This window comes from Vulpes lagopus, chromosome 8, assembly GCF_018345385.1.
Source record: "Vulpes lagopus strain Blue_001 chromosome 8, ASM1834538v1, whole genome shotgun sequence".
Taxonomy (NCBI): domain Eukaryota; kingdom Metazoa; phylum Chordata; class Mammalia; order Carnivora; family Canidae; genus Vulpes; species Vulpes lagopus.
Window position 1 is genome coordinate 129,678,326 of NC_054831.1, and position 71,342 is coordinate 129,749,667.

The 71,342-nt window shown below is 52.4% G+C and overlaps 1 protein-coding gene across 1 annotated transcript; it reads right to left on the reverse strand.

The window, feature by feature from the left end:
- Positions 1-30,906: 30,906 nt before the first annotated feature.
- Positions 30,907-34,073, reverse strand: ACTL8 (actin like 8). The gene is made up of 2 exons (XM_041767525.1): positions 33,726-34,073; positions 30,907-31,659 (listed from the first exon to the last, which is right to left on the reverse strand). The coding sequence occupies exons 1-2, from the start codon at positions 34,071-34,073 to the stop codon at positions 30,907-30,909; spliced, it is 1,101 nt and encodes a 366-aa protein (XP_041623459.1).
- Between the last annotated feature and the right edge of the window lie 37,269 nt (positions 34,074-71,342).

The window sequence follows — 71,342 nt, forward strand, 5'->3', positions numbered from 1 at the left end:
AGCAAAATTTGGGACCTCTGTGTACATGGTAATTGTTCTAGCACGATCTTCCGAAATCCCATCCAGATTGAGGCCAAGGTATGATGCTGAATTGTTGGGCTGTTTTGTGTTCAGGACACAGCGTGGGGCACAACACACGGTAAGTGCTTGGTACATACTGTTGAGACAAATGGCAGGGGGTCCTTAAGAGACCCAGAAATAGTTCTCCTCTTCTCCACCCAAGTTCTGAACACATTGGGAAATAAGACAAAAGAGTAGCAGAAGGAGGCCAACATGTCACCTTTGGTATGGATGAAGGCTAATTTGGAGAACAGAACACAGCTCTCTGTGAAAGCCAAATGGGTGTGCTCAGTGAACCCCAGAATTAAGCAGACCAACCCACCTTGTCACAGACATCTTGGGGTGAAGGCAGGCCACCTGCTTCCCAGCCCTCATCACAGGAGCAAAGCCTACGTCTGGACTAGCAGCCTCCAACAGAAATAGAATACAAGCCACAAAAGTAATTTTAAATTTATTAACAGACATATTTATTTTTTTACTTTTTTGTTTTTTAGATTTTATTTATTTATTCGTGAGAGACACAGAGAGAGAGAGAGGCAGAGACATAGGCAGAGGGAGAAGCAGGCTCCATGCAGGGAGCCCAATGCAGGACTCGATCCCAGGACCCCGGGATCATGACCTGAGCTGAAGGCAAACACTAAACCACTGAGCCCTCTGGGCGTCCCCATCAGCCATATTTTAAAAAATAAAGAGAAACAGGTGAAAGTACTTGCAATAACATATTTTATCTAACCTGATATTCCCAATATACGATCATTTTAACATATTATCAGTATAAAAAATTATTAATGAGGCATTTTACATCTTTTTTTCTCCTACTATGTCGTCAAGTTGCAAAGTGTATTTTATAGCAACAGCACATCTCAATTCGGACTAGCCACGTTTCAAATGCTAATAGCCGTATGTGGTGAGTGGCTGACACGTTGGATGAGGAAGGTCTTAGAGGATCAGGGAATTATGCTTGTCCCCTCTGGACGAGCTCCAAGTGGGGAGAAGAGGGGAAGGACCAGGCTCTATGAGCAAATCACTAAGCATATGCATCACTCTACGTCTCCTGGGACAGAGTGGGGAGAGGACACGAATTACACTAATTGAGCTACTTTCACATAGAAGGAAATATTTCAATTGGAGGTGCATTCCTCCTGGATGGATGGATGGATGGATGGATGGATGGATAATCAAGGAACGGATGATCTAAAATCCAGGTAAGACATACAGCACCAGGACAGGAAGTCAACTTCTATTTTTAAAAAGCTACAAATGTCAAGCCCATGAAAGAAAATGCTGTGGTTTTGGAAGCAATTTATCCTTGTTTTGAAAATCCAGAATCCCATCCACTGTCACCTCATCCAACCTCTGTGAGTGGAAGAAACAATAACATCTGAGTACTAAGTCTTAATAATATCAATAATAACAATAATAGGGGATCCCTGGGTGGCACAGCAGTTTAGCGCCTGCCTTTGGCCCAGGGCACAATCCTGGAGACACGGGATCGAATCCCACGTCGGGCTCCTGGTGCATGGAGCCTGCTTCTCCCTCTGCCTGTGTCTCTGCCTCTCTCTCTCTCTCTCTGTGTGACTATCATAAATAAATTAAAAATTTAAAAAAAACAATAATATCTAAAGAATAGTCACCATACCTACTATATGGCAGGTAATTAAATATTCTGGCAAGAACAGAAGCTATATGCAAAGGGGGATTTTTGTCCAATTGTTTACTGCTCTATTTCTAGTATGTAGCCTATAGTAGGTACGCAATAAATAGTTGTCAAATTAACAAATTATTTGATTTATTCAAGAGGCTCAAAGAGGTTGAGTACCTTACCTGAAGTCGCACTACCATCCAATGGTACAATTCTACCACCCGCCCTTCTGAATGATACAGAAAATCGCATTTCCCTATCTGTTCTTCATGAACATGACACCTGGTCAGCCCTGCACATTATTCACCCCAAGCACCCCAGCAAAATTTCAAAGCCAAGGTGGTTTTCTCTACTTCTCCAACTCAAACATCGGTATGATACTCTTCCCGTGTCCCCCAAGCTGAGAGTGCTAGGGAATGTTGAATTCATTTGAACTAAAACTAGGTGGAGCTGGCTCACAACGGCCCAGGAGAGCCGAATGCTACATTTTCAAAAACGTTGTGAGCCAGTTAAACACACCCATCACTAAAGAAGTAAAGTAAAAAAAAAAAAAAAAAAGTAAAGTATATAAACTTAAAGTTAAATAAATTAGATAGTAAACACCCAAATTCATCACTTCCTAATTATTTTACTTTATTTGATTGCTATCTATGCTCTTAAGGTCATTCATGTCTATCGTATCCTACAACGGTGTCTGATTGAGCATCTCTTCCCAGCCCCACAGTCAATGGCACCTAACCTGAAACCAGCCACAGTCGGAGCATTTACACCACGGAAACTGGCAAATGCTGCAAACCAGGTCCATTTTTTTTTATTAATGCCCCAGAGAGATTGCTACTCTACGTTTACTAGCGTTCCATGGCTGGTTTACAACCTAGGATGTGATCACAAATCAAAGAACATGGTTTCAAGATTCTCCACTGCACCACTAGATAGCTACGAGAAAGCCATCTTCACTCAAAAAGGACATCTTGCTTCAGAAAAGAGCACCAGCTATAGACTTTCTGAGTCTCCCTGTGGGAGGTGGGAAATTCAGCACACATTCCCTCTGGGGTCCAGCTCATCTCAGCAGGGAGCCTCCGGGACCACGGGGTTCAGTTGAGGGGCCTTCTCGCAGACACCCAGCTCCCTTTGGAAATAGCAAAGCTCAGCCCCCTGGAGTCATTACTATGCATGGCAAGCAGGTCTCTTGTCTCTAATGAGCAGTTGGCATGATGCCCATGGTTTGGTCCTGGGCCCCCTCCTGAGATAAAGTTGATTCAACCATATCCTGCTGTCCATACCACCCACCCTCTGTCTCTGCTTTTAATACCTCTGGTGGGTATATCAATGGTTGGAGTGGGAACCATGGGAAGCAGAGAACAAAAGCCTCCGGAAGCGTGTCTGCACAGCCAGGCATCTTAGCTCTACACTCGAGAGTCTAGGAGGTCTTTAATTAGTTTTACATTTCTTCCTCGGAGGAGTGAACATCGTTGAGCATCTCTTGGGTGCCACGTATGTCGCTGGGCACCTTCTAGATAATCTTATTTAAAGTTTTAACCACTTTCCAAGTAGGTATCACTAACCCCTTTTACGTATGAAGAAAATGAGACCTGGGGAGGTTGAGCCCCCTTCCCAAGGTCAAGCAGCTAGTGAATGGCTAAGCCAGAATTACAAGTCATCTCTCTGGCTGCAGATTCACATGTTCGCTTCTAGGCTTCGTTTGCCTGAAATAGATACCCTAGAATAAACCTTGACAAGTGGGTACAGTTTCAAAACTTGGGGCTGAGGAGGAGGACACTAATGGCTGGTGGGGAGTGTACACAAACCAATGGAAGCAGGAGATGCGGGGGTTCATCGGAGAACGCTGGGTGGGCTAACGGTCTCCACAGAAGAAGATGCAATCCATGTGGCTGGAAGGATACGTGGACAGAGGTGGTAAGAGGGAAGGGCGGATGGGTAGGAGAATAGGTGAGTGGATAGTTGCGAGAGCAAACGTGAAGTATGGAGAGATGAGGGATGCAAGGGTGGACAGTGAACAGTAGATGGGTGGGTAGAGAACTGGTGGATGGTGGACAGTGAACAGGTGGTGGCAGGTATGAGAAGGAATGGATGCGCAGAGGGTGGAAGGAGGAAGAGAAGGGAAGGGGGAGGGGAGGCGGAGGGACAGACAGGAAGGGAAGGGTGGGAAGAGACACGGGTGAAGGGAGAACTGGCAGGCAGGTGGCTAGGCGGGAGGGTGCACAGTGCAGGGCGGGTGTGCGGATGGGCAGACCAAGAGACGGTGAAAACGCAGACGGGTGGAGGTGGATACACGGTGGGTGCTAGCGTGGGCAGGTGGAAGGGTCACGGAAGGACGTGTGGATAGTAGAAGACTAAGGTGGGCCTCCAGGTGATGGAGAAGGGACCGTGGATGGGAGGGAGAATGGGGAAGCAGGCAATCGAGCGGGTAGGTGTGGGAGGGAGTGGACAGTGTTGGGCGGGTGGATGGATGGACGGGAAGGTTGGATGGATGACAGGTTTGGGCAAGTAGGGAGCATGATGGAGACGATGAGAGAAGGAAGGGACAGAGGGGGAGGGGAGAGAAGAAAGGAGGGAAAGAAAGGAGGGAACGGCTCATCCCAGCCCATGAGCGCCACAGAGGTGACCCCTGGGGAAGGGGAGTCACCCTCACACGGAGTCCAAGAACCAACCAGAGTCGGGGCTGCCAGGGCAGCACAAGCACCTGACAGCTATGCTTCTTCCCTCGGGCAGCCCCTGGGGCTCTGTACCTCTCCTCCCCCCGCCCCTCCCCGCCCCCCCCCTCTCCCTGCCGCCCCACCCCTCCTTCCACTCTCCTTCCTCACCCTGCAGCCTTGTCTTGGCAAGAGGCTCGCTGGAGCCCAGCAGTGGGACCAGATGCTTTGACCTTCTCTGTTCTTGGACATAATTACTGTTATCCCACATAATCGCTTTGAAATAACTCTGTGTCATTACGCACCTTCGTGCTATTTCACCCATTCATCTGCGAGCAGCCCGGTGCTGGGGAGCAGGGACATGGACAGAACAGCCTGCTGGGTTGTTTCTCCTCCTCCTCCTCCTCCTCTCGGGCCTCGTGCTTGACTTAACCCTCAACGTGGGGCTCAGACAATGGCACCGACGGCCCCTCCAGGCCAGCGTCCAGGCACCTCTGGAGGCATGAGGAGCCAGTGGGTCAGGCATGGACTCGGGCACCATGGTGGGCAGGTTACGTGCTCTGAGACGCCAGGCGTGGGTAGAGGTAGGAGGGCGAGTCTAACGCCAAAAGCAAGAGCTTTGTGTGTGTGTTATCTAAAGGGAAAAGCCACGATCTGGCCCAGGAGAGAACCAGGAGGCAAGTCCAAGATGAGGACCCCGGTGGGGCCCGACCCAGAGAGGCCTGGATGGTGGTTGACATGATGCACGTGCTCGCAGGTTCCCCATATGAGCAGGGGGCTGGCTGTGTCGGGAGCACTGCAGGGCACGCGCCAGGGAGAGTGGACTTGAAGGAGCCCGACCAGGAAGGGACCCGTCCCGGGGGCCCAATCAGCCGGGCCTTTGAGCCAGACAAGCCCCACCTCTGGGTCTGTGGACGGGAGGAAGGTGCAGGTGCAGGTAAAGCCTGCCCAGGAAGAGGACTCCAGCTTCCTGTGTCTTGGCTCCGGCTCCTGCACATCATCGATGTTCCCGGGAGGGTTTGACCCCAGCCTGCCCGCGGACTTTCCTTCCAGGTCCGGCCGGCTTGATACCCTGCCTTTGGAATTCTCCAGGCTCATACCTGGATCCTGGCTCCATCGCAGAGTGGCTGTGCGACCTGGGGAAGGGGACTGAACGTCTCTGTGCCTCAGTTTCCTCACCTGTCAAAGAGGTATGACCATGATACCTGCTCGTAGGGTGGTTGGGAGGTTTCCGTGTGATCCTGAACCGAATCGGCATGGTACCCAGAGCAAAGCACTTGCTGGATAAATGAAAAAAAAAGGGGGGGGGTGAAGTACCCATGGGTGCCTCCCCAGTTCCCAGCCCCTGTTTCCGCCGAGTCTTCTCTCCTACCATGCTGGATGGTGGGTCTCTGGCCCTCCCCCCCAACTTCCCATTGGAGCTCCACCGGCCCCAATAGCAACAATGCCCATCACCTCCACCTTGGGGACCCAACCCCTCAAGGACTAGGGAGTTTAAATAGACAACAGGGGATGGCGGGTCACCCAGGCCAAGGTCCAAGAAGCCAGCCAAGGAAGCCGGTCAGACAGCGTCCAGCCGTGCAGCCTGCTGACCCAGCCACAGAGAGGGAGCTCCCAGGAGCTTTGCACCCAGTCCGGGAGCCTCCCAGCCTCCGCAGGCCGCCCCAGCTCAGGGTCTCAGCACTCGTCCGCGGTGCGTGTGAACGCTCCGGCCTCTGTCGCTGGCGGCGACACCTGCGCCCTCTGTGTCCTCACTGGACTTTGTCACAGCAGGTGAACACGGGTTACCGATGTGGCCTTTGTGGGACGGATTCACAGGCAGGAGCAAAGGGGGCATTTGACTCAGTGGCTTTTCCAGTGTCAGCGGGCCCCTCTGGTGGGCACCTTCCAGCTCCTTTAATTACCTTCATTGCACTTTTCCTTTTCTACCCCTACACACGTCCTCTTGCCTTGAATGCATCATCAGTCCTGAGCTGCCTGGCTTAGCTGCCCCAAGGGGGGCAAGGAGAGGCAAAGAGGCCTGGAAAGCCTAGGCGGTCCGGCAGCTGAGATCCTCCAGGGGAACTTGGAAGGGAGCCTGAGTCCTCCAATTCCAGCCTCAGAGCTCTCCTCCTGCAGGAAGCCCTCTAAGATTTAAACTTGCCCAAACAGGGCGCCTGGGTGGCTTAGTCAGTTAAGCATCAGACTCTTGATTTTGGCTCAGGGTCGTGAAATCCAGCCTCTAGTCGGCTCTGTGCTCAGGGGGAGTCTGCTTGTCCCTCTCCCTCCCTCTCTGCCCCTCCTTCTGCTCTCTCTCTCTAATAAACAAATAAAATCTTTTTTAAAAAATTGAAAAATAGGGCACCTGGGTGGCTCAGTGGTTGACCGTCTGCCTTCCGCCCAGGCCGTGACCCCGGGGTCCTGGAATCGAGCCCCACCTCGGGCTCCCCTCAGGGAGCCTGCTTCTCCCTCCACCTGTATCTCTGCCTCTCTCTGTGTGTCTCTCATGAATAAATGGGTAGAAAATCTTTAAAAAAAAATTGAAAAATAAAAAATAAATAAAATAAAATAAGCTTGCCCAAATAAAGTGAATCAGAGTAGCTACTATAATCTGAGGGCTCACGCCAAGCACAGTGCTTGGGGCTAAATGAGTATTAAGTTACTTAAATAATATCCCTGTATTTAGTGAGAACACAGGCTCAGAGAGGAACAGTAACACAATCAGGGTCGCACAGCTCGTCACTGGTCGGGCAGGGATTCCAACCAAGGCCGTGTGACCCCCACGGAGCCACGCTGTCCATCACGTCACCCATCGAAGCAGGTGCCACTCTCCATGTTTTAAAGCCGGGTTCTCGGCAACTGAAAACTGTATTAAGGTTTTCTAATATTTTTCTCTTGTCTTCTCCGTACGACTGGGAGGTGTCCGGGGGCCAGTTACCCCCTCACTAGACTGGGAGCCCTTGAGGGTAGAAGTTGTGCTTCTCCTATCAGACTGGGAGCTCCAGCTCTCTCTCCCCCCCAACCCCACCCGCGGGCCCCTGCCTTCCTCTGCCCTCCATCTGGCAGGCAGCTCTCCACCCTCCTTTCCCAGCGTGTGGCCCTGGAGCTGTCTCCTCCCTGGGTCCCCCTCCCCTGGCTCCTTCTCTTCAAGGCCTAAAGCACATCCATCATCTCAAAGAGAGTCCTCCCTGCCCCACGAGTACTCCTCAACAGCCCTGCCTTGGAGTCCTCCCCTCTCATCTAATTTATCAGCTGCGTGGCCTTGGGTGATTCCCCTCTTGGCCTCAGCCCTGACCCTCCTCGTCTGCAAGTTTACCCCTCCGTGAAATGGGAATGATGACCTCCGGCCCCTCCCTTGCAGGCTGAGAACAGGCCAGGCTGAGCTTTCTGAGGCTCCGGGACGGGCCGGGTTGTGACCACGGCCCATGGGCAGCGGCTCCTGCCAGGTTAGGATGACCGCCGCCCTGCACCCCAGGCAGGATGCTCCAGGAGGGCATCCGGGGGTCATGCCGCCACCTGCTTTCCTGGGTGCTCCCTGTGCTTTGGAGTCCGGGACATATTTGGATTCAAATCCTGCCTCTGGTATCTGTGCAGTCATAAAATGTTATGACCCTTGACCCACGGTCGCACTTCTAGAATCGATCCTTAGACCTATAAACGCCATCACCCACGGAAGTCCGTTCCAGGCCGGCTACCACGGTAGTGGAGCAGAAGCCTTGAACCGGCGAGGATGCAGATAAAGGGGGAACCGGTTAGATGCGCTCTGCGGTCCGGGCCACCGGCTGCTGCAAAACTAGAGACTCAATATCTTGCACCTGCCACATTGACCCGAGACATTGCACCTGCCACATTGACCCGAGACATTGCACCTGCTACATTGACCCGAGACGTGCAGAGTACAGCGTCAAGCACGCAATATACTGCTAAGGAAAAAGGACATTAAAGAAAACAGAGTTACGGGAGTGGCACAGGCCACAGGATGAGCACCCCTCAACCTCCCCAGCACCCCTGGGCCCCTGCCTACAGGTCAGCGAATGTTCATACATGCGGGAGGGGGATTGGTTACCTCCGGCGGGAGGCAATGGGAGGGACGGAGACTGAAAGGAGTTTGGGAAAGTCTGATCCCATTTCGGGGACTTTACTGTTGTTCACACCGTTTTGATGAGCCCGTAGTAAAAACAAAAATAAGGCAACAGGAATGTTTAAAACTCCCCTTTCTCGGTCACTGATTGACAGGGGGACTCGGGCATATCATGTCAGTGAGCCTCGGTTGTTTCGTCTGTAAAATGGAAACAACAATGTGTGTCTCACGGACCCACTGTGTGCAGGAGGCGGATCGCGGCGCCCGGTAGGTTCTCTTCCCTCACGGGGCAGGTGAGTGGAGGTGGGGAGCCTGCGCCCCAGCAGCCAGCAGCCCAGCTCTCAGGGGGGCAACTGCTTTGACTCAGGTGAGGGGGTTCCTGCCTTGACCCCCAGCCCCAGAGGCGGCCCATGCTCCCCACCTCTCCAGCGGTTGTGAATGCCAAGCAGCCTCTGTCCCTCTGCTGCCAAGTGACGCACCAAGGTCCGTCGTCTCTGAGTGCCTGCGGCCCCACCTGGGAAATGGCAGGTGTGTCCCCCTGTAGTCCCGGCCCAGATCCCGGGTGTTGGGGGGGGGGCGTGACCTCCGACGTGGGCAGGCTCCTCTGCGCAGCAGCTCCGAGCTCTCCCAGGGCGAGGCTCACCTGAGACGTGGCGGCGAAGAATCCCGAAGTGCTCTGCAAACACAGGCCCAACCGGCAGCTGCCCCTTGGGAATCGGGTTAAAGTCTGGGCTTCTGCTCCGAGGAGCCCCGCGCCCTGCCGGCCTCCTCCCGTCTTCTCCCCCTCGGGAGCCCCAGCTGAGCCACAGTTCCCAGACTCCTGGAGATCGGGGAGGGGCGTGGACACCGGGGCGGTGGGGGGCAGGCCGGACCCCTGTCCCCCCGGGCGGAGACCCCTGGGGAAGGACCCCAAGGTCGGGGTGCGGCGGGGGCCTGCCGATTCCACGAACGCCTGGAACTTAGCGCCCGGGGAGGAGGCGGGGAGGGCAGTCCCCAGCAACCCGAGCAGGAGCTTGGGACAGAAATCCCTTCCCAAGAGAGAAACATGAAGTCACACTCTCTGGCACAGCACAGTACCTGGCTTGACCACTCACCTTGCCATGCACGGGGCCCCTAGATTTGAAAATAATGAAAAGCGTCGCTGGAGCAGCCCCAGACCCACCCCCCCCACCCCGACTCGGCCTCCCTCTAGTCCCCCAAGGAGGCTCCTGAAAGCACAGTTTGAAAACTTGGAACCAGACCAAAGAGGGGGTGGCCGCGTGCAACCCATCCCTGCCCTCCGTGCCTCCCTCTCCCCAGTGTGACTTGTCATCGCCAATCAGAGCAGCCTGGGGGGCCCGGGGCCTGTCCTGGGAGCGGACTACGGGAGCGCACATCCATCTGGAACCCCGGGGCACCCCCAGGACTGGCAGAGAAGCACTGCCCACCCCCCACCCCCCTGCAAGCTACCTGGGTGCCCCTCGGGACCTGGCTTTGGCCTCCTACCTGCCCCACCTCCGGTTCTGGAGCCACCTTCAACCCTGGGAGATGGGAACCGGGGCAGGAACCCATGGGTGTCTCCTTGTCCTTCTCCTCCGGTCTTCCCAGCTCCATTTCTCAAACGTCTCCCGGATCCGGGGCTCCCTGCCAGCCCGGCACGTGTACTTGCGGCCCCGATGTCGGCGGGCCTCCCGGCCTCCAGGGAGGCCAGGGGTAGTAGGCACAAGACTGTGGTAGGTTCCAGACCTAGCTTCACTGTGACTATCAGCTGTAGGATACTGAGCAAGTTTTCCAACCGTGTCCAATCTTCTTATCTTTAAAACTAGCATGATGGGGCCCCTGGGTGGTTCAGTCAGGTAAGCGTCTGCCTTCGGCTCATGTCTTGATTCCGAGGTCCTCGGTTCGAGCCCCGGGTCGGGCTCCCTGCTCAGCAGGGAGCCTGCTTCTCCCTCTCCCTCTGCTGCTCCCCCTGCTTGTGCGCACTTGCTCTCTCTCAAATAACTAAATTCTTTTAAAAAAATAAAATAAAAACAAAATTAGCATGATAATAGCACCTACCTTATAGGGTTGTTCAGAGGATTAAATGAGTGAATAGTCGGAAGCACTGGAACATAATAAATGAGCCCCAAGTACCAGCTCGTATCATTCCCCCTCCATGCTCCCTGCTGCGGCTGGGCGGTCTTCCTAACCTGCACATGTGACTTCACCTCCCATTACAGGCCCCCCACTAGACCCTTCGCAACTGGGGCTCTGCTAAATGACTCTTTCTTTTTTTTTTTTAAGATTTTATTTATTCATGAGAGACACAGAGAGGGAGGCAGAGACACAGGCAGAGGGAGAAGCAGGCTCCCCCGCTGAGCAGGGGAGCTCAGGAAGCCTGATGCAGGACTTGAATCCAGGACCCCGGGATCACAGCCTGAGCCTAAGGCAGAGGCTCCACCGCTGCATCACCCAGGTGTCCCTAAATGACTCTTATTATCACTCACTATGTAATAAATTATCCCAAAATGTAGTGGCTTAAAAAACAAAAGCTGTTGACCATCTACCTTAGGGTCTGCAGGTTGAGGTCGAGGGTGGCTGGGTGGCCCCGGCTCAGGGGTCCCATGCAGTTGCAGTCCACGTGTCCCCTGGGCTGCAGCCACCCACTGGTTTGGCTGAGGCTGGTGGATTCCTAAGACGGCCCATTTCCATGGCCATCGTCAGGAGGCCTCAGTTGTCCCCACCTAGGCCTCTCCACAAGACGACGGGAAGTGGCAGCTGGCCTCCCCCAAAGCAACTGAGCTGGGAGCAAGACAGAAGCCATCGACCTGCCCGAGAGTGACATCGCATCACCCCTGCCGTGTTCCATCAGTCACTCAGACCAACCCCAGGACGGCGTGGGAGGGGATACGCTAGAGCATGACCGCTTTGGAGGCTGCCTTCCACACCCCTCCAGGCCGCGTCTTTCCCCAGTCCACAATGTAGGCAACAGTCCCGGAGCACGCTGGCACTGCCCACACAGCGCCTCTGTGCCTTTGCATGTGCTGTTTCCTCTTCCCTCACATCTCCACCTACTTATGTTTAAAAACTTATCTAAGTCTTTAATTTCCAGTTTTTAAGAATATTTTTAGAAATTTATTTGAGACTGAGAGAGAGAAAGAGAGAGAGCACAAGCAGGGGGAGGGACAGAGGGAGAGGGAGGAGCAGGTTCCCCACTGAGCAGGGAGCCCGACGTGGGGCTCGATCCCAGGACCCCAAGATCATGACCTGAGCTGAAGACAGATGTTTAACCTCCTGAGCCACCCAGGTGCCCCAGATTTAATTTCCAGAAATGCTTTTCTGTCCTTGCTAGGCCAGGAAAGTCTCTTTCCTGTGACCGTCACAGCAATTGGCCGACCAGTAGGGATGACACTTGCTATGCTCCAAGTACGGTACTAAACGCTCTACGTGTCATCACTCGCTGGGTCCCCGACAGCTCCGGGGGCGGTGCTCCTCCACAGAGGAGGGAACTCAGGCGCAGAGAAAACAGGAAACTGTGCCCAAAGTCGCCCTGCGCGTGGGAGGTGGCGTCCAAAGCCAGGCCGGGCTGTCTGGCTCCTGCGTTATGAACACAGTGTTACGTCTCGCTCCTTGATGGACGGAATCTGGACTGACTGACCCTGTGCTTCCAGTGCCCGGCCCACCAGAGAGGAGGAAGGGTTTGAGAAGGAGGAGGGAGGGAAAGGGAGGTTAGAAGAGCAGACAGGTCTGGATCCGGGCCTGTGGGGTGGAGGTCGAGGCAGGCTCCTGAGCAGGAGGGCTTTGGCCATCCAAGTCAGTTCCTCTTCCTCCTCTCCTTCCTCCACCTTCCTCCTCCTCCCTCCTCCTCTTCCTTCAACCCCTCCTCCTCCTCCTACCTCCTCCTCTTTCTCCCACCCCTCCTCCTCCTCTTCCTCCTCTCCTTCCTCCACCTTCCTCCCACTCCTCCTCCTCCTCCTCCTCCTCTGAACTGTGAGATTCCCAAGGCCCAGCCCGTTCGTCGAGCCCCTCCCCCTGGCGGGAGAGGGAAGTGCACCCTGCCTCATCCCACCTCGATCCTGCAGACTTTTGTTTTGCAGGTTCTTAATTTTTATGTCTGCTTAGCCCCTTGTCCTATTAAAGGAGTGATTTAATTAACTCCGAGAAATGTAATTAATTTTAATTGTTCACGATAATTCATTGTTTAATACTCTATTAATAATTATAAAAAATCCTAATGCCCAGTTACTGTCCTATAATAAGATAATTAAACACTTGTATGGGAGACACTTCATTTTCAAGTGCTCCCACATCACTCCAGTCTCTGGAGCAAAGCTTCCTTGATTCAACCAGCAGCGTGGTCACGTGGAGTCTCCAGAAGGTGGTGACTTTACATGGACTTTGGAGAAGGACAGGGTGGCCCAGAAGTTGGTAAAGAGCTTTACAGCAGGCGGAAGAGACCGAGCACTGCTGCGTCAGAGGAGGGGAGTCCCAGGAGCGGTGCCCTGTGCCCTCCCAAAGCCGAGGCAGGCCCACCCTGACCCGGCCACACCACGTCTTTGTGATGAGCAGGTTAATGAGGCACCAGTTAACACGTGTTATGGAGCAGTTACCATGCCCACTGCCGCCTGCCATCATTCTTGATGGGGCCATGCTAGTGATCAAGACAGACAAAACAATGCTCTAGTGGAGCTCAAATTCCAGAAGGGAGAGTTAGACCATAGATGGATGGATGGATGGATGGATGGATGGATGGATGGATGGATGAAGGGACAAATAAATGAATAAGTAAATTCAAAGAATACCAGTGTTGTGAAGAAAGTAAAACAAGATACAGTCAAGCAAGACTTGGTGTGTGGGTATGTGGGATGGGGCGTGCTCTTCAGCTAGACTAGTCAGAAAAAGGTTTGCAAGGAGAGGACATTGGCCCCAACATCTGCATTATGACAGGAAGTCAGTCTTACAAAGATCTCGGGGAAGAGTATTCCAGGCAGAGGCAAAGGCCTGGGGTTGGACTGAGCCTAGAGGATCTGAGCGGCATGAAAGGCAGCGTGGGCTGGCAGAGACATTAGGAGGAGAATGGTGAGTCATGAGCGGGGCGAGGACTGGACCACGCAAGACCTTGCAGGTCAGGGGTCAGCAAACCGTAGCCGGGGGGGCCAAGTTCAGTCCACCACCTGTTCTTATAAGTAAAGCTTTATTGGAACACAGCCATGCCCGTTCAGTTGTGAATCACGGCCACTTTTGCGCCATAAAGGCAGTGTTGAGTAGTTGCGACAGAGACCATATGGCCCACGGAGCCGAAAATATTTACTATCTGGTCCTTTGCAGAAAAGGTTGCCAACTCCTGTTGCAGAGCATTGGATTTTATTTTAACCGTAATGGGAGCCCCTGGAGGGTTTTAAGCAGGCGAATGTCATGATCTAATTTATATTTTTAAACTATCATTCTGGCAGCTGGGTGGAGAGAAGACCGGAGGGGTGGCAGGGAGGGAGTGCAGCCAGAAGAGGCTTTCCAGCCGAGGCTCGGGCTGATGGAGGATCACTGCTGTGCGGAAGTCAGGGTAGAGGAGGCGGGAGGGCAGGCCTCGGAGGAGGCCCAGCAGCCTCCCAGCGTGAGGTGATGGGAGCTTGGACAAGGATCAAGGTTGCCAGGAAGGAGAGAAGTCTGAACTGAGAGGTCTTCAGAAGGCCTGGTTGATGGGTCTCATTGAGGGACTGAGATGTCAGGAGTCCAGCCCCCCTGCTGCCTCCCCTGTGCCCCCTCTGCGGTGCTCCCCTTCAATGGGCCTCAATCTCCCCTTTGTGGAAAATGTAGAGGTGGGACCTTCCAACTGGGCCCTCTTGGTTCGCTCAGCCTAGCCCAGAAGCGGAGTCTGGAGCAGTCACTTTACCCCTCAGTGTCTCCTATGGCCATGCACCTGCTACAGCTGCAGAGGAGGAGAGACAGGGGGCAGTCTGGGTGGGGTGGGTGGTTGGGGCTGGCTGCGGTGGGGACTTGCTGGGGCAGCTGGGCCAGAGCCGACCTCAGAGGACCCGCCAGACTTGGCCAGGCAGAGGAGGAAGAGGAGAGGGGGCACCCCAGGCCAACCAGAAGATGGGCTGTAGACTCAGGCTAGGGGTTCGGTCCAGTTTCTTGGAGTAAAAGAAGGAGGAAGTAGCAGAAATCCACCTGGACCTCTCAACTCCGAAAACATCTCAGGAGCAGTCATCCATTCATTCCAGAAATATCTGTTGAGAACCTAGAGAACCTAATGTGGATATAGCAGTTAGTAAAACAGACGAGGATCCCCCCCCCCCCCTTTGTGGGAACTTATATTGCACAAAAACCTCGCAAGCACCTACTGTGTGCCAGGAGCTGGGTGCTGGTGAACGAGACACACTCCATGCTCATGGGGAAGCCATTGCCCTCGATCGTAAGCACCCACTTAACGCCTGAGAAGTAGAATTTGGCGAGTCCAGGAGGACGTGAGGACCCAGAGCAGGTGCCATGTCACCTGGGGACGGGACCAGGTAGGCCGATGGCTGATTTCACGTCATAACTTGGCTTGGCTATGGTGTCCAGCTGTTTGGCCAAACACCAGCCTAGGTGTTGCCGTGAAGGTATTTTTTAGATGAGATGAACGTGTAAGTCCGTAGCTTCCGAGTAAAGCAGATCGGCCTCCATAATGTGGGTGGGTCTCATCTCATCACCTGAAGGCCTGAAGAGAAGCTGAGGCTTCTGGAGAAAGAAGCAATTATGCCTTTAAAATGCAACACAAAAGCTCACCTGAGTTTCCAACCTGCTGTCCTGGCCGTGGATCGTAGACTCCACAAACCTTACCTGTACGTCTCACCTGCCCTACGAATTTCAGAGCCGTGTGTGTGTGTGTGTGTGTGTGTGTGTGTGTGTGTCCTATCAGTTCGATTTCCCCAGAGATTCCTGATTAATACAGGGTCCTGTGGTCCCCCTTCACCTGAGCTGACGACCCCTAGAAGACATCTGGGCCAATGCCCCGGGATACAGTTTGAGAAACTGAGGCCCAGACCCAGTAAGGGACTTGGTCAGCATCACCAGGGCAGACCGGACTTGAGCACGGGCCTCTTGGTGCCATCAACGCCCCCACACCTCCTCAGTCGGGAACAGCTCGCATTTCATCTGAGAGTCCGGGATGCCCTGGTAAGAGGGAGATCCGAGAGCCTGGAACATTCCGTAAGGAGGCAGAGTCACACTTGCCCCAAGCCTGCCTGCCCCAGCCTATAACCCAGCCTGCCCAGAGTGGTGGCTGCAGGGCAGGCCCTAGATTGGGGGCCAGGAAAGGGCAGAGGGAGGGATTCGGTGAGGGGACAATAGGGTGACGTGGGCCACTCTCATAGGGGCTGGTGTGGCTACAGCTGGGAGGAAGGAGGGAACAAGGGGGCTGGGCCGAGGGCTTGTTTCTGAGGCAGCCAAGGGCCCTCTGTGTGCACACCCCCTCCGGATATGGGTGCAGGGGGCATAGAGGCAGAGAGGGACGAAGGTCTCTAGACAACCAGAGGGAGACACAGAGTCAGGGAGCCCCAGAGAAGGACGTCGTGAACACGCACACACGCACGCACACATGGGGGCCTAACAGCAGCCAACTAGCTTCCTGGAAACTATCCTCCCACGTATCTCTCCCAGGCCCTGGAAAGAACGACGTACTTGCACCCTTGAAAGGGACAAGGATGGGGAGGTCTCCGGAGCCCTAGCCCCCATCCCTGCCCTCGAAACAAACCAAGACCCTACCCTTTTCAAAGCAGGCAACCGGTTGGAAAGGTGGGGCCAGGGCCACCCCAGGCAATTGGGCCCCAGCCTCCCCCCTCCCCAGGTGGAGTCGGACCTGGGGCAGGAGCTGGGGTATAGGGTGCAGGGAAGACCGACGGTCCCCATGGCCCCCTGGGTCCAGAGTGGCCCATTCCCCACCCTGCCCCAGAGGCCACCTGGGAGACTCAGGGCTGAGAGCATCGAGGGGGCACAGGACCTACCTCCCCCTGAACCCCTACCCTGTGCCAGGGGCCGGCCAGCAGTCTACATGACCCACCTCTGTGGATCGCCTTAAAATCCCCTGAGCCAGTCTGACTACTCCGCCTTCTCTCCATGTCCAATCAATGTGTACTTAGTGAGCGCCTGCTGTATACCTCATGAGCAAGCCAGGTGGGCCCCTGCCCTCTTGGAGTTCCACAAAGCTTGGGGATGCTGCTGTCCCCTGCAGACCCTGGGGTGGTGGGGGAGGCCGGAGCCCGGAGGAGCCCTGGGGAGACTGTCCCTTCCGGGGTCGGGGGTGGTGGAGCGCAGGCCCTTGAACCCTCCAGTCCTGACCCCGTCTTTGGGGTCAGACACTGCCACCTCGGGGGAGAGCCCGGGGGGACCCCGTCCTGCCTCAGAAGACAATATGGGGGAGGCCACGTGTCCCTGCCCGCCCCCAGCAGAGGCTGAGCACCCCTCCCTGCCCCCGGCAGGCGCTCCGGATACAAGAGCCCAGCATCTTCCTCGGTTCCACATGGAAGCCAGTAAGCGGCTGCATCCCCACCCTAAGCACTTAATATACAATTTGCTTGAAGGAATTATACACTGCCGGCTGCGGCTGCTTTTAAAATCGAGCAAAGACCCCCCACAGAACTGTTTCCTTTCCTCAAGTGGCATCATCTTCGGCAGAGAAGCTGCCCGATTCTCTAATTGCGCCATCTGTGCTGGGGAGCACGGGGGGCTGGGCTCGGAGTCTGTTCCCTCCAATTCCGTCCTCAATTCCACATCCCCACCTGCTGGGCCCTTGCTGGGTGGCCCTGGGGCTCTGACCCCCAGCTGCCGGCCGCCCCCCAGGGGCTGGACACTTCACCCCCTGACGCTTCTCACTTTGAGATCGAGGGCATTAACCCCTCAGCACCTGCGTGGAGGGATTCCCCGGCCCAGATTTGGGCTCGGTGGTGTCTCTCCTAAATTCTGCTGCTTGCAGAATCTTCTGGAAGCCCAGCTGGGCATGACCCACAGGGGGGTCTGCTGCCCTGTAACAAGACCCCAGAGTAAGGCTTTGACTCCAGAGAGCCGGCTTCTCTTTCCTCGCCCCACGTTACCTGCCTGGGACTCAGGGACCAACAGAGACCTGGGTTCGGAGCCCGGCTCTTCCCCTTCCCAGCTGGGTGACATGGGGGAAGCCGCTGGACTTCTCTGAACTTGTGTTTCTCCATGAAAACACACACACACACACACACACAGAGAGACACACATACACACACACACACCCCGTCTTCCTCTATTCTCCTGACCACATTTCTCAGTTTGGGTTCCCCCCAAAGCAGACAAAGATTTGGCTACAGGTCAATTAGGAAGGAGGTGACCCCGGGACACCACACTCATGGCAAGAGCCCCAAAGTGACAGAAGGACGAAGGAAAGCCATAAAGGGTGGGCACTGAGCTGTTACTCCTGCGGGCAACCAGGGCCCAATCCCGCCGGGACCCTCTGAGACGCTGGGTGGGGCACAGCTCAAAACCATCCCCCCACTCCCACCTCCACCCCCAGGTGAGGAAGCTGGGCCTGCGGAGGTCACTCCTGGAGCACCGGCTCCCAGGCCTGCCCCAGGTGGGGACTGACCGCAGGGCAGGGCTGCAGAGCGCCTGGGGAGTGTCTGCAGGCAACCCCGGGGCACCTGTGCCCAAACCCTCCTTGCCTTCCTGCAGGGTGGTGACTAGCGTAGCACCCAGCACATAGTAGGTGCACGGCTGCCCCCTTCTTTCACTGGCTAAATGGCCTCATTTAAAATCCTGATCCCAGTAGGATTAGGACAAAGGAAGACGTCCAGTGCACAAGTCCCAGGCCCCGAGGCCCCATCCTCCACGGGAGCTGGAGCCAAGCCGGCCGAGGGAAGCTGAGACCAGGGCTGTGGCCCCTGAGAAACTGCGTCTCCATCCCTTTCTCCCAGGTCTAAGCTGGCTTCCTCCGCCACAGCTCCCCCCACCCCTGCCCCGGGGCCCTGCTGGCACCACCTCCTCCCTGCAATCCCATCCCTGGTCAGGTCAGCACCCCCGTAGTCCAGCCTCTTGTGGCAGCTGGGTCCCCCTGGGCGAAGCTCCACCTCTCCGCGCCCCTACCCCCGCCAGCCCCGCTCGCAGCGGGCTCTCCTGTCACTCCAGAGCCATCTCAGGGACCCGCCTGGCCTCTGTCTGGGCAGGGGGAGTGGTGAGCAGCTCACTGTCACCTGCCCAGGTCACCTCCCTGCATCTTCCTGTCTCAATATTCACACTTACCTCCCCTGGCCCTCAGGTTCTCTCTCAAGGTCTGAGCGTCTGAGTCTAGTTCAGGACCCGTCAGTGTAGGAGAGGACCCAGGGGAAGCTGGACAGCCCGGCCCATGGCGTTCTGAACAGCAAAGACCTTTGCCACCCTGCATCAAATAGGTGCACAGAGCTCTGCAGTCCCTGCTACCTTGGCCCCTTCCAGATGTCCTGGTGCCTTGATCGAATCCTACAGGCCAGACTGTGGACACTGTCTGCTGGGGAGGGGAAGCACATGACAGGGTGACATATGGGAGGTCATTGTGAGGCCTCAGCCATGCAGGGATCCGAGGACAAGATATTCAGACAGAGGAAGAGGGAGCAGTGTATGCAAAGGTCCTGAGGTAGGAATGCTCAAGGGATGTCTAAAGGTAAGTAGATGTGAAGATGGAACTATTTCGGCCTCAGTTTGGACGGGGCTCCAAGACAATAGACACCAATCACACCCACATTTCCAGCTGAGGCGTAGAGACCACCCAAGCATGATTTGCAAAAGAGGCGGTAAGAACGGGCCTTGCCACCCTTCACCAGTTCCCTACTTCCAGCTTAAAAGAGGCTGGAAAAGCCAAGAAAGGGGCTGGAGAAGAGGGGAGTTTGGGGGTGGGGACTGTTGGGAGTTCTGAGAGCTGGCGCTCGGGGTGGGGGTAGGTGGGGGGATTCTCCAGCAAGACCACTTGGAGGGGTGGATACGGCTCCCCTGGGTGCTTGGTGGCTGGGCATGCACAACAATGATACACGACTCACCTGGGAACTGTTAAGACAATAACATGGGGGAAGGTCAGGGCCAAGTGTCTCCCATGGACGGGAGGTGGGCCACAGAGGGAGGGGTGGGGAGACCTCCGTGGGTACGGGGCTCGGAAGGCAGGCGGGGAAGCCCACAGGCCAGCCCACGGCACTGCAGGTGGGTGGGGGTGACTAAGGTAAAATGAGGTCCCTGGGGCGGGCCCTAACCCAACCCCACCGACCGGTGTCCTTGTGAAAAGAGATCAGAACACATGGGGGGCAGAGCTTGCAGAGGCCATGAGGTTGCAGGGACACGGTGTCACCTGCAAGGCAGGGAGGGAGGCCTTCCGCCTGCCGACACCTTGGCCCTGGACTTGCAGCCTCCAGGAGGGACAGGAACATCTGTCGTTGACGCCCCCGGCTGTGCAGCCCGAGCGCACTAAGATACCCCAGCAAGTTGTACCGAATCCCAGAAAGGACACCCAAGGGGCCGCGGGGGCTGCTGCTGCCGAGCCACCTAAGCTCCTAGCAGCTTTGCCACCTGCTGTTCTGGGGTCAGGGACAGAGCGGCGGAAGCTCCGCCCCCTTCGAGGGAAGGCCACACTCCCCAGAGAGGCATTCAAGGCCCCAGGCCCGCTCCCACCCACACCCACCCCCTCCTGGGTCCCTTTGGCTGTTGACAGAACTGCCCACCAGCCTTCAGACCCCGCCAGGCTGTCCTCTGTGCCTCCGCCCAGAGTGCCCTCCCTCGTCTAACACCTCCTCTCAGGCTGGGCCCTAACAGCACCTCCTCCAGGCAGCCTCCCTGGGCCCTCCCCTGTGCTTCCACAGGGCCCTGGGCTGGTCTAGTGTCACGATCAGCTTCCACTGCTGCACCTGAGAGTCTAAAGGGCAGACGCCGGGGCCTTGGGTGCAGGAGGGACGCACAGGAGGAGGAAAGCGGGGCTCCCTGGAGCGGGGGGCATCGTTGCCTGTCGGAGCTGATGGAAGCTCGGGAGACCACCTGCTCCGACCTGCTCACCTGCACGCGGGGAGTGGGGGTGGCGCGAGGCCCAAGGTCACAGGGGTCAGACGCCCCAACGGGGCCCAGAACTCTGTCTCCGGCCCAGCGCTCCCCGCGCTGGCGAGCCTTCGCCAACCCCCCTCTTGACAAGTGGAGTTTAATTATTTACGACGGCGCTTTATAGCTGCGGGTGAACCCACCAGAACATATTTTGTAAAAGTAATGAAGGCTCAGTAATGCGAGACCTCGCTACAGCTCCCGTCACTAAATCTTGGCCCAGGAGTCGGCCAGACTGCGTAGGTGCTTTTCTCCCCCCGCCTTCTCTCTTTTGGAGAATTACAGGGTTTGCAGATTAGGATTGGCTGTGGCACAAGGCGTAGCCGAGACATTTTTTCTCAATTAGGGGGGGAGAAGAGCGGGCTTGAAGGAACCAGAGTCTGAGCCCCTTAAGTGGGGATCAAGAGGGGGAGTCGGCCACGGCCCCCGTGCCATGGACACCACCGTGCGAGGTGTCATCTGGGGCAAGCGGGGACGCTGCCGCAGAGCCCCCACTCAAGCCCTGGGGGCAGAGGAGACAGGACATGAGCAGCGAGGGCAGGACTGGGAGTCTCTGGGCCTCGGTGTCCCCGTTAAATTCGGAAGACTCTGCCTCTTCTGTTTCCTTCTGCAACGTCCCAATCTTTCTCCCTAGCAGTGACAATGGTGAGACGACAGTTGTAATCCAGGGGGCACTTGTGCCATGGGTGAACTTGAGGAGTGCACCCAAGTCCCCTCAGGCAGGTATTAACTCCAGTTGGCAGAGAAGGGCAAGTGACTTACCCAAGGTCACTGAGCTGAAGGGCAATAGAGGCAGGATTTGAACCCAGGCCCTCTGGCTCCAGAGAGCATGCGTACGAGCTTCGCACTGACCACCTATGGGACCAGGTGCTGTAATGGGCTCCTCATGTGCTATGGCTCATTACGTCTTCCTGAGAAAGACGAGGCCTATGGTCTCCCCTCATTTATAAGTGAGAACACCAAAGCTCCCAGTGAACCCTGACTTGGAACCTGGTCGCCCACCTAACGACACGCCCCGGGTCTCTCTGCTCGGTGTGGCTGTGGCCCCAGCCCTCTGGGCTAAGTTCCCTGGACTCCAGGAGACATAGTGCAGCCTCCCCAAAATACCGAAGAAGCAAAGACGACGCCCCCCAATTCGTTGCATGGGAGGGCCGGTGGGGGGGGAGGGTGGATGGGCCCAGATTGAGCTGGCAAGTGATGCTGTTTTGAGCCAGACTGGAGAGAAAGGGAGAGACGTGGGGGCAAGGCAGGGGGCGTTTACCTGGAGGGTGTGCCTGGAACATTCCAGCATTTGGGAGGAAGGTTGCAGAGCCTTCAATAATAGAATTTGGGGTGAAAAACTCAGACGGTGAGGTGGAGGGTCTGGACTGTGAGCCCCGCACAGAAAGGAACCCTTCACCTGGGGTGAAGCGTGTGCGGCAGAGAAGGTGCTGATTTGGGCCTCGTTCTGCGACTAACAAGGGGCAGCCTCGAGCATAGCCTCACTTCTCTGGGTTTCCTCCTTCTCTCTCTAATCAGGCCCATCTCCCCACAACAGAAAACCCTAGCAGGCAGCTACCCAAACACATCGTCGTGCGGGTGAGAGGCTTTCAAAGCTCCTTGAGAGCCAGTTCAATAAAGGTACTCACAAGACCATGCCAGGAGTTAAGGCAATGCCAGAAAATTCTGCAAGCAGCTCATCCAAGTACATCCCGCTGGATATTGGAACCACATGCTTTTGCTTGGTCCTCAGGAGGGAGTGCAGAGCTAGCTGACCATCCGGGGTGTTGATTAGAGACCTACTCTCAAGGAAAGAAGATCAAATCATCCGTTCATCCAACACTTACTGAGGAGGGACCATGCGCTCGCCCTGTCGCAGACACTGGGGATATATGGCAGTGAACAAAACACCAAGTCCTGCCGTCACGGAGCTTACAGCTTAGTGGAGAGACAAGCTTGTATTTTAAAAAGTGAAGCAGGGGGGATCCCTGGGTGGCGCAGCGGTTTGGCGCCTGCCTTTGGCCCAGGGCGCGATCCTGGAGACCCGGGATCGAATCCCACATCAGGCTCCCGGTGCATGGAGCCTGCTTCTCCCTCTGCCTATGTCTCTGCCTCTCTCTCTTTCTCTCTCTGTGACTATCATAAATAAAATAAAATTAAAAAAAAAAAAAAGTGAAGCAGGGAAAAAAGTAAATAAATAAATAAATAAATAAATAAAAATAAAAATAAAAATAAAAATAAAATAAATAAAATAAAATAAAATAAAATAAATAAAAAATGAAGCAGGGAGAGGAAAGAGGCGGGTGGGGGTCAGGGAAGTCCTCTGCAGGAAGGTGGTATTTGAGCAGAGGGGAAGCACAGAGAAGGAGCCGGCGACGTCTGGGGATGTCTGGGGATGGTGCTCCAGGTGGAGGAATCAGCAAGGCCGAAGCCTGGGTGGGAGCACCCCTGGCCCAATGGAGGACCGCTGGGGAGGCCAGTGGGCAGGGATGGGGCAGGGCGTCCGAGTGTCAGAGCCACACTAGGCAGCCACACAGTGGGGACTCTGGCTTTCACTCTGAGCCACATGGGAGCCAGTGGAGGGGCTTTCGGGCAGGGTGTGATCGGCCAGGCTGTCGCAGGCTCCCGTCAGCCCGCAGAAGCACGGAGCACAAACCGCACTGAGGCCAAGCCAGGGCGAAGCAGGTGGGAGCCACTCACAGGAACCCGGGTGACAGCTGCGGGCAGGGGTAGTCACTGCGGAGTGGGTGAGAAGCGGCTGCTCAGGGATGATTTTGAAGTCAGAGACAACAGGAAGGCCATTTATGCTGCTCTGATTTACAATCCAAGGTGAATCTGGCCACCGGGTCAAGAGCTTTGCATACAGGTGTCCTCGGCTGACACCGACATTCTCTCTTCCGATGCTAATCCCCAGAAACTAGAAGGAAAGAGGCTTTTCCACCTGAAAACGGTTACGTTTTCACCTGCACCTCAAGGCAGGTGGGAGCAGGAGAGGGGCTTGCCTGGAGGAGAAGCAGGCCTGCTGTGCTGGTCTAAGATGTGCTGTCCTGGGGGACCCAGGTCTTCCCGGAGGCGTCCGTCTACCTCTGGCAAGACGCTGGCACAAGGCAGCCAACCCGCAGCCTCCGACATGGCCAGTAACCTCAGGGGAGCAACAGGGGCTGTTGGTGCCAATGACCCCCCCGTTAGACTACGTGCCAGGCACTGTGCTTGGCTCACAGTAGCTCACTTAGCCCTCTATACACCAGGGGGTAGGTACTGTTATTACCTTCACTTTACAGATGAGAGTTCGAGGCTCAGAGGCACTAAGTAATCAGCCTAAGGTCGCACAGTTAGGACGTGACCGAGCCAGGGTTAAAACTCTGGCTTCTGGAGCTGCCCCTGCAGCCTTCGCATGCAATGCCTGACCAACCAGCCTGCAGTTGCAGGGCAGCCCCTCCCAGGGCTCACCACCCAGACCACCTGATCACCTGATGGCCCTTGGCCCTGGACGGTTCCCCCCGTTCTCTTCCCGGGCCTCAACACCCACCACCTCCATCCACACGCACCCCCGCCCCCAGATGCCCTACGGCAAAGGCTCTACAGTCCACTATTTCCCACCTGCAGTGAGACCACCTCAACGCCAAGGCAGCGCGGTTGGAAATGGGCACTATTTTTAGAGAGACGAAAGCCAGGTGGGTTGCATATTGCAAAGACAACAAACTAATACCTTAGCAAGGCCTCCGGGGGATCCTTCTTAATGAAGATGTAATGACTACGGTGTTAAATAGCACAACCAGAGGGGATCCCCTCACTGCCCCCTGACACTGGACGGATGACCTCCGATGGGCCGGCCGAGCATTTTGCTGAGTGCCTACCCTCAAAACCCTGCAGGAGACGGGGCCTGTGGCCCGTCAGAACCAGCTTCCCCCGGGGAACGGCCTCAGCAAGGTTGAGTAGCCTGCCCAGAGGTGCACGCAGGCAGGGGTTGTGCAGAGCTTCACTGCCCCCGTGGCCCTCTCCCGACGACGACCGTTAGGCAGGCGGGATAGGGGGCAAGAGGCTGAGTCTTCCCTCAGCAAGTTAAACATCACACCTGCAATTTGGCTCTATTTACTTTCAAGGAACCCAGTCTTTCCTCCATAAATCACACAGCAGTCCTGCCCTTGTCAGAATCATCAAAGGTCCAATTAACCCCAAATACCGTGGCCCCTTCCCTGCAAACTCCGCGCGCCCCCCACTCTCCCGCCCCCCAACCCACGGCTTTTCAGGCTGGGAATATTACCAAGCTGGTAGAAAAGCAGCCCAGCAAGCAAGCACTTATTCTATAGCGACCCTATGGGGGGAGGGGGGAGCCCACATGCGCAAGAAAACCACCCACAGCAGCTAAATTCCGACTGCCAAGCCTTTATTAGCGGTGATAAAAGGCAGCAAAAACAGCACAGGGCTTTCGGCTCCCAGGTGGGGGCTGCAGTCCCAGGAATTAGCCATGTTTTGACTGGTAGAGTTATGGAATTTATAACGGAGGCCCTGGAGAAATTAAACACGGATTACGGCCAGCTCCCTCCCCAGCTGAATGTCTCCGGCAGGAACAGGCCTCCTCGGGCCCCCTCGCCCCCTCCTGGAGCCTGGTTTGTGGGCCCAGGGGGCTGGGTGAGGACGGTGGCCGCCCTCAGCGCGGGGTCACGGAGGAGGTTAGGAGGTGGCTCTCACCTCCCTAGGGGTGCTGTCCACCCCCCTGCAGTGCCCTGGGCCTAGGCATCGGGATATGCCGGGCGGTCCCGAGCACCCAGCCACGGTCCGGCAAGGCTCACCGAAGTGATTCTGCGTCCTCCACCTTCGCAGTGTCTGCCCTTGCTGGGCTCAGCATCGTCGTCTCCCTGGAGGGAGGCAATCGTCGAGGGTCAGCAGAAGCGGCCTGAATCGGGGCAAAGCCGGCGCACTCTGTCTTAATTAACAAAAAGAATTGGACCCACCTCTCACACTCTGATTTTAGGGCCTCTTTAAGAAGCCAAAGATGCCTGGCAGGGGTTGTATATCAAGATCCTAACATCTTAGTGGAAAAGTTCATCAAAAGGACAGGATGAAAAGGAATCTTGGCGAGCAGCACGCCTAGAGCTTCCGGGCAGGCGTGCTTTGTGATGCCGGCGTGTGGTTGATTGCTCCTGGAGTCCTTGGTGGTGCCCACTCAGGGAAAAACTGAACCCTTCCCGAGCACCTACTATGTGCCAGGCACTGTGCGAAGCCACTTGATAAACATTCCTTAATTTAACAGATCCTGGAAAAGAGCTCACAGCACAGGGTAGGTGCCTAGTAAATATTCATTGAATGGGATAAAATGACTTTAAGCCCAGTGACAGGGCGTCATAATCATTTCTTTACAGATGAGGCAATAGAACCAGAGAGGGCCAGTTCCTTGCCCACCCCCCCACCCCCGCCGCACACAGCCCAGCACACAGAGGGACAGATTCAGGCCCCTGCCTGACTCCCAAAGGGGAGATCCCTCAGGCCGGCCTGGCCTCCTCCTCTCTGGGCAGGGGTGAGGCGGGAGGGAGGAAGTGAGAAGCCCGGAGCTGTCCAGCATTTGCACTGCTGAGAGGAGAGAGCACAGGAGCCAGGCCCCGACCCCCAGGCGAGGCAGGGCAGTCTCCTGGCCCTCCCCAGGAGTTCATCTGGGCGTCTCACCTTGGAGGCTACTCTCCCCACGTCCTGCACCGCAGGCCACCCCTCCTGCCACCACCCAGGTCGAGGTGCCCTGAAACACACAGCGACCAGACAGGTGCCAGATAATAGGACGGGAAGGTCTGCTGGTCCCTTAAACCCACGGCCACCCCAAGGGCCACCAATACTAAATCCCTAGTCTGATGCATGAGAGCAGAGCAGGGTCTGGATGGCACAGAACCAGTTTCACCCCGAGTCTAACGGGATGTGTGTTTTCCTTATGTATGTTATTGCTCCACTAGGGTCCCTCTCCAGGCCATTCTCCTGGCTCCACCCAGAGCTCTCCCATGATGTCATGACTCTGCTTACAGTTCTGCAGTCTTCACTCCTTGGTGTGACCCTCGACGTCCTTCAAGAGCTGGCTTCACCGACCTCCACCTCCATGTGTCCCTGCTCCCAATACCTTCATTATCCAGCCATTCTAAGTGCCCCGCATCTATTTAACCCCTGAAGCCAAGTTGTCAAAGACAGCTCTGGGGCCGGTAGCAGGGACAAGCATTCAAACAAAGGGAACAGCGTGTGCTAAGTCCTGCTCCTCTGCAAGAGTCATCGCAGGAATCCCTTCCTAAGGAAGACCCCCTCAGGCTGGCCGCCTCTCCCTGGAGCCCGTCACTCAGCATCCCTGTGATACCTCTGTGTACAGAACGTGATCCTGCTCTGACACCCAGGCAAGAAATTACCCTGCAAACATGTCCCCCTAGAAGGTGAGCTCGCACTTTGTGGGGTTTTATCCATTTTGTATCACTAGCACCTGCCTGCATGTGAGCAAGCAAAAATAAACAGAAGAGCCAGGTGTCTCTTTTTTTTTTTTGCCTGGGGACTTGGTTAATAGAGCCTGGTGTGTATAGAAAGAATAACAGTTACAATAACAATGTGTGCTAATAACGGCTAACCCCTCTGTGCCTGGCACCTGCGAAGTGTCATATATATGTGAACTCACCACGCGCATATGATAATCGTCAAAACCTCCCCAAGGGAAGCATCGTCACCGGGTCCATTTCACAGATGAGGGAAAATGAGGCACAGCGGGTAAGTATCCCTGCCCGGAGGCAACAGAGCCAGAGAGCAGCAGAGCAGGGAGGCCAAGCCAGACAGTCTGGTTCGGAGTCTGGGCCCTTGTCCGTCTCGCCAGCTGCTTCTCTAACAAAAGGGGACCTCAAGGTGGAAGAGGTAAGGACGGTCTCCCCGAGAGCCGGGAGGATCCTGGTGTTTACTCTGTTCTCCACGTCAGCAGAACCTAAAGCCCCTACCAGGGTTATCTCAGGGAACGTGGGCATCCACACCAACCCAAGGGTGCCAAGCCCCAGCCTCGGCAGCAGAAACTGGCAGGACTGCACCCTCACAGCTGGGAACAGCCCGCCTCGGGGCCCTTCTCTTTGTCCCCTCCACCAGCCCCCCCAGCACCCCCCTACTCTCCCCAGCTGCCAAGACCCTGCCTCCCACCCCCCTGCACCTGGCTGCCCCTGGCAGGCAGCCCCAGACCCCTCGTGGAGGAGAAGCTTCCCCCAGCTCCGAGCAGCTGCCAGGCCATGCCGGAGCCGGCAGGCATCTTCTGGGCACCACTTGCCGCCCCGCCAAGCCTGGCACGCCAGCGGTTCCACGTTAGGTCGATGGCCCTGCACAGCCCCACGGAGCTGCTATTTTTAATTTAATTGGAGAGTCGGAGGAGAAAGATGGTACCCAGCGAGAGAGTTTTAAAAGCTTTCGGGGTGGGGGAAGGGGGAGAGAACGCGAAGAAAAGTTCGTAATTATACACCAGGCAGCCAGATTTGATGCTTGAACAGAAAGGTTAAATGTTACATTCAGAATAAAATGAGAAAAAGTCCTGATGACAGTTGCCCAGAGCTAAATAAGGAGGAAAAAAAAAATACCCCTTGCCCGTCTCTTCTCCAGCTTCTTCTTCTCCCTCGTACTCATTGCTGAGCATCCCCCCTTCTGCCTTTGAAAGCTCGGGAGCGTACAAATAAACCGGTTTGGAGCACAAAGATCACTACTCAGCATGTCAACACTTGATTGCCACCCAAAAGCAGCTTTCACTCAATGCCTGGAAAAAATCTCACATTTTCATCTCTCAGCCCAATAGGTCTAACGGGGCCCGGAGAATTGGGATGGCCGTCTGGCACTGCGGGAACCACATGGGCTTTAGTACGGATGCACCCAGGTTCAAATGCCTCCTCTGCCAAGGGACAGATGCGCCAAGCCATAAACAGACGCCTGCTGGTTAAGACTTTCCTGTTATAAAGAGATAGACGAGACGGCACGCGCCTTTCGTCCTTGCTTTCCAGCAGGGGATATAGACGAGATGCCTGGAGCTGCTGCCGTCATTTTGTGCTCCCAAGCACCACGCTCAAAGTGCAAAAACCGAAAGACAGAAAGGTCCTCGATGACGTAGACATGCCGCTGTTCCACAGGGCTGCGGGCTTGTCGCCTGGGACAAAGAAATCCCCGTTTGTTTTAGCCACTTTTGGTCTAATTTTCTTTTTCTTTTTTTTTTTAAAAAAATATTTTATTTATTTATTCATGAGAGACACAGAGAGAGGCAGAGACACAGGCAGAGGGAGAAGCAGGCTCCCTGCGGGGACCCTGCTGTAGGACTCAATCCCAGGACCTCGGGATCACGCCCTGGGCCAAAGGCAGATGCTCAACCACTGAGCCACCCAGGTGTCCCTGGTCTAACTTTCTAGAATTGCTGAATCCATTCCTAACTGTGACAATCCTTTATGAACCTGAGCTTGAGTGTGAGCGTGAGCAAGAACTTCACATCCCTCAGCTTTGGATTTCCTACATGTAAATGGGGACAAATATCGCTCATAGTGTGCGTGTGAGGATTACATGGGACTCCATTCGTAAAGCACGATGGCTCCGTTGTCATTTATACTCCTGGTGGACAGGAAAGCAATATCAAATTGTAAAATTTACAGTCACCCCTCCTCTCTGAATCGCACTTTCTAGTTTTCAAAGAGCCTTCTCTTCATCTCAGCTCACCCTCAACCCCAAATCCCTGAGAGGAAGTATTATTCCCTATTTTACGCCCAGCAGATTCAACAGAGGTTAAGCAACCTGCCCAAGGTAGCTTAGCTGAGGATGAGGCCAGCCTGTAACTCAAATCTGGCTCCGAGTCCCTGGGGCCCAGGCCAGGCCGGCTCGGAACTGTTCTCCTACAGGCCCCACTTCTCCTCCTGGGGACCACCGATGTCTCAAGTTGGGGGATAACGCTGTGGCCGAGCCAGCGTGGCTCATGTGACAAAGACAACGTGGGCTGGACTCTGGCCTCCAAATTCCCCCTCCTGTCCCTGAAACCTCAGGGTTCCTTGGGCTCCAATCTTCCGCCCACTGCACTCGTACCTCCACGAACATGAGGAGACCAAGAGCCCTGTTCAGAAGCGGCCGTATAACACGGTGGCTGAGAACACGCACTGGATTTGAACCCCACTTTTGCCACCGACCAGGAAAAAAAAACTTAAGTAAATTATTCTCTCTGTATTAGTCAGGGTAAGCAAAACAGCTGCTGTAACAAACAACCCCCAAATCTCAGTGGCTGAACATGGCAGATTTTTCCTCATGTCCCAGGGTAGTGCAGTGGGTGGGGTAGGGTGGGGTGGGGTGGGGTGGGGGTGTCCACGTGCCACACAGCCTCCTTCCATATGCAGCTCTATCCCTCCCACATTAGATCCTCTACATCCTGCAAGCCGATAGGACTATTTTAAGGGTCAGGCATTCGCTCAACTGTCCAGAACCTATGGTACAGTCACACGCCCCTACCTAACTCTCAGGGACGGGGTGTGTGCTGGGAAGTGGAACCTCATGGTGTGCCAGGGAAGAAGGGGGAGGTCATCCATGGTCTCCAGTGGTCTCCTCTCAGGCGACCTCATCCGAAGTAGGCAGCCCCCACCCCCCAGATCACGTGACCTCATTCCATTTGTCACCTTAAATAGATTTCCTTCTTTACTGCCTATGTACCCCCCCCCCCCAGTGGACTGCGACCTCCTTGAAATGAGGAACCTCAGGTATCTTTCACCCCAGATTTCCTCCAATACTTATCAAATAGAATATGGCGCTAGTGGAAACTCAAACCTTAACAGAATATTGGGACATCTGGGGTGGAGAGAGAGAATGTAATGTGGTGGAGGAAGAACGGGAGGCTCCAGGCCCTTGTCGATCCCGCTCAGGGGGTCCCCAGAGGCTGCCCCAGCCCCACCCCAGCCCTCGTGTGCACACACTCCCTGCATCTCCCCCAGAGACTGCCCCGGAACAGAAGCCAACACAGATTCCAAAGAAGTTGTTTATTTTCATCTGTAAAACAAGACCCTGGCCACAGAAGGGAGGGTCCTCGGGCTCACCGGTGGCAATTCCTCCCTGACCAGAGTGAATGTGTAAAACTAGAAACTTCATGTCTCCCCATCCCACCTCATCAACTAGTCAAAAATAACTGGGACCCCAGCAGAAGGTCCCATCTCTCTCGCCCCAGTTAAAACCTACCAAACTGAGGACAGGGCGGCCCCAAGGAAGATGCCAATGAAAAGTCAGGGGCTATTACAGAGATGTTAACTGACCGCTCCCCTCCAAATGACAGGCCACCCCTGGAGAAACTGTCCCCGGGGGGGCTTCCGGGGATGACACCCTGTCCTCCTCTTGGCTGGATCCTAGTCTTGAAACAAGATAAAACCCTAGAACCTAAAACACCCCTCATGACCTCAGAATTCCAAAGCCAGCTAACCCCACCTCTGCCTGCCCAGCCCCATCACTGAAAACTCATCCACCTGAGCCCCTGGGATGGGGACAGGGTCTCAGGAGCCGCCACTAGGTCACGGCCTCTGGCTCTCTTCGTACTCCTCTTTGCTCATCCACTCGGACTTGTAGGAAGACAGATGGGCCACAACAGACGCTCCTAGCCAGACGCTAAAGTTTCTGTTGGAACCCACCCACATGGTGGCCTTGGCGGAGGAGAAGTGATCTGCGGTCAGCTCCTTGTACAGGCGCTTGGTGAAGCCGGGGTACAGGGTGTTGCCCCCACAGGCCATCACGTGGGAGGTGAGCAGCGGGTGCAAGGAGGCCTCGCAGCCCAGGATGGCATCCACCACGACCTGAGAGATGCTGGGCCCCTGCAGGTCAAACACCTGGGGGCTGAAGAACATCTCGGGGGCCAGCCGCTGCATGGGGGTCAGCTCCACCGGGGTGCCGTCGGGCAGCTGGTAGGTGTTGTTCTCATCCGAGCCGCTGGGCAGACTCTGGCGGAAGTCTAGCGCCTCCCCCAAATTCTGCGGCACGTAGCACTTGCTCATCTGGGTGGTGGCCACCGTTTCCAGCTGAAACAGGTTGTGGCGATTGCAATCCTCCTTAAAGAGGCTCCTGAAGAGATAGGCCGACAGATCCTGGCCCGCGAACTCCAGCGTCTTGCGGCTGGACCGTAAGGGGCGGCCCAGGTGGAAGGGCTGCACGCGGGTCAGGCCGTAGCCCGAATCAACCACCACGCCCGTCAGGAGGCCGGAGGCATACAGGGACATCTCCAGCTGGTCGGCCAGGAGTATGGACGGCACGTCCAGCAGCTCAAACATAATCTGTAAGAAGGGAGAAGAGCCACTAGGGTATTTCGCCCCAAACCAAAGGCCTTGATATATTTTTTAAAGATTTTATTTATTTATTCTTGAGAGACACAGAGAGACAGGCAGAGACACAGGCAGAGGGAGAAGCAGGCTCCCTGCAGGCAGCCTGATGCGGGACTCGATCCCAGGACCCCAGGATCACGACCTGAGCTGAAGGCAGATGCTCAACCCCTGACCCACCCAGGTGTCCTGGCCCCGATGCATTTCTGTTTTCTGTTTTCCCCGAGACCCAGCTACATGCTTAGCTCTCAGAACTGCAGTCGGTGCACACCTGTGTCCCCAAGGGACTGGGGAGCTGCTCCGAGGAGATGGGGCACAGAGCTCCTGGAGCTCATGCTGTGGGAACAAGGGAGGCTCTAGAGGATTAGAGTCGGATTTGGGATTTGCCCTTGGGAGTTTGTTTGAGGACCACCACCGTCCAGAAGATTGTTTTGGTGGCAAGGTGGGAAGAGCTGTCAGCTGCATGTACGAGATGGTCCCAAGATGCCTGGTTGTGCGGGCAGTGGGGAACCAGCGGGGGCCATGGCCAAGGGACAGACCTGAAGCCTGACCTATTTCTTTAAAAGAGGGAAGAAGAAATCAGACAAGAAACAAGTGCATCATATCTACCACTGCCTCCAAAAGTCGGGGTGGGAGGAGGGAGGGAAGGAGGGAGGGAGCCTGGGAGGGAGGGAGAGAGGGAGGAGGGAGATACATATTCTCACCTCCTGCTAAGTGAAGCCTTTTTCCCCCCCACACATCAAGACAAAACTGGAATTCTGACATTTAGGTTTTGGCAAAGTCCCTAGGCTGATTTTTCTCCCACACCCCCCCCCCCAGATCTTCACTGAGCACCCCCACCACCTTCCTATTTCCCCAGCTCTGACTGCATCCCCATATCTCTGACCCTATAGACACAGAAAGGCAGCACTAGTCTGCCCTTCCGTGGGGGCCACCTCTTCACCCCACAAGGCCCATCTTCCCCACTGAGCGGGGAAAGGAGCTCCCCATCCCCCCCCCCCAACGCAGAATATTGTCCCACCACTAGCCACTTCCCAAATAGAAGCCAAGGCCCTCTTTTTCAAATAGGAAATGAAATACGAATCCCACTTAAAACTCTCCAGGATCTTTCCGATTTATTTAGAGCAGGGGTTGGCAAGCATTTTCTACAAAAGCTAGACAGTTGGGGTGGCCAAATTTAGCAAATAAAAATAACAGGCTGCCCAATTAAATTTGACTTTTGGACAAACAACAAATAACATTTTCATATACGTGTGTCCCATGAGATACTCGGGACCTGCTTATACTAAAGTATTATTTGTTGCTTATCTGAAATTCAGCTCTAACCGGGCACCATGCGTTCTGTCTAGCAAACCTACAGTAAGTAAGTTTTTTAGCCCTTACACAGCATATACGCAGTCTCTGCTGCAACCACCCAGCTCTGCTGCTGTGGTGTGAAAGTAGCCAAAGACGATATGGAAATGGGTGGACACGGCTGTGTTCCAATAAAACTTTATTTATAAAAACAGATGGTGGGCCAATGTGGCCCACTGGCCGTAGTTTGCCAAACCTTGATTTAGAGTGACGTCTAAGCACTCCCACTGCCTCCGGGGCCTGCAAGAGCCAACCCCTGAGACTTCACCTTCCGGTCCCCCTCTTCCCAGCCTCCCTGGCCCCTGAAACCACCTCCTCAGAGCAGCCCTCCCTAATTGCTCCCCACCAGCCAGCCACTGCCCCATTTCGCTTCTAGAACCGGTCGCTCTCTGGAATTATTCCCGGTCAAGTTTTCCCCAACAACATGAGCTCTTTAAGGTGGAATATGATCTCTGAACACTTACGGAACCCGCAAACAAAGTATCCCGTGTCCTCCCTTCTCCGTCTGTTGGAGGAAAGCCCGGGAACCCCATTCTTGCCGAGAACAGGTGCCAGGCACACACTAGGTACTCAGCAAACCTCCAGGGGGCAAATTATTTAGGAAGCAGAGTCCCCAACACTCAGTCACGTCTGAACACCAAGTGCCGGGCTACGTCCCGTGGCCTTACCTCCAGCGTCTTCTGTCGGTCTATGGGCTCTCTCATGGGGGACTCTGTGACCATCACCGGGAAGTCCTCATGCTCCCGCCTGTGTCTCTCCAGAACAAATGACCAGATGTGCTCCACGCCCTCCCAGTTGAGGATGCGGCCACGCTGGATGGGGTAGCTAAATGTATCGGGATGGCAAATGTCGATGCCCAGACTCACGCGTCTTTGGGCATAGCTGGGCCCAGGGTTCTCTCTGCACGGGATATAGTTCACGATGCTTGGGAAGACCATCTGGGGCTCATTCCACCCAGAAAAGCCAGCCTTCAGAAAGCCAGACCCGTGGTCGATGATAATGGTTCTTGCAGCCATGGCGAAGACAGAGGTGGGCGAGGGCTTCTGGACTTGGCTGTGGAGGGAGAAGACGGGGCCGGTTATTTCCCATTCTCCACCCAAGAATCAAACCGCATGTTCCCTAGAGTGTGTCCATCGCCCCCTCCCCAAGCCTTTGTGCAAGCTGTGCCTGCAGTGTTCCCCCCATCCCGAACTCCTCATCATCCTACAAGGCCCTTTGGAAGTCGTGCCAAGCCCTCCTTCCCACCAACTTCACACAGGAAGCACTTGATGGCTCTGGCTGCCCGACCTGAGGACTCGGGGACATCAGTCTCGGGAGCCACCGCCCTCCGCGATAATAGCATAGGAGCAACAGCAGCACGAGCAGTGGCAACCACAGTGACAATGACGATGACAATGAGGACCAGCTGAGCTACCGTTTCTGGGGCACACGCCCTCCGTCTAGCGCTAGGAGGAACACCTTGCATGGGAGGCTGAACTGTGTAACACTGCCATTCGTGCCGGCCAAAAAAAATTGATTCAACAGCAGTTTAACATGGCTTGAGCTGGTGATCGTTTCATCTTTGCCACAACCTGTAAGGCAGGTCCCACTGCTGTCCCCATGTTGCAGGTGGAGAAACTGAGGCATGGAGGGGCGGTGGCTTGAAGTTACTTTCCCAGGGCCACACAACTGACAAGCAGGGCTGACAATTATACCCAAAGTAGATTCCAAAGACTCTGAGCATGAGGCTAAGCATGAGGCTAAGCATGAGGAGTGGGTTTTGAGCAGGTGCTAGGCAGCTAGGTTATTACATAAGGGAGACTGTACGTGGGACATCTGAGCACGACCACGGTTGGTTTCAACCCCCGTAAAGTGGGTAGAATCATAACCACCGTGCTGGGAAGGTAGGTGTAGTCCCTACCCGGTTTCCAGACTTTCTACAAAACTACGGTAGCCAAGACAATGGGGCATTGGTGAAAGATTAGTCACAGAGACACAGAACAGAATGAAGAGTCCATGAGTCCAGACACAGACCCTCACAAAGTCTGACAAGGTGCAAAAACACAGAAAGGGAGGATGAACCGTCTTTACGATAAACGGTAGGGAACAACTGGTATCTACATGCAAAAAAAAAAAACCTCAACCCATACCTCAAAAAACTCGAAATGGATCATAGATCTAAACATAAAACCTAAAAGTATGATACAGTTCTGAAAAGAAACAGAGGAGAAGTTCACTGTGACCTTAGACAAAGTAGAATTTCCGTACGTAGAATATCATTAGCCTGGTTCGCAAAAGTACAAAATGATAAGCTGGACTTTGCCAAAATTTAAGAAATTTGCCCTTTGAAAGACACGGTGATGGGAACAAAAAGACAAGCCATGGACTGCGTGGAAAGTATTTGCAAATCGTATACCTGAGAAGCAGCTTGCGTCCGAAAAACATAACACACTCACAAAGTGCGGCATAAGAAAAAACGATCCAATCGTTCCAGCGGGCAAAGATGCAAACATGTCACAAAAGAAGATATACGGATGGCACGTAAACATAGGAAAAGATGCCGAACTCATGAGTCATTAGGAAAATGAACATTAAAACCACAGTGAGACGGCGCCGCACGGCTCCGAGAACACCCAAGGCCAGAGGCGGCCCTGACGCTGGCGAGGAGGAGGCGCACCTGGAGTCCCCGCGTGCTCCCGGTGGGAAGGCAAAATAACATACTTTGGAAAACAGTTTGGCAGCTTCTTATATAAAGGTAAATATCCACCCACCGGACCTAGGACTGCCACTCCTAGGGATACCCCAAGGGAAACGAAAACTTACGTTCACCCCCAAAACCCTTATGCCCACATTTATAGTCGCTTTATTCATAATCGTCAAAACCTGGCAGCCACCTGAAGATCCTCCGGCTGGAGAATGGATACACAAGTCTCCATCCGATGGAGTAATAGCCACAAACAGGAACGAACAAGTGATACCTGTAATAACATGAATAAATCTCAAATGTACCGAGGGAAGGAAGCCAGACTGAGAAGGCAGCGACTGTACGAGTCGATTCCCATAACGATTCTGGAAAAGGCAAACGTATAGACAGGAAACAGATCTGTGGGTGCCAGCGGCTGGAAGCGGAGAGATGGGGGTAGGGGTGGCCATGAGGGGTCATGGCGGGATTTGGGGTGATGACGGCTCTGTGCTAGGTCTGGGTTGTGAGGGTGAGCACGTGACTGTGTGAGCGATTATACACTAAGAAGAATGACTTTTACTCTAAGTAAAAAATGTTAAGGGGAAAAAAACCCCGTGGGTGTGGGGACACATGAAAGTTGATGAAGTCACCCTGCAGAATACGAACTGTCACACAGACAGCAGACTCGGTGCCTAGAAGGCACGTGGGCGTTTCCTGTAAGAGACATCCAGGAAGGCAGTTGGGCCCGAAGGTTATTTCTGGGGCTGTCATCCCACCGGCTCTAGACTCTGCCTCAGTCCTGGGCAGCAGCTGTACCTGCACATCTCTATGGAGCAGGACGGCCACTGCCTGGCCCCTGGCCAGTGGTTCCCCACCACCACCAACCTTGGGGCAGTAACAAGGCTCCACCACCTTGAAATAGCTCTGACATCAGATGGGGGAAAGCAAAAAGGAGGAGAGATGGAGCTGGGGTGTTGGCCTCCCTGGCACGCTGGTGGGCTGAGTGACGGATTCCTCACACTGAATCACCCGGTGATGCAGAACCAGGTGCACTGACCTCCCCGTGTCACAAGGGCGGGCTAGCTGATGAAGGCTTCACTGGTCCTGGCATTCGGAGTCAGAGGACAGGCTGGCAGGATGACCTCCACTGTGGTTGTGCATCTACTGAGGGGCAACTCTAGGCCGGGTGGCCTGCGTGACCTGGCCAGGGAGCAGAAGGTGGGGAGGCAGTGTGCCATTCCTCTCCTGGGTCATGACGTGGGAAGAAAGTCTGGGTGACACCCAGGAGCCCAGCTCCGAGGACAGAGATAGAACGTATGTCTTCAGAAGCATTTTTACTGAGTCACCTGTTCTACGAATTTGGACAGAGTACCAAGAACGACTCTAGACTGAGAAAGATTGTCAGGAAGCGCCAGATCGACTGTCTCATGCCAGGGAAGGAGAGGGAGAATTCGTGCAGTGAAGAAAAATAAAATCAGGTGAGAGGGACAGGGAATTAGGAGCACAGAGGTGTGCTGGTGTTCTTGGTGGGGCAGTCAGGAGAGGCCTATCAGGTGACATTTGAGCAGAGAACAAGCGTGAGAGAATAAAGCATGTGATTACCTGGAAAAGTGTCTAAGCCAAAAGAAGAGCAAGTGCAAAGGCCCTGGGGAAGAAACTGGTGCATGTGTTCTAGGAATAACCAGTAGACTGGGGATGGATGGAGCGGGTGGGAAAGGGTGCTGAAGATCGTGGGTGGGCCTTGCAGGCCTTCATATTGTTTAGAGACATGGGAAACCACTGCAGGGGTTGAACAGAGGAATGACATGATCTGACTCAAGTCATACACATACCACTTGGGCTGATATGAAGAACAGACTGCAGGGGTCAAGGTAGAGGCAGGGGATGGAAAGGACAGATGATGGTGGCCTGAGTGACGGTGGCAGGAGGAAAGAGGGTGGGACACGGTCGAACCCTAGATGTATTTAGGAAAGATGGTTACAGTGGAGTGTGAAACCAGGAGAAGAATGAAGGGGAACACCCAGATCTGAGGCCTGAAAAGCTGGAAGAATGAAGCAGCCTCTTACTGAGATAGAGAAGACCGGAGAATGAGCAGGTTTGGGGCAGGAAAGAAATCGGGACTTGTATGTTGGACGTGAAAAAGTTTGCAATGCCTATTAGGTACGCGTGACGATATCTGGAGGCAGAGTCTGCAGATGTCTGAGCTGAAGATATAATTGGAACTTACTGAGTGGATGAAATTACAAGTTTTGGGGATGGAGGAACTCATGAAGACACTCGGGGTAGATCAAGCCCGACGGCTGTGGGTAATTTAAGGTCTAGAGGCTGGGCATTGAGAAGGAACCAGTAAAGGGGATGAAAAGGAGTGGCTAAGGGGTAGGAGGGCATCTCAGAGCCCAAGCGGAAAAATTCGTCAAGAAGAGAGAAATTAGATGAAGACTGAGAAATATCCGTGGAATTTAGCAACACAGAAATCACCAGTAGCTTTGGCAAGAGTTTCCTCAGAGTGTTACTAATGGAGAAAAGCCTGAGGGATGGGAGACAGAGATTCTACAAAACTAGCCCCCCCCCAAAAAAAAACTAGCCCCTACTCTGCAAAAACATCAGCAGTGTCCATAACAAAAAGGAACATTAAGTGTTCAAAATTCACAGACAGGGTCACCAACACGATGTACATTTTCTGATCCTGGATCAGAGAAATAAAATTACCAAAAAAAACGTTATTGTGGGCTTCTTCTGGTGCTGGTCAGCAGAGAGTACTGCAGCCCTGCCTCCCGCCGAATATAACTAATGATGTCAGACAAAATGCAAAAAGCAAAAGAAAAAGCAGAACAAGCAGATTAAGGAGAAGAATCAAAACTTAGAGAAGCAACCCACAGAGGGGTGAGGTTCTCGTCTATTTGCCTTTTTCTTTTGCAGGGTTGGCCTGAGGCAGGTTCCCAGCAGACCTTCGGGAGTGGGTAGCTGAAAAATAAGAGCAAGGAAGACCTGTCTTTCTGGACAGAACATCAGGAAAGGGGGCCCTTGTAAGTCAAAGAGCATGGAAAGAAGAAAGCAGAGAAGGGGCTCCCCTCATTCTGTGTAAGAACCGGCTCAAGGCCCAGACTCGCCTGTGCCTGGGAGGGATTGACCCAAAGCAGTAAAGTGAACATTGGAACCACCACCCACGGAGGAAAACCAAGTACAGTGTGAGCTGGGCTGCTGCACGCTAAAACAGAATCAATGAAAACAAGTGTTCCCCAGGGGTTTTCGCTGCAGAATATTCAGGATATCCAGCATAGAAACCAAAATTACTGAATTACACAGAGAATCAGAGAAACCTAACTAATCCTTCAGGGAAAAAGATAAACATGCCAACCCTGAGATGACCCAGATGCTGGAATTACTGAAGACGTCTGAGCAGCTGTTGTAACGGACATAAAGGTAGACACGCTGGAAGTGAATGAAAAGACTGGTGTTCTCAGCGAGAAGTAGATACTATAAAAAGAACCAAGAGGTATGCATAATATCTGAAGTTTTTGTAAAAAATCTTTTCAGTAGTTGAATGGAGGTGGTGGAGCAATGAATAAAATGAATTAAGATAGTAACAGAAATTATCCAATCTGAAAAACAGGAAAGAAATGATAAAGAGAGCCTCAGAGACCCGTGGGACAATATTAAAATGTCTAATGTTCATGCCATTGACGTCTTACAAGAAGATAAGGAAGTATTAGCACAGTACAAGATATTTGAAGCAATCATGGTTAAAAATTTCCCAGATTTGGTGAAAGACATAAGTCTGACAATTAAGGAGGCTCTGCACATCCCAAAGAGAATACGTTTAAGAAACAAAACACACAAACACACGTGTAGACAGTGTAGTCAACTATCGAATACTGAAGTTTTTTCCCTTGCTTAATTTTGAAAGCCTCCAGAGAAAAATGAAAGCATTATAAAGATGGGGTTGAGGAGCAGGGACAAAAATCAGGCTGACTGCAGACTTTACATCAGACAGAAATATTGACCCAGAATTCTATACCCTCCAAGAGTATCCTTCAGGAATGAAGACAAAGTTGGACATTCTTAGTTGAAGGAAAATCAAAAAAATTCACCCCCAGCAGCACTGCTTTCAGAAATGCAAATGTAACAATGTCCTTCAGGTTGAAGGACAATTATACCAGAATCTGGATCTCCAGGAGTGAAGAAACAAGAGCAGATTTAGTAAATATCTCGGTAATAATAAAAGGATTTTTTTCCTCTTAAAAATAGATATGGCCAGTGAAAGCAAAATGTTATAACAACATATGGTGGCATTTCCAGGGTACGCAGATGTAATGCATGTAAGTCCTATGAGAAACGTGGTGGGGGAAGGGACCTATGTGGTTGCAAGTTTTACACGCTAAGTGAAGCATGAATATTAACTCTAACTAGATTATTAAAGGCCAGGTATGTCCATGGCAATCCCAAGATCAAGCAATAAAAAAAAAAAGTACAAAGAGATAAACCCAAAAAATCCAATAAAGTAAAACAATACCACTAAATAACTAATACTAAATAGTATTAAATAGTATTTTGTATTAAATATTAATACTAAAATTTAATATTAAAATGTAGTATTAAATACTAAAAAAAATTCAAATAATCTGAAACATGGCAAGAAAGAAAGAACAGAGAAACAAAAGAACAGAGCAGGGAAGGAGAGACGCAAATAGTAACCCTATATCATATCAACAATTATACTAAAATAACTTGTCTCAAGCCACACCAATTGAAAGACAGAGATTGTCAGTTTGGAATAACAACAAAAAGACCTAACTGTAGACTGTCTACAAGACATCCACTTTAAATACAATAAGAAAGATTAGCCGAACAGTAGAAGAATAGAAAAAAACTAAAGCAAGTAAGAATTAATCAAATAAAAGCAGGAGTAGCTACCTTAATATCAGACAAAGTTGGCTTTTGAACAAAGAATATTGCCAGGAACAAAGACAGGTGTTGCATAATGGTAAAAGGTCGGTTCACCAAAATGACATAATAGTCCTAAAATATATATGCATCGAACAGGTATTCAAACCTCTTTAAGCAAAAACTTAAAAACGTGCATAAAGAGAAAAATCCACCATTCAAACCTGTAGGCCTTGACTCCAGTAATTGAGAGAAAAAGTAGATAAGCCAAGCTGGCTATTTAGGAATTCTATATCTTTGCTAATTTTCCAACTGACATTTATAAAGCATTCCATTAAACAAGAGCAGAATGAAGATTCTTTTTCCAAAGCGCATGGGACACTCACCAAGATAAGCCACCTTATAAGCCACAAAACAAACCTTAACAAATACAGAATTGAAATCATATAAAAAATGTTCCCTCATCACAAAGGAATTAGGCCAGAAGTCAAAAGCAGAATGATAACACGAAAATCTCCAAACTTTTGGAAATTAAATAATGCGAGTTTAGATAACTCATGAATCGAAGTAAAAAGTTGGAAAAGGTTTTGAAATGAATGGAAATAAAAATACAGCTTATCAGAATGGGTGGAGTGCAGCTAAAGCAGTGCTCAGAGGGAATTTATAGCATTAAATGTTCATATTAGGAAAAGAAGAATGGTGTCAAGCCAATAATCTAACCATCCACCTCAGGAAACCAGAAAAGGAAGCATGCATTAAACCTAGAGCAAGCAGAGGGTAGAAGTGATAAGGAGCAAAATCATTGAAACTGAAAACAGGAAACCAATAGAGAAAACTCAATAAAACCAAAAGTCAGTCCTTTGAAAAGATCAATAAATTAATAAACCACCAGTCAGCCCAAGAAAAAAAAAAAAAGAGGAAAGACACAAAGGGTTGATATCAGGAATGAGGTGACATTACTTGGAACTCAACAGACATGAAAAGAGAATATTATGAACAGTTTCCTGCCTATCAATTTGACAGCGTAGGTGAAATGAACAAAGTCCTTCAAAGACAGAAGCTACCATGGTTCACTCAAAAAGAAATATATAAGCTGAATAGCCCTAGAACCATGAAAGAGATGAATTTTCAGTTTAAGAGCCTTCCAACAAAGAAAACGACAGTCCCAAATGGCTTTGCTGGTAAATTTAACCAAACACTGAAGAAGAAGCAAAGCTCATTACACACAATGTCTTTCAGAAAACAGAAGAAGAGGGAACGCATCCCAGATTTTTTTTTGTGAGGGCAGCATTACCCTGATACCCAAATCAAAAATTAAAAAAAAAAAAAAAAAAACTACAAACCAAAATCCCTCGTGAACATAAACACAAAAAAATTCTCAATAAAATATTAGCAAGCCCAGCAATATATAAAAAGGATAATTCACATCAACTGAATGGGGTATATTTCAGAGATGTAAGGCTGGCTCAATACTTTAATGTCAATATACTTGACCTACCAACAGACCAAGAAGAAAACCATGACTATCGCAATGTAAAAAAAAAAAAACATTGGATAAGGTTCAGTGTCCATTCATAATAAAAAGTTACAATAGCTAGGACTACAAGTGAATTTCCTTAACCTGATAAGGGACATCTAGGAAAAAACCTACAGATAATGGTGAAAGACTGGCACTTTCCCCCTAAGGGGGTAAGTGGAAGAGGAAGGATGTCATCTCTCACCACTCCCATTCAACAATGAACCAGACATCCCACCCACTTCAATGAGGCAAGAACAAGAAAGAAAAGACATATACAAATTGCAAAGGAAGAACTATAACTGCCCCTATTTACAGAAGGCATAATTAGCTATATAGAACATCTCAAAGAACCTACAAAAAAAAAAAAATCCTACAACTAATAAATGAGCTTGGCCAACTTACATCATTCAAGTTCCATATTTTAGAAATCAGTTTTATTTTACATACAACAACAAATAGTTAGAAGTCAAAATTTTAAAAACAGTGCCATTCATAATAGCATCAAAAAGCGTAAAAGACTTTGGCATAAATCTAACAAAATGTGTCATAAAATATGCTGAAAACTACAAACATCCATGCAAGAAACCAAAGAAAATCTAAGTAAATAGAGAGATGCTGTGTTCATGGATGAGAAGATGCGATATCATTAAGATGTCAATTCTCCCCAAACTGATTTATTGATTCAATCTCAATCAAAATCCCTGAAGAATTTTTTTTTAAGGTATCAACAATCTGACTCTCAAAGGTATATAGGAAGACAAAGGAATGAGAATGGCCGGAAAAAAAACATTTTGAAATAGAACAAAGTTGGAAGACTCACACTATCTAATTTCAAGACCCACTATAAATCCACAGTCATCAAGATGCTATGATTTTGGTGTATGGGTGGCCACACAGACGAGTGGGAAAGAACAGGGTGAGGGAGCAGTCTCTGACAAGTGTGGCCTGGGTTCTGACAAAGGGGCCACGTAGGACATTGTAGTAATGAAAAGTCGTCTTTTCAATGAACAGTGCTGGAATCAAAATAAACCTCTCCGCGGAAACCAAAACAACCTTGCCCCATTCCTCACTTGTTACACAAAAAATTAATTCAAAGTAGATCATGCAACAAATTGTAATTATAAAACCCCCAACTGGGGGTGCCTGGGTGGTGCAGGTGGTTAAGCATCTGACTCTTGATCTCCACTCAGGTCTTGATCTCAGGGATGTGAGATCAAGCCCCATGTTGGGTTCCATGCCGGGCATGGAGCCTACTTAAAAAAGCAAAACGGGATTTCTGGGCGGCTCAGCAGTTTAGCGCCTGCCTGCGGCCCATGCGTGATCCTGGAATCCCAGGATCGAGTCCCACATCAGGGTCCCTGCATGGGGCCTGCTTCTCCCTCTGCCTGTGTCTCTGCCTCTCTCTCTCTCTGTCTGTGTGTCTCTCATGAATAAATAAATAAAGTCTAAAAATAATAAAAATAAAAAAGCAAAACAAAACAAAAAAGAAGAGAACAAAACCCCCAAACTGTAAGGCTTATAGGAGACACTGTAAGAGAAAGTCTTGTGACCTCATCTAAGAACATCTAGGTTTTCTTAGATACAACACCCCAATCCATAAAAGGAAAGATTTAAAAAGAATTTATTTATTCATTTTTAATCTTTTTAACAAAATTTTATGTATTTATTAGAGACAGAGAGAGAGAGAGAGAGAGAGAGAGATACAGCCAGAGGGAGAAACAGGCTCCATGCAGGGATCCTGACGTGGGACTCGATCCCGGGTCTTCAGGATCACACCCCCGGCTGAAGGCAGCGCTAAACCACTGAGCCACCGGGGCTGCCCTAAAAGAATTTATTTTAAAAGATTTTAAAAGAATTTTGTCAAGATTAAAAATTCTGCTCTTTAAGAGACACTACTATGGGAATGAAAAACATTAGCCACAGGACTGGTAGAAAATGTCTGTAAATCACATTTCTTTTCTTTTTAAGATTTTATTTATTTATTCATGAGAGAGAGGCAGAGACACAGGCAGAGGGAGAAGCAGGCACCATACAGGGAGCCCGACGTGGGACTCGATCCCAGGACTCCAGGATCACGCCCTGAGCTGAAGGCAGATGCTCAACCACTGAGCCATCCAGGCATCCCTGTAAATCACATTTCTGATGTAGGACTTATATCCAGAATATATAAAGGACGATCATAAATCAATAATAAAAAAATGAACATTTAAAAAAATGGACAAAAATTTGGATGCTTCACCACAGAAGCTATATAGATGACAAATAAGCACATGAGACGATGCTAAACGTCATTAGTCATTAAGGAAATGCCAAGTAAAACCACAATGACATACTACTACATATTAGAAAGGTTAAAAAAATTTTTTTAAAAAAGAAGAATACCAATCACTGGCAAGGATGTGAAAAAACTGAAACTCTCATATACCACTGATAGGAACATAAAAGTTTCAATCAGGAAAACAGCTTGGTTTCTTATAAAGTTAAACATCCACCTACCAGTCAACCCAGCAACATGATTCTTAAGAGAAATAAAAGTTATGTTCACACGAAAGCCTTTACCCCGCAATGTAAATCACCCACGACTGGAACCAACCCTAAATATCCTCCAACCGGGGAATGGATCAACTGCGGTATGTCCATCCAACGGCGCACCACTCAGTAGTAAAAAGCCACAAACTGTGGGTCCATAGTTTGTACAACAGTATGGTGACTTCCGAAATCAGCCTGCAAAGTGCCTATGGCTGTATGTTTGCATTTCTAGGACATTCTGGAAAAAGGCAAAAACTATGAACAACAGAGAACTGACCGGTGGTCGCCAGAGGCTGGAGGTGGTAGGAAGGGTTGACGACGTAGAGGCGTAGAGGAATTTTGGGGGAACAACAGAACCAGATTATATCTTGGTCACGTGTAGAATCAAACATAGCAAAGGGTGATGTTATTTGCATGCAGATCTTTTGAGTGAATTCTTAAAAAGAATATTCGGGGAACTGTCGGTGATATTTGAATATGGGTTGTATCCTCAACATCGAATTTCCTGCGCTCGATCACTAAATTGTGCTTTCAAAGGAGAATAGCCTGGATACTAAAGGGATGCATGAAGTGGTATTTCAAGTAAAACGTCATACAATTTACCTCCAAGCAGACGGGGAAATAACCCAGCACGTGTCTATAGAAGAATCCTCAAAGCAGATGTGGTCAGAAGATACCGGCTACCGTAGGGAGGTGACGCGCTTTTGAGAGTGCATTGAACCATTCTCGCACCTTCTCTGAGTATGAACAGTTCTTAAAATTAATAGCTTTCAGGAAAAGAAAAGATGGGAGGACAGAAATCGGAGACGGTGCGTATAGACGATCCTGATGAGTTCTGCTATGAAAAGAAGCAAAGAAATACAACAATAGACGTGGAGAGATATGGGGCCCCAGGGGGCTTGGGCTTTTTTTTTTTTTTTAAGAGATGAGAAATAATATGCTTAGGTTTTGTGCGCTGATGAGAATAATCCAGTGGGGAAAAAGTTGAATGGAATCAGAACAAACCACAGTTAAGTCTAGATCCTGTATTATGAAAATTTTGCCTGCGTTTCCTACATCATATCGGACCGTCTCCCTCGGCGCATGGGCCTCCGGCCTCACTGACCTTGTTCTGTTCTTTCCTTCCCTGGGCCACAGCCTACGCCGTCCTCCCCGGGAGCCTTGCATTCCCTTTGCCTTCTGTCTGGAACACCTGTCCCGACTCTTCTGGAAACGGCTGCTTCCCGTCGTGAGGGCTGAGCTCAGGGGTTGCCGCAGAAGAAGGCTTCCCTGGCCACTCGCTCGGCTCCCAGCCACTCTCAGAGCGGCGACCTCTACTAGTTCCATAGCACTTATCCCAATACACGGGGACGCCACGTGTCTTCTAGCCTGTTGTCTGTCTTCCGACTGTCACCAAAATCTAGGCTCCAAGGAGGACAAGTTTTTATCTTTCACATCCATGGTACCACCAGATAACTGGCCTGTTTTTGTTAAATCAATGTGTGTTGAATGGATACGGTTTTTAAAACACATGGGCTCGGGGCACCCGGGTGGCTCAGTGGTGGAGCGTCTGCCTTTGGCTCAGGGCGTGACCCCGGGGTCCTGGGATCGAGTCCCGTATCGGGCTCCCCACAGGGAACCTGCTTCTCCCTCTGCCTGTGTCTCTGCCTCTCTCCCTGTGTCTCTCATGAATAAAGGAAGTTTACAAATCAATCGATCAATCAATCACATGGGCTTGCTGGCAGCGTGATGGTTCCACAGGGACTCCATTCCCATGGGCCTAAAACATTAGTTTCTTTCTGTCAGCCTCTGACTTCCTGCCCCAAACCCTGCACCAGCTCCCGCTGGCGGGGGGGGGGGGGGGGGGGGGGGGGGTCTCCCCCCTCCTCCCCTCTCCATGCACTTAAAGCGAGAGACGCAGTGTAGTAGTTGCTTCTTGAGAAATCTGTCCATTCCACATCTCTTCTCCACCTGAAATTCCCTTTCTCGACACTTCTCTGACCTTGAAGATCCAAATCAAGCCTTTACTCCAGAAAGCTTCTAACATCAGACAACTTCCATGTGGGACCTCATTCCTCCAGGGGATGAGCAGGACCCAGAACACCTGCTGGGGCTTACCCCAGGCCAGGCCAGGCTCTAGGCAAGGCACTTCCCATGTATCATCTCATTTAAACAGCACAACAAGCCAACGACAAGGGCCTAGGACCATCTCCGGTGTACGGAGGCAGGGATTACGGTCTATAGAGGTGAGGGCATTGGCTTTAAGACACCCAGTCCACAGGGCGATCAGGATTCGTATCCAGGATTCGCTTCCAGAGCCCAGGGTAACTACTGCCATGGCTAACCAGGGAGCTTGCGTTAACTAGTTCTCTAACCCTTCATTCTCAAATGAGAACAATTACCTTTCACGGATGCTGAAAGGACGAGCAATACCACTTAAAGGAAGTGGCGCGGAATGATGCTGCTTCAGCTCCCCTTAGTTGGTGGAGCCTCTCACTGCTAATTGTCTGCCAGGGGTCTTCGCTCCCCCGGGGTCTGCACGGCGAGTGTGCACACGGGCACTCTGGCTCCCCCAGGGGCCCTTACAAAATGCTTTATGTTTGGTTGCAAACATTTTGTAAGGACCTCAGCACCTTTATCTGCATTCTCGCTGGACCCTAGGAGCCCTCGTGACATAGGGAACCTCACTCCGTGTTTGGATATCACCACTTGACCTCTGCTCACCTCCCCTGAGCATAGGTCCCACGATCCCCACACTACACGAGCATCTCACTCCCCATCTCATGAGCACAGCCACCCTGTGGGCTACACACCATCACTGGCCTCAGGTGTTTAGGTAAGGAAACTGAGGCACAGGTAGGAACCTTACCAAGTCCCCACAGCTGTTGAGCACTCAACTAGGATATGAACCCAAAGTCTCTGGCTCCAGAGTCTGTGCATCTAACCCGACCGTCACATGGTTCTCAGCCTCTCGATGCTGTGATCGGCACAGCACAAAGATGTCCGTGTCCCGATCCCCAAACCTGCGAACAGGTTAGGTTATGTGGCAAAGGGGAATTAAGGTTCCAGGTGGAATTCAGGCTGCTGAACATCTGATCTTGGGATAGGGAACATACCTGGGATTATCCAGGGGAGCCCAAGGGAATCACAAGGATCCTCGAAATGCAGAGGAGAGAGGAAGAAGGCCAGAGTCAGAGAATGATCTGAAGAGGTAGCGACACTGCTGGCTCCGGGGCAGGAGATGGGGCCGTGAGCCCAGGAGCACAGGTGGCCTCTAGAAGCTGGGATGGCAGGGAGGTGGATCCTTCTGGAGGGCGTCGGAGAGGAGTGCAGCGCGCAGCCCTGCCAACACCCTGATTCGAGCCCACGAGTCCCTTTGTGCTTCAGACCTCCAGAACCATAAGGTACTAAATCTGCCTCGTTTTAAGCACTAAGTTTGCAGTCATTTGTCACAGCAGCCGTAGGGAACCCATACAGACGCAAAAGCAGCTTGCGTTTCTTTCCTGTTCGTGGCTGACCACGGGGCATCCCATCCCAAACATCCTCCCCTTGCCTCCTGGAGGGAGATCCCACCTGCTGGACTACCAGGTGAGACCAGATGTGTTATCATGAGGCTCTCAGCTTCCCTGGGGAACACAAGCCAGGGGCCCTGCAACTGGCCTCATCAGCTCCCGAGACCCCTTCCTGGGGGGCAGGGAGCTGAGTAGATCCCACCTCTGGAGGCAGGTGGGCTGAACCTCATCATAGGAAGTCTAAGCTCAGGGTAGACTTGCTCCTCCCGAAGAGCAGCTGGGTTCAGGGAGCGCCTTCCCTGAGGAGGGGGAGGGGAGGTGGAGGAGAGAGAGACAGAGACAGAGAGAGACATCAAATTTGCATGAGGGGAAGACAGGGTTTTAATTACTCCTTTTCTTAACTCCATTGTACCTTGAGGTATTTTAACATTACTCTCCCTGGCAGGGAGGATTGATTGATTGTCTCTTGGCATTCAGAAACCCTGATTAATGTAAAACTAACCAGTCGTTCTGAACTCTGGGGAATTAATCACTTAAATGTGGGAATTACTCAATAAACCATTCAAACATGCAATAAACCAAGCCATTAAAAATTAATCGCTCGACATCCTGGCCGTGTAAACAGGGCTAATAAGATCCTGGCAGCCTAGAGTGAGAGGGAAGGGAGGGGGTGAGCATTGCCTTCAACCAGGTGCCCCCCAAGACCAGAGGGGACACACGGATGTCCAGGCCGCATGTCACAGATCATCAGGGCACGTGCCATCTGGTCCCTGGGCCTCCCCGCTCCCCTCTGCACTAGGACAAGACCAGCGAGACAGAGAGGCGTGCTCATGGGCTGGTAAGAGGAGGTGGCAGGGTTAGAGCTACAACCTTTGACAGATAATTTATTGAGCACCTACTGTGTGCCAGGCATGGTGCTGGGCTCTGCAGACAGAGCAGTGAACTGGACGACCACGGAGCTGTCACTGGAGGGTGCCTATGCATTAGAGGAGGCAGGAAACACTCGTTTTATAAAACACTCACTATAATGAAAAAGAAAGAAAGGGACAAGGGTAGATATGTGGGAAGAAATTCCTATTATAAACAGGCTGATCAGAAAAGGCCCCTCTGAGGAGGTGCCCTGTGACCAAGATGCGAACAGGTGGTGAGGGCACAAGGCCTACAGATGTCTGGCAAAGACGGGCGTAAAGACCCCGAGGTGTACACAGCATGGCTGGACAGGAGTGACCCAGACGTGTGGGGTGCTTTTTAGTGGGGAGCACGAGGTGCAGAGCATCAAAGGCCTTGTCGGGAAATCCTAAAGGAAGACATTGCCACTAAGGCTTCTGAGCAGGATGAGAGGGGTCGTCCCTCCGGCACGTTAGAAGAAGAACCACGCTGGCGGTTGGCTTCAGGTCGGGTGGGAGACACGGGCAGAAGCGGAAAGGCCAGTTGGGAGGTGGCCGCCGTCATCAGGGCACCACCGTGGCCTCTCTGTTGTGTACGCATCACCCTACTTGGTCAACAGCACCTGCATCTGGCCTTGGGGCTGCCCTCTACTTAACCCTCAGCTCAGGGCTGTGTCCCGAACCCCTGACCACTGGTTCAGGGAGGGACATGCGACCCGATCTAAGCCAATGATGAGGAGACATCAACTCAGGGCCTCTGGGAAAGAACCTTTTTTCCTCTTTCCCAGAGGCCTCCGCCCATGTTAGCATGGGCATGTCAGATCTGAAACTCCCACGGTCCTGAGTGTGACACAGCTACCCCCTGAGGGTAAAGTGGGCCCGTGGAGAAGGCAAAGCCAAGAACGGCCCAGAGAAATGGGGCAACAAAATGAACTTTTGGATCAAACTGCTCCTGAAGCCGGACCCCCACTGGGGTTTTCAGTTCTTTGAGCCAATCCATCTCCTTGTTTTGTTTGAGCCGCTTCAGGTAGGTTAGAATCCTAAGTGACACAGAGTTCTTGTGCTGTGGGAATCGTTTCACCGAGGCTTGCACATACCCTATGACATAAGGATTATATCCAACTTTCCAATTTGTAGATAAGAAAATGGGCGTCCAGAAAAATTGCCCAATGGCACACTGCTGGAATTCGAACACAAGTCTTGTTGGCTTTGAAATCCTTGCCTTGAGCTTCTAGTCTATCTCTAAAATCACAGGGACCTTCAACTGGGCCGAATGACTTAATTTGGGAACACGGAGGCAGCATACACTGCCCCCTGCTCCCACCCTCAGCAGACGTCATCGCTAACGGGCATCGCTCAGCTTCTGAAGGATGCTTTCCTGCAGGGTCTCGATGCAGTGTGGACTCTTTCCATCTGCTTCCAGCCACCTGGAGGCCCCATGTGGCATAATAAGTGAACACAGTCCTGACAAGATCGAGGACTAACCCTGGCTGCTGAGCCATGGCTCCCAAGCCCATAAGAGCCACCCTTTCCCCGGCCCCGTCCTGAGGAGGCCACAGAAGGACACTGACATCAATGCCGAAAACCAGGAGATGCCACCAGAAGCTGGCAGTGGCCAGGACTCGTGGGGAAACCACAGCCCTCAGGGCAACTCTGGAGCACCACTCACAGGGGAGGCCAGGGGACCACACTTGTGTCCTACATTGCCCTGGGCAGGTTGCAAATTTGAAAACCAACAGAAGCTCCCAGAAAAATAGAAAATCCCAACATAGGTAAAAGAAGAAACAAAAAATTTGAGCAGACCAGTCTATTAAATAAATCAAAATGGTAATCAAAGATACTTCCTCAAAGGGCCATCAGCGCATGTGAGCACAGAGGTGAGCACAGAGGAGAGCACAGAGGTGAGCACAAAGGAGAGCACTGAGGTGAGCACAGAGGACAGCATGGAGGAGAGCACGGAAGTGAGCACGGAGGAGAGCACAGAGGTGAGCACGGAGGAGAGCGCACAGAGGTGACCAGGGAGGAAAGCACGGAAGTGAGCACGGAGGAGAGCACAGAGGTGAGCACAGAGGAGAGCATGGAAGTGAGCACAGAGGTGAGCATGGAGGAGAGCACAGAGGTGAGTGTGGCAGAGAGCACGGAAGTGAGAACAGAGGTGAGCGCGGAGGAGAGCACGGAGGTGAGCACGGAGGAGAGCACAGAAGTGAGCACGGAGATGAGCACGGAGGGGAGCACAGAGGTGAGCACGGAGGAGAGCACCGAGGCGAGCAGAGGAGAGCATGGAAGAACACAGAGGTGAGCATAAGGTGAGCACGGAGGAGAGCGCACGGAGGTGACCAGGGAGGAGAGCACGGAAGTGAGCAAGGAGGTGAGCACGGAGGAGAGCATGGAAGTGAGCACAGAGGTGAGCACGGATGAGAGCACAGAAGTGAGCCTGGAGGAGAGCACCGAGGTGAGCATGGTGGAGAGCACTGAGGTGAGCATGGAGGAAAGCATGGAAGTGAGCACAGAGGTGAGCATGGAGGTGAGCACAGAAGTGAGCATGGAGGAGAGCACGGAGGTGAGCACGGAGGAGAGCTCCGAGGTGAGCACAGAGGTGAGCATGGAGGAGAACACCAAAGTGAGCACGGAGGAGAGCACTGAAGTGAGCACGGAGGAGATCACCGAGGTGAGCACGGAGGAGAGCATGGAGGAGAGCACGGAGGTGAGCTCTGCAAGTGGATTATCCCTCCGTTACAGAACAGAGGAGAAAAGGAAAGCACGATCTTTTTATGAACTGAGTATAACCTGAATTCCACAGTGACTAAGGATACTGTGAGCAAGGGAACCCATGAGCGCATCCACTTATGAACAGAAGTGATAAAGCCCTGACATAAAGGATCAGCGAACCAGGGTAAGAGTCGAGTTAAAGAAACCCGGTAGGCCGGCAGCCCGGGTCAGTCAGGGGGCACAGCTTGCCTTCGCATGCCAACCCCTCCACTGCTTGCTACTGGCTGCGTAACTCCCTTGAACCCTGCCCGGGGCCCTGGACTCCACCCCCGATGACTATGTGCCACACACATGGGCGCGCGCGCACACACACACACACACACACACACACACACATCCTTGGCCTTTCCGCCACACGAGCCAACATCCACTCTCATGACTAAGGCCATTCGGGCCCCAGAGACGAAGCACATGCGGAAGCTCCAACATCACAGACACAAGGGGCCACCTGAGTGCAAGGGCTGGGGACTCAGAGGACCCCGCGTTGAGCTGCAGGAGGCACAGGGCAGCAGACGTACTTTGCAAAGAGGAAAGAGGAACCCCCGTCTCAAACCTCCCTCCCAGCTCCCCTGCAACAGACTCTCGCAGAAGGAAGGAGCATTTCCTCGCTTCCCGCAGGCTCCCATTTGCGGGAGTAGAGGCACCTGTGAATTAGCCGGGCTGGAACCGCATTCCCAGCCGCCTCGCGTGGCAGCTCGGGGACATCTGAACATTGAACAATTCACATGACCCTTAACATTTATATGGACCTGGGTCTAGAGGCAATTATTTACATTGGCGACTACATGGACGGTGAATGCTAGAATCATGTCTTCAAAGGACAGGCACGTTCAGTCTTCAAATAATTTTGCACTTAAAATTTTTATTGATGCATACTTTGCCTTGTAATGTTTACAGACCATTTTGAATTTTAGATGGAAAACTTTGGAAAGCTTAAGAAATTCTTCTTATTTTTTTTACATTTAATTTATAGTTCATAAAAGTTTAATTTTGTATACTTCGTATGTAATTATGTTTTATTTTTTTCATCTCTTATCTCACTGCTATCAATAGAACACAAATTATGGGAAAGCCTTGATTACAACAAAATTTAGTTATTTCACTGAATCAGAGGCCAGATAAGTCAGTTTTGTGGAATAAATATGTAATTTATGAATTATGTATGCCTTCATTACTCATCCAAATATTTCTGGCTTATTAACAGAATAATGAAATGTGTGGTAATAATTAAATTCAGTGATCTTGGTATCTTGTAGATTTGATCTTTATCAAGGTAGATTTCTGAGACAGGAGGATAGAATACATTTTATTTAACAGTTTGTTAACTTGTTTTATAACTTTATTTTTAAATCGAAATGAAATTCAAGGTATAAATGGGTAGGGGATTTTTGCTTGTTTTAGAAGAGTTTTTCAATTTTTTTATTGAAGTATAGATAACATACAGCGTTATGTTAGTTTCAGGTGTAAAATGTAGTGACTTGACAGTTCTACACGTTCGTTACTCAGTCCTCGTCATAAATGTACTCTTAATCCTCATCACCTATTTAACATCCCTCCCACCCACCTCTCCTCTGGTAACCACCAGTTTGTCCCCCATAGTTAAGACTATTTGTTTGGCTCTTTTTCTTTCTTTGTTCATTTGCTTTGTTTCTTAAATTCCACATTGAGTGAAATCATATGATAATTTGTCTTTCTCAGACTTATTTCACTTAGCATTATACTCTCTGGATCTATCCATGTTGCTGCAAGGGGCAAGATTTCATTCTTTTTTTATGGTTTAGTAATATTCCATTGTCTACATATTTAGAATTGATATAGGACTATTCTTTTATACTCTTTCCCTGGCCCTACAAATGCTACAGTAGGGCCTGATTAGCTGTGTGACTCTGGGCAAGTTAATTAGCCTCTCTACATCTTCCTTTGTCTCGTCTAAGGAAGGGATAAAAAAATACTGCCTCATTCAGAGCTTTTGCAAGGATTGAGTTAATGCCTATAAGGCACCTATAACACTGTCTGGCACATAGAAACTTTATAATCACTTTTAGACAGTAGTGTTTAGCACAGAAGTGCAAGAATTTTAACAATGGACTGATAAAACATCTTTGATCGAATTTAACATCCATTTTTAAAAACTCAACAAGGAATTGAAGAGAATTTCCTCAACTGGATCAATGCTACATCATAAAACCTACAGCAAATCCTTCCTTAGGTGAAAATCTTAGCCCTGTTCCTCTTTATATTGGGAATAAGGCAAAGAGCCTGCCGTCATTGCTACTATACTATTCAATATGGCACTAAAAGTGCTGGCCCACACAGTCGGACAAGAATAAATAAAACATCAAATAACCAGAAGAAGAGAGAAAAAACTAACACTGTTCACATTTAAGATAATAATGTCAGCATCGACAGAAAAAATGTCAACCAGAGTGGAAACACGTTCAGAACAATGAAGAGCATCCTTCTATGCTGGCAATAACCAAAGAGAGACACCACTCGTGTCATCAATTAAAAGATATATCCTGTTTCAGAATCGACCCAAATGCCCAGGAATTGGATGAGGAAAAGTTTTAAGTAATCAAATGGCCAAAAAGGAAAAATAAATAAATAAAGGAACTCTAAATGTCATGTGAACATTGTTAAGATGTTAACTCCTCAAGTTAATCCAGAAATTTTAATGCAATGTCAGTAAAAATTACAGCCAGAATTCGATCAAGCAATTCTAAAATAGTCTGGACAAAGAAAATCGCTCCGTCCTGAAGAAGAACAAAGCCTCCAGCCTCCGAGAAAGGAAGGACTCTCCCAGACGTAGGGCAATAAAAACAGCTATAATGCTCATATAAAAACAGATGAACAGCAGGACAGCTAAGAGAGATCAGACATGGGAACCTCCTTTGTGTGCCAAGGTGAAGCCTGATAAAGGTGGTCCCTAAACTGGAGGAAAAAGGATAAAATGTGGTGGTTGGGGGCAGGGGGTGGGACTGATTTATACTGGCCTGCTCGCCAGATGGAGAACACAGGACGGGATCCAGACGGATCAAAGTCCTAAATTTAAAAAGTGCCACTATAAAGCTAAGGGAGAAGTCATAGGAGAGTCTTTTTGGCCTTGGCATCAAGAAGGGCTTTTAAAACGCACACACACATACACACAATTTCTTTTTTTTTTTTTTTTTTTTTTTTTTTTTTTAATTTTTTTTCACAATTTCTAAGGCCAACTGCAGGAAAAAAAAAAAAAAACAGGAGCGAGAGATGTAACAACATAAAAGTGATCGATTCCTGTTCCGTGAAAGCACAGACGCATTTAACAGATACGTATCACTACACCAGAAGAACCCAGCAACGTCTAACCGTGGCAAGTAAGGAAATCCTACAAACCAACAAGAGGAAAAAAGACCAACAAATGGAGGAATGGGCAAAGTGTAAGACTGGCCAGTTCAGGGGCCGGTAATCCAAACAGCCCACAAGCATGCAGAGGTGTCCACCACACCTGGGTCCGCACCACACGTAGTAGAGCAAGGAGGTGTTCTATATGCACCAGCTTAGCGACACTAAAAATTACCGACAGGTGCAAGGGAGGATACAGGGAGGCAGAGGTGGGGTAGCTCTCGGCCCCAGTTGTGGGAGCGAGCCCAGCAGGACCACGCTACAACCTGGTGCCTGGGCTTCCCCACTCCTTGGTCTGCACCCCCAAAAGAAACATCTCCCTCCAGGCCTCCGATGGGGCTTTACGAGGACATTCCCCGAAGCCTTGTTTGTGGAGCAAGAACTGGAGATGCCACCAATGTGGGTGCCACTCAAGGGGAGACGGAGCCCCGGACCCATCTATGGAGAGCTGGCCTGTCCCCGGACATCCAGGCCACAGACATAACTTTGCAAGAGCGTTGGGTTGAGACGATTAACGAAGATAAACCAAGCTCCTCGGTAGCACGATACCGGTGGCATAAGTTAACACAAAAGCCTACATATTTTATATGGATGCGCACGTATCACAGGACAGGCAACAGGCACGTGCGTCCCCGTGGGGAGGGGACGGCCGCAAGGTTGGGAATGAAAGATTTGCAAAAAGTGAAACCAGAGAAGGGCCTTGACCAGACAAACGGTAGGATGATGTGAACTTGCTTTACCTGGGGAACAAAAATAGAAGATTTTTTTTTTTTTAAAGCTAACCTAGTTTTGGCACGTGAAAAGCGTGTGAGGAATGAGTGCAAGGCAATCACGCGAGATTCAATCGTCCTGGTAGAAATTAGGGCACGACTCAGACTAACAAATCTTGAAACTAGAGCTCCAAGAAGACTCGAGGGGCCTTTCAGATCTCGATCTCCCTCCCTCCCTCCCCTCCTCTCTCTCTCTCTCTCTCTCTCTCTCTGCCCCTTTTGCTGGCTTAATGTCCTTTCCTGTGCTCGGTACCTCCCAGGTAAGCTGTTAATCTTCCCCCGAGAGCCCACACCCCCACCAAGAGGCTGTCCAGTCCTGCCTCCCAGGATCAGAGCGTCCCCTTGCCCCTGCAGACCCCCCGGGGCTGCCTATCCTAACCACCTTCGCCTATCCTAACCACGCACATTCCCGCCGGCTCCCCCACCTGTCGGTGAGCCCTGTGGGCACCCCGCCTTCCCCGCAGGTGGCGCAAGGGTTGAGGGACGCGGGGCCGTGGGCTCCATCCTGCAGCACCACATCTGTGCCACTCAGGATGAGGCGGCAGGCAGAGCCAGGGCTGATTAAGGCGGCTTAGCTCCACTGCACATTTCACAGAATTACAAACCGACACGACCTCTGCCTTCTAGGCAGAACCGGCCTAATTAGCTAATTCTTTGAGATCCAGAGAGAACCCAGGTGCCCCTAAAGCAAAGTCGTGGTGGGGGATGAGCTGGACCGTGAATCCACTCCACGGTTTGGCTACACAAAAAGCGTCTTTGGAGAAGGAACTGCCCCCTTTCTGTCCTCTCCTTGCTCAGACCTGATAGCATTTCCGTCTCTTAATTATTCCAGGTCCCGCCTTGTCTCCCATGGGGCCAAATCCTTGGCTTCTTGCCTCCCACCCCCCTCTCTGCTGGTAATAATAGTTCCTGTTTGCTGGGCACCCACTGTATGCTCAGAGTGTTTGTACGAACAGCTCTACCTACCATCGCAGCTACCCAGGAGTGGGGGTCCCTCTCTCACCTTCACAGGTATATGCACGCTGAGGTTCAGAGGTCACAGACAACCAGCAAGAAGGGAACGCTGCTAGACCCCTGCCCAGGCCCCAGGTGTCCAGAATGTTCTCTCAAGCCATGCACCACATGGCGTTCTACGGAAGGGATGAGAGGAAGCTCCAATTCTCCAATAAGTTTGTTCCCTACCTCACCTTGTCCCTCTTGGAGACTCAAGGCTCTTTGGCATATGGAAGACCCCGGGGGAGCCTGTGTAGTGCGGCATTTCCTGCACAGGTTGGTTTCAGACCCCTCCTTTCCTGGGACACGGCCCAGGAAGTGCCAGCTTGGCACTAGGTCAGCTTGGCAGCGAATGGGCCCACTCAGCTGCCAGCACACGGTCCCCAGGAGAGACAGGGGACCCAGCACTACACCTAACGGCTACTGTACCAAGCACCTATCCCAGCAGGGCGACAGCAGGTGGCCACAGCCATCTTGCCCATAGAGGTGCCAAAACAGGACTTGCCCTGGGCCACTGGCAAGGCAGGAGAGATGCAGGTCTCAACCCAGTCTGGTCAGAAGTTTGTTCTTTCTGCTAAACCAAGCGCTTCTTCGAGACAGGTGCCCCCGACCTGGGCTCTAAGCCTGGGTGGTGGGCGTGTGGGGCCCGCAGTATGACTACTGGGGAAGGCCCCCCCTTGGCTGCAATCTGGAAAGGCCCATGCAGAGAAGTACCTGGGCAGGGGCCAAAATGGGCTCCCCCCCCCCCCACAACCTTGGTCCTCCGGGCTGGTGGGCTCCCACTAGAGCGCTGGAGACGTGCCAGTTCTCTCATTCTGGAAATTCAGCAAGGTCGGGAATGAAACATTTGCAAAAAGTGAAACCAGAGAAGGGCCTTGACCTTGGAAACCAGCGAGCGAACTCTAGGAGCATGAGTTAACATTCCAAAAAGCTGGCACCTAAACCTCCGTGCCCAGCAGGCTAAATCTAGAGCATCTTATCAGCTGCAGAAGGGTCCACCTGGAAGAATTTAGGAGACAAGGTCAAGAAGCACACCATCCGTGTGTGAAGCCAAGTGCATCTGGGATTTGAATCCTGGGCCAGCCACATGGTGGCTGTGTGCACCTGGAGGTTGGAAAGTTCTAGCATCTCTTGTGCCAGGATCTGCACACACACACACACACACACACACACACACACACACACAGCCATCCCCACCCCTCCATCAAGTTAAAGCCCACCCAGGCCACTTCTGGTTCCTCCCCCTTCACCCTCCAGGGAACCAAACCATCCGCTGCTGAGTCAATCTGGGCATGCTCAGGAGCTGCAGCAGCTGGGGTCTGCAGGATGTGCTGCCCCACTGCTGACTTCAACATCTCCGCCCTCGTGAGAGACCCCTAGAGAGCCGCACGCCCAGCAGCCTCCCCTGCGCAGAGCCAGCTGCCTGCTGGGCTCCTGCACTCACCAGCTCAGCTCCTAAAGGCCCCAGAGGGGCTCCTGGGGGCTCAGCCCCCGCAGGAAGCGGGTGTCAGGGGAATGAGAGGCTGCACAGTGCTGCACCCCGTGCCAGTTTGCATGGTGGGCAGTCGTGGCATTGCCCAAGCTCATCTCAAGGAGGAATAGAACCACACATGCACACCCAGCCCGCCCTGCACAGCAGCGTGCACATCAGGTAGGCAATCACGGCCGCGTTCGGGAACCAAAGGGCACGTACCACCCTTCCCAGCTCACTGGCTCCACACCCTGTGTCTACACCTATCTAACCTCTAGTGCTCGACCCGGGACCTTGGCCGTGCTTTTTTGGTTTCCACTTTACAGCCTCGCGGCGAGGAGCCAACGGGAATCTGTTCCCCCAGCAGTTCTGGTGTGTGTGTTGCAACATCGTCTCCCAAAGAGTGCTCTTTTTTTTTTTTTTTTTTTTTTTATTGCTCCTATATCTTTCCTGGTGTAGCTAAAGCTTCCCTCTTCCTCCCAAGTAAAGGAGGGAAGAGAAACCTAAAAATAGAAGGAAATTTACATTTGCAGAGCACCTGTTATATTTTACTACATTCTTACTTAATCCTCCTAAGAACCCTGCGAGGTGGTTGGAGTGTTTGCAGCAAAGGAAAGGAGCTCAGGGGAAACCAGGTTTGCAAGGATGAACCCTCCCTAGAAGCTGGGCATGGCCCTAAAGCTGGTGAGCGGGGAGGGGGGGGGGGGTTTCTATCTGCAGCTTCTAGGTAGTGACCTTCATGGGAGAAAGGGTGCCCTTCTTCATCCTTCCTCCTCTGCTGGCTGAAATGCAGACCTGCTGGCGAGCTCCGGGAACCATCTGGGAGCATGAGCAACTTGGAGAATGGAAGCTACACACAGCAGCAACGGAGAGAAGACGGGGCCGCATGCCAGGCCAGGGCATACCCCACCTCTACACTACCTGAAGGAGGGAGTGAATCAACTTCTCTCTTGCTTAGGCCTCTACTGTGGCTTTTCTGCAACAACCTTAAGCTGATACAGGGGCCTATGCAGTAGTCTTCCCTTTGCAGACCTTATCAGCGCATTGTCCTGCTGTCTCAGCATTCAAAGGGTTAAAGGGAATTTCTAGTATTGCTCACGCACCAGAGTGGTTGGTTTTCAAATATGCTTTTCCCTGACTAGGCACCATCTGCAAGAACAACTCTCTAGGATCTCTACATTGTCCTCAACGTCCCCTGTGATGGCGATATCAGTCTGTGACAACCAGGAAAATGCCCTATAACTTCATACAGTAGGTAGTAAGACACAATGTCATTTTTTTTTTTTAAATTACAGGAAAAAAAGAAAAGTAGAAAAAATAAGATGAGACCAGGAAGGCCTTACATACTGGCAGCCGTCTGACTGAGCTTCCTAGCAGCCAAAGCAATGAGGGGATCACAACTTATGGTGAGTGTTGGTTGCTTCCTATCTATTTTCTGGGCTTTGAGGCCTGAAAGCCACCTCTCCTGTGGGACCTAGAAGGGCCAGCGCAGTCAGTGGACAATGCCAGCAACAGTCCTGGTGGCAAATGGAATAATGAGTCTAGGGTATAATGTATCTAACCCTCCCAACAACGCTGGGTGTTGTTCACTGTCAACTGTGTTTTACCGATGAGGAAACTAGGGCAAAGGAAGTAAGTCACTCTGCCCAAGGCCACACAGCTAGGAAACGGCAGACCTGAACCCAGTCCAGGGAGCTGGACTCCGTAATCCAGGCTCTCAGGCAAGGGTCTCATTTTTATTTTTTAAAGATTGATTTATTAGAGAGAGAGAGAGAGAGAGAGAGAGTGAGCATGTGGTGGGGAGGGGCAGAGGCAGAGGGAGAGAGAGACTGTCAAGCTCACTCCACGCTGAGCATGGAGCCCGACACGGGGCTCCACCTCACAACCCTGAGTTCATGACCTGAGCTGAAACCAAGGCTGAGCCACCCAGGTGCCCCAGCCAGACCTGGATTCAAATTTCATCTGCTGTCCACTGCTGAGCAGCCTTGGACAAGGGACTGCACCTCTCTGAGCTTCTGTTTCCTTACCTGAGATGGGAATAATCCCATAAACCAAATGGGGTGGTTTCGAGAAGACAAGAGAAATCTGCAGGTAACCAATGTGGATGAGACTTTTCCAGCTGCCCTGGGATTACACCTGTGGCCAAATGAGAGATGAGGAGGGTCAAGGACTCTGAGAGTCCATAGGGCACTGACAAGTTATGGCCCCAAATTGGGGTCAGACTACCCCCTCTTGTCCCCTGCCAGGATTTACCAGGAGGCACCAGAACCAGCCCTAAATACCGACTCTCCCCCCACATATTGTGCACAGAAGGTCGGCCTCACAGAGAACAGAGTGTTGGCCATGGAGAGGTGATGCACGCAGAGATGGGAGCTTTATCAAAGCAGGAACCTGGAGGTGCCATCAGAGCAGCAGCACCCCCAGAATGCACAGAGTAGAAGCCCCCCACCCTCTGCCACATGCCCAGTCCACTCAGGAGTGAGCCCCCCACCCTCTGCCCCTCCTGAGGACCTGGGGAAGCTTGGGGGTGGTTGTTGAGTAGAGAGCTTTAGACGGGATAGAAGAGCTGAGGTCCTAATACAGATTGGACCATGTTCTATAACTGGAAGGGGCCAGAAAATACTGAAAACTGCCTGAAGACATTAAGGACCAAGAAAGGAAAATTCCAAGAAATCCTGTTAAAGGCAACCAGTGGAAAAATCAAAACCGTTTCCGGTCTTTACCCACGTAGTAATAATACTCTACGGATAGAGACCTTTGCACAGGGTCTGTGCACACGGCAGGTGGTCACATGCGTCATGCACACCAGGGTGAGAGAGCCCCAGTCGGCCACTGCAAGCCTCCCCCCAACTGGGGACCCCTCAGGGCCAGCCCCTCTCCAGGGAAGCTGCTGGATTTGAACTTTCCTACAGCAGAAGACACGGAGTCCTCTGGTGGCACCTGTCCCTTGGGTGCATCTCCCCTCCCCCCGCCCCCTGCTGACCTCTGTTTGACTCTCCTTGACCTTTAGGCTGCCACCAGCTAGGTGACTAGTGATGGCAGGACAGGGTCCTCTGTCCTCACTTTCTCTTCCCTGGTGTCTCCCGTCTTCTAAGGCACTGGGTGGGGACATCTGCCTACAGTAGGAGCCTAATAAGTGTGCAGGGGGCCCTTCCCTGCACTCAGATTGAGGCAGCAGTGGTCCTGGCTTGGCTGAGCCGCCCAGTCCCTGATGCAAAGAGGAGGGGGCGCGGAGGGGGCCCGCGGGGGGGGGGGGAAGGCCCAGGGCAGAGAGGTGTGGGAGTCACCCCCGCCTCTACCTGGCAGAGAGGAGGGCGCGGCGAACACGCATCCCGGCTCCAGTTAGGAAGAACCGGGCGGAGGGGGGAGCTCTTATTTTTTCCCCCTCTCTCCCTCGTGTGATGTGCTTCTGACACTAATCAGGGATCCATCCCCCTGGGAGCCAACAATAATGATTAATGGTGTTAAATATAGCCAGGGACCGCCAGGGCAAAATTAGGCGCCATGCATAAAACATCAGTCGCCTCGTCAGGCAGGCGGATCAGCCGGCCTGGTGGCCGTGGACCAGCACCCGCCACCGGGCTGCCCGAGCCAGCCGCCCCCTGCCCGTGGGGTGTCTGCCGGGGAGCCTACCCTGCAGCGAGCGGCCTTACGTGCCCCCTGTGGACGGAGCCACCACCAGGCCCCGGAGTTAACCCAGAATAAAGGGACTGGTACTGAGGCACAGGAAAGAAACTGTGCTCAGGACCCACGTGGACCTGGGTTCAAATCCCAGCTCCTCCATCTCCTAGTTGAGTGGCCTCAGGCAAGTCCCTTGCCACTCGTGAGCCTTGGTTCGCTTTTCGCAGCCAATAGGGAGAGTCGAGGTACAGGGAGTCCAGACATCTACGTGGCGGGCACTCAGAAAATGTTGGCGCCCGTACCCCACTGGCTGAGGATTCAGCCTCTCTGAATCCAAGTTTCTCACCTACAAAACGGCGTCTCCTGCCGTGGGGCCTGGAAGACACCTAGGATGTGCTCCCACATGCACTGACCTCGCGGGGGCCAGGTGGCAGCACCGACCCTGTGCAGGCGCCGTCCTGGGTGCTGGGGAGAGTCCAGTGCCGGAGACATCCGGCCCATGCCCCCGGGGACCTTACAGTCCGAGGGCGAAACAGGCGGTAGGTTAAACAGACGAAGTAACTACACATTATTAAGTATTTTCTAAAGAGAATAAAAGAGGCTGAAATAAAAGCTAAGTGGGACTGGAAGGGGCTGCTCCACGGGGGGACATGGGAGGAGGCCCCGGCGCTTCTAGGAGCATGGGGGCGGTCACTCCCGCCCGGCGACCCCTGCCTGGGCCGCGCCACCCACACCAGCGTCCCTGCCTCCCTTGACACGGGTCCCCGCCCTCCCGGGGGGTGGGTGGCTGGCATTGCTGGTGCCCTGGGATCCATGGTCTCCCAACTCCTCGGTGTGCACACGTCCCAGGAGGCGTTTGTTGATCATTATAAACGCGCTGCCTCCCTGACTTCGTGGTCTTCGGTGAACACACACCAAAACACAACTTAGCGGAGGACGTGAGGTTCTGCTGCTGTCGCAGGTGCTCCACGGCTTTCCACACCCGCCTGGGGACCCACGCAGCCCACTCTAGTGGCCACTGGTCAAGAGCTGCCCGCAGCCCGGAGGTGGCCCGCCGCTCGCCTCCCTTCCCCCCACAGGGGCACCGCTGCCAGGGCGCATCAGCTCTGGGGGCCCCCTGCCCCCGGCCCCCTCATCTCTCCCTATGGCCCAGGTGGGGACTCCTCAGGAGCCCCTCCCTGCGGCTGTCTTCCTCCGGGAGCTCCCCCGACCCGACCCCCCCAGCCTCACCTGGCCAAATCAGCCGGCACCCCTGACGCAGGCAGCCCCACGACTTGCAGGGGGTACGTGGGTGAGGATGCCCGTGGCCGGCAGCGACCTCCCAGGCCACATTTTTTCTGTGCTCAGGGGTTCGGCCTTGACACCCCCGTGGCTGTGTCCCGACTAGACCCCTGACCACGGCCACCTGCTCCCTGCCACGCTGGTTATAATTGTCTCCTCTGAGCTCCCCGAGGGTGGGACCGCTTCTTTTTGGTCCCACGTCTCAGGTGTCTGGCCCAGGGCCTGGCACAGGTCCTACGACGTGGCAAACGTCGGTTAGACAGTTGTGGCAAAAGTGACGCGAACAGGCAAGGGTGAGAAAGCCCTCTAACTCCGGAGACCCAGCAAGCACGGAAGAAAAGGTGGGAATTTCTAACCACGTCACAATTCAGAGCCACGAACAGGTAAGAGACGGCGGAGGATCTCGGGCAAGGGGACCGCTCTCCAGAGGCCAGAAGAGGCTCCGTATCTACACGGTGCAGAAGGCTGACAGGCCCACGAGGCGGGGACAAATGATGCTCCGGACAAATGAACAGGTGCACGGTTCTCAGAGCTCATTCACAGGCGACAGCGTCCAAGGAGCCAAACAGACACAGAGCTGCTCGGACCCGCGGCTGGTCGGGGAGATGCAAGTTCAACGTTAAGGATGCGATTTCACTTGATACCTCTCAACGTGGTCAGAACTAACCGGACCAGCAATGACTCTTGCTGGCAGGGTACAGGGAAAGGACAGGTCTCACATTTCTAGGGTTTATAAACGTGACCTGTTAGGCCTCCGGGGAAATCAAGCCGGGGACGGCTATTAAAATTAAAAGCACATAAACCTTCCGGCCCATTGCAGGATTCGACTCCTGGAATCATACCCCGGAGAAATAAAATCTAAGGATTCGCCTAAGGATGTAGGTGTGCACGGAGGTTTATCCTCATGCCGCTGATGACGGTAACAAACGGACGAGGAACAACATCCGACCGGGGAATGGCCGGTCAATGACGGTACATCCGCACTCTGGAATACTATATGGTCGTTAAAAAGAATGCGCTAGAACTACAGCTCTAGCTGTTTCCATAGGGACAGGGCACGGGTGAAAGAGAGATGACTCAGGAATGGGAAAACATCAATATAGGTCTGTATGTGACTCTAAGAATGTGGGGAAAATACGAAAAGATCTATACTAGAGGGTCTCAGAGGGGGGGTGGGAGGGGATGATGTCACTGAAGGAGGGTTAGGGGATAAACACACTGCAGGAAAAGTATGCTAAAATGGATAAGAGTCATGCATTTCTATAAAACTGCCTAGAAAGGCGTTGACATAGGGGCACCTGGTGGCTCCACGGGGTAAGCATCCGACTCTTGGTTTTGGCTCAAGTCGTGATCTCAGGGTCATGCGATCCAGCCCTAGGTCAAGCTCCGTACTCGGGGGGGGGAGTCTGCTGAAAATTCTCTCTCTCCCTCTCTCTCTGCCCTTCCCCTCACCCCGCTCATGCTCCCTCTCTAGAAAGTAAATAAATAAAAGAAAAATAATAAAATAAAAAGGACACTGACAGGTATATGCAGAGGAAGCCCACATACATGTTCCTCTCCCTCCTTTATCGCCCTTGACCTCGTGCGCACTTTGAATCTTTCACTCTTCTTCCCGCCTCACATAATTCAGGCAAAAAAAAAGAAAAAAAGGGTAAAAAAATACGTTTCAAAATAAGAAGCTAAACACCTTATTTTGCTGGCACCCGTAATGCTCCAGAACACAGCCCACGACTACAAAGCAAAACAGATCTGATAGCCAAAACGGATTATATATTCTTCACTCCGAGGAGAGAAGTGCTTTGAGCTAATTACTCTTATTTTACACAATTTAAATAAGCTTATTAAGCTCATTGTGGCAGACAAGCCTGAAGGTGACCCTGACGATCTACGTCTTGTATAATCCCCCTCACCCTTGCACGGGGGTGGGGCCCGTGGCTTGCTTCCACCCAACAAAACACTGCAAAGGTGATGGGACTCCCTGCAATCCTGTTCCACTCCCTGAGACTCTGCCGCCGAAGGCTGAAGACAGGCCCTGCTGCCGGCCTTGAAGAAGTAATCCGCTGTGTCGCCAGCTGCCTCCGGAGAGAGCCACGAGGCAGAGGTCAGTGTGCAGCCGCTAGGAGCGGGATGGTGGCCCACAGGGCCCGGGGGCAGTCCCGGCCACCAGCCAGGAGACAGCGTATGTCCTGGGTCACACAGCCGCAGGGAAATGAATGCTGTCAACAGCCTGAGTGAGCCTGGAGGAGATGCTCCCCTGATCGAGCTTCCCACTGAGCACACAGCCCAGCCGACACTTTGACCGCAGCCTTGTCCCATCCTGGAGCGGAGGGCACAGCCCAGCTGTGTGGCCCCAGGCCCGCAAAAATGGTGAGATAGTAAACGTGAGCTGCTTCTGCTTCGACGTCTGTCGTAATGTGGTAAGCAGCAAGAGAAAACAAATACGCTCATCAAATTAAGAAATAAAAGGTTGAGGGGCACCTGGGAGGCTCAGCGGTTGAGCGTCTGCCTTTGGCTCAGGGCGTGATCCCAGGGTCCTGGGATCGAGTCCCGCATCGGGTTCCCTGCATGGAGCCTGCTTCTCCCTCTGCCTGTGTCTCTGCCTCCCTCTCTGTGTCTCTCATGAATAAATAAATAAAATCTTTTAAAACAAGAGAGAGAAAAGGTTGAGTTGAGAAGAACATACCAAGAACCCTAAGACGTGGCCGTTGGGATAAAGAATGGGGATCTGAACCCGCAAAAAGTGTCTGGGGCCCTGGAGCGTCAGGGCCAAGGACCCTGCAGGCATCCTGGCCCAGGAGGGGTCTGATATCTGAGAGCCCGAAGGACCAGGAAGGAGGTGAGGACGGGGATGTTCGAGCTCCCAACTACGCCCGTGACAACCTGCGGGATGGGTGCTTTCACCCCCCTGGAACGGAAGGGGCCCGTGCAGATCCTCTCATCCACAATCAACGAGACCTTTCCAGTGAGCCTGCCCGGCCCCATGTTTGCTGCACACACCGAGCCCTCAGGGCCAGCGCTGCCATGGAACGGACAGGAGCCCCCCAACACACACACACACACCCCAAGTGCAGGGATTACCTCTGCTTGGCAGATGAGAGAACAGGTTCAGAGGTCACACAGCCAGCAGGTCGCTCACACCGGGCTGCGTCCCCTCTAACTCCACAACCCACACTCTTGTAACACACCACACGGCTTCTCTGGGCCTCAGCCTTCCCGTCCATAAAATGGGAAGAAGCATGGTGCCTGTCTCCCGGGGAGTAAATCAGCTAATGTGTGCCCGGCAGGACAGGGGACGTGCCGACTCTCTTTGCTATTGTTCTATACTTTGTCAAAATAATGCAGACAGTGGGGCGCTGGGGTGGCTCAGTCGGTTGAGCATCCAACTTTTGATTTTGGCTCAGGTCGTGATCTCAATCAAGGTGATGGGATCGAGCCCCTCATTGGGCTCCATGCTCAGGGAAGAGTCTACTCGAGATTCTCTGTCTCGCTCTCTCTCTCTGCCCCTCCTCCCCCCTAAAATAAATAAATAAATCTTTTTAAAACTTCAGACAAGAACAAAAGTTTAATTTCTGAATAGTAACAACTCCTGGGGAAACAGGTTTTTAAACTCATTCTTCCAAACACATGGTACCTTTTCTTCACCCGCAGGGGTCAATGGAACCAATTTTCTAGGGTCCCTAATGAGACACGTAAGTAGGGGGCCACCTCCCCATATCAAGGACAACAGGTCCTGACACGTTCAGCATTTGACCCCCCTGCACAGTTAGAGGCAGGCAGGCTGATTGGTGGAGGACAGACCCCTGTTCAGACCCACACGGGGACCCGGGCCCGCCGTAGACACCCCAAGCTCCAGCCGACGGGCCAAGACATCATCTCCTTGGACCAGCCCAGGCCAAGAGCTTTGTCATTCCAGAATTCCAGGCCAGCAGGGCCTGAGAGACGCATCCCCCAGAAAACAGGGCTCCTCTTAGAACGGAGGTGAACACTTGCCTGCCGAGGCCCCCAGGAGATGACACCTCCGGGTCATGGCTGTGCAATTCTGGGTCCCCTGGAGCTCACCAGAGACAGAGAGCTCATCTCTAGGACACGTCCAAGGGCCAGGGGTGCAAGGGGCTGCAGAGAGCCGATGGGCAGAGGAGCAGGATTCCTTCCCCTCAATTCCAAGCCAATTCAGTCCAGGGCACAGCATGAAGTAGTGAATGTCTTCACTAACGAGCTCCACCTTCACAGAGAGCCCCAGGCATCATCTGACACCGGGACCCAGCCAGGATCACAGGAAAGCACGAAAGCAGGTGCATCACCCTCCGCTCCAGGCGCCCCGCACCCGAGGCCCAAGCCTGGCATCAGCGGAAGGCTCTGCGCCTCAGGCTGTACGACACACTCCCCCCACGGAAGGAGGACAGCAGGTGTACAGCAGGAGCGGCAAGGATGTCCGCAGCACAATTGTTTACAAAGAAGGAAAGGGAACGGCCCTTTGTCCAAAACACAGAAGATTGGTTAAGTTAGGGAGCTTCCGCATGACCGGCCTCCGTGCAGCCAGCACAGATGCTTCGTGAGCGCTTCTGCGCACGAGAAGGTATTAAACACTTCAGATTAAAATGTGAGCTTCACTGTTTCGTGTATGATCATCCCTCTCGTGTCAAGTAAAATACGGAGGAGAAGGTTCAGAAGGTCATAGATCGAGGCAGTCACCGTGGCCGTCTGCGTAAGGAGATTAAAGGGATTTTTCCCTTTTGCTTATCTGCATTCCTCATTTTCTCTCCGACGAACAGATACTGCTTTGTACAGTTTAATAATAATAATAATTTAAAAAAAAAGACGAAGTAAGTACTTTAGCTTTTACAACCAGGGCGCACTTTCACCCGCCTGATCTCTTGTAATCCTCATACCAGAAGCAGATGCAGCAGCTCCAGCCCCGCCTAAGTGCCGCATCCGAGCCAAACCTTGGGCGCCATCCACGGCGCCATCCACGGCGTTTCCAGCTATTTCTTCCCATTTGTATTTCTGAAATCCTTCTCTTCTGGCGGGGGTACCAACTGGAGCCTCTGGGGGTCCAGAGGCGAGCTTTGGGGACACAGGAGGCACATGCCCCCAGAGTTGTCCACCAAAGGTGTGTGTGTTCATAATGCATATTTTCTGGGGAAGAATCTGGAAGATTTTATATTCTTTTTTTTTTAAGATTTTATTTATTTATTCATGAGAGACACAGAGAGAGAGAGAGGCAGAGCCACAGGCAGAGGGAGAAGCAGGCTTCATGCGGGAAGCCCGATGTGGGACTCGATCCCAGATCTCCAGGATCATGCCCAATTGGGCCAAAGGCAGGTGCTTAACCGCTGAGCCACCGGGGCTGCCCAGATTTTATATTCTTAAAGATGGTTAGGGCACCTGGGTGACTCAGTCGGTTAAGCATCTGCCTTCGGCTCAGATCATGATCCCAGGTCCTGGGATGGAGCCCCACATCGGGCTCCCCGCTCAGTGGGGAACTTGCTTTTCCCTCGCCCTCTACCCCTCCCCACTCAAAAAAAAACAATGGCTGTGACCCCTGAGAGGTGCGACCCGGTGTCCTGCGCCCTCCAGAACAGCCCTCTGCCCACCTTCTCTTTGTTCCAGCCAGCTCCTGCATTGGTGCTCGTTTTCCAGATCCTGTCCCCCCTTCTATCTGGGCTCCCCATGACCAATCTGCTGCCCGAACAGTCCCACCTGCCAGAGATGTGTCCTGCAAGAGTGCTGTCCCTTACCTCGGGGTCTCTGACAAATCAGAGCAAGCTCTGTGTCTTTGTCGGGGGCGGGGGGGGAATGCACAAGGTGAGTCCTGTTACAGACCTGGGTGGTGGGTGCCTACCTGAATCCCACCCAGCGGTGGCCTCTGTAGTAGCCTGAATAGGGTCCCCTAAAAATTCACATCCACCCAGAACCTCAGAATACGACCTGACTGGGACATAGGGTCTTTGTAGACGTGATTCGTTAAGGATCCCGAGATGAACTCATCCTGGGTTTCGGGGAGGGCCTAAATCTAATGACTTATAAGTTCCTGGTGTCCCAAGAGAAGATGCAGAGCCACATGGGAAGGAAGATGGGGTCAGAGAGGGGAGGGATGGAGCCTCAGGGGGGGGCCAGGACCTACATCCCCCCCGCAGAGCCTTTGGCGGGAGCGTGGCCCTGCCCGCACCTGATTCCACTACAGTGATTCATACTTCTGGCCTCTGGAAGGGTGAGAGGATACGCTCCTGTTGTTGGAGCCACCAAGTTTGTGGTCATTTGTCTGGCAACCCTGGGAAATGGACCCAGCCCCCAACCCCAGAGAGACTGGAGACGCCCGTTTAGAGCCTCTTTGGTACAAGCAATAGTCCCCAAGTGTGCATGTGCTCCCTGGACATCCTTCACCCTTCATCCTCAGGGCGCCCCCACCCCTACTTTTCTCCAACATTCCGGATTCAAGACCAGTTCCATCAAGCCAGGCTCAGCAGCCAGCACCCTCCGCCACATCTCACACCCTCCGCTCACCTCCCACGTCCTATTAATAAAACAAAGTAAAAATTAAATTACTTCTAACACACCCCCGGTCTGCTTTCAAGAGGGCTAGATGGCTTGAAATTCTAATTTTCTTTCCAAGGTCTTAAAATAATTTCACAAGAGCCCGGGCGATGCCACCCCCACCCCCGCCTGCATCGCACAGCGGGATTAGACAGCAGGAGTCCGGGCTGCAGCATCAGAAAGAGAAGGAAGGAAGGACAGTGCCTGGATGGTGGGAAAAGTGGGGTCTGCTTCCGGCCCCCCTGCAGACTGGGAGGTGTCTCTGGGGAGACCCAGCCCTCCCCGACCTCCGTTCTGCTGTCTGCAATACCCCCAGGAGGCATTCCAAAGTCCGTCCAGGCTGATGCCACCTCTTGGATACAGCCAGTCTCGAAACCAGAGGTTCTAGTCCTTTTTCAAAAGGTTTCAGCTCAGGTCATGATCTTAGGGTCATAAGATTGAGTCCCATGTTAGGCTCTGCGCTCAGTGGGGTGTCTGCTTGAGATTCTCTCTCTCCCTCTGCCCCTCTCAAATAAATAAATAAATAAAATCTTTAAAAAAAAATTTAAGGGGCATCTGGGTGGCTCAGCAGTTGAGCATCTGCCTTTGGCTCAAGGTGTGACCTCGGGGTCCTGGGATCGAGTCCCACATCGGGTTCCCTGCATGGAGCCTGCTTCTCCCTCTGCCTGCGTGTCTGATTCTCTCTGTGTGTCTCTCATGAATAAATAAATAAATAAATAAAATCTTTTAAAACAATAAAAAAATAAAAGGCATACGGGCCATTTCCATGGGCTGCCCCTCTAGCAGTAACTATGGGGGCCCCACAGAAAGGTGGGGGAGCCACAGATCCACCCTGGGGTGGAGTCACAATGTAGAAGGGAGCCATCCTGGAGAGACGCCCCCCTCATCTCAGACTCTGCATGGGCAAGAGCTAGACTTGCCTGTTTTAAGCCACTGAGATTTCAAGACATATTCGTTAGTGCAGCACAGCCTGGCCTAGCCTGACTAACACAGTACAATTTCCTTTTAAGGATGTGACGATGAGGAATCAGGGCAGAAAGTACATGGGATGTTCCTGAACTCACAAGTGGACTCAGCAGTCAAGCTCAGAGAGCTTGGCAAAGAATTTAATGGACACGACAGGTGTGGTGCAGGGCAGGAGGGGTGGTCTGGGCCTGCCTCTGACGCCAGCCAGGTGCAGGGCACAGGGCACAGGGCAGAGACCGCTTTCCGCAGAGATCCACCCAGGCTGACGTTGAAGGAGAGAAGGCAGAGGAAGGAAACGGATCCACGAGAGGGGTCAGCAGGTGCAGATGCCCAGAGGAGAAATCCCACAGGAAGCCCTGCATGGAACCGTTTGGCGTGGCTGCATCTCAGGGCGTGTCGGGGCTGGAGAGGCAGGGAACGGAGCACCGGGGATGGGGAGCGACCGGAGGTGCTCCTTGAGGCCACCCCACCCCTCGCACAACCAGCCCTGGGAAGAGGTGGGTCTACAGCCAGGGCTGGAAACACGC

What these genes read in the sequence shown, in the direction of transcription:
- ACTL8 (XM_041767525.1), bottom strand. Translation starts at nt 34,073, where the DNA reads ATGGCTGCAAGAACCATTATCATCGACCACGGGTCTGGCTTTCTGAAG. An exon ending in ACCGACAGAAGACGCTGGAG is followed by an intron (nt 31,660 to 33,725) that starts GTAAGGCCACGG and finishes CCCTTCTTACAG; the next exon opens with ATTATGTTTGAGCTGCTGGA.